The sequence below is a fragment of the Vanellus vanellus genome (genome assembly GCF_965231255.1).
Source record: "Vanellus vanellus genome assembly, contig: HAP1_SCAFFOLD_358, whole genome shotgun sequence".
NCBI classification, from domain to species: Eukaryota; Metazoa; Chordata; class Aves; order Charadriiformes; family Charadriidae; genus Vanellus; species Vanellus vanellus.
The window spans coordinates 91310-159756 of record NW_028128917.1 but is presented as its reverse complement, the minus strand read 5'-3'; the positions used below and the strand labels follow the sequence as shown (position 1 = coordinate 159756).

The 68447-nt window shown below is 55.2% G+C and overlaps 1 protein-coding gene across 8 annotated transcripts; it reads left to right on the top strand.

The window, feature by feature from the left end:
• Window positions 1-8870: 8870 nt before the first annotated feature.
• LOC309683802 (uncharacterized protein) lies at window positions 8871-34024 on the top strand. 8 transcript variants are annotated; one of them, XM_082499799.1, is made up of 7 exons: window positions 8871-9523; window positions 9603-9661; window positions 15360-15455; window positions 22143-22325; window positions 25027-25085; window positions 30784-30879; window positions 32869-34024. In XM_082499799.1, exons 1-4 carry the CDS (start codon window positions 9421-9423, stop codon window positions 22269-22271), a joined length of 387 nt encoding a protein of 128 aa, XP_082355925.1. In that variant the 5' UTR covers window positions 8871-9420; the 3' UTR covers window positions 22272-22325; window positions 25027-25085; window positions 30784-30879; window positions 32869-34024. The 8 variants fall into 8 exon arrangements, 4 of the variants coding, with proteins under 4 accessions (XP_082355925.1, XP_082355926.1, XP_082355927.1 ...); XM_082499800.1 differs by lacking the exon at window positions 25027-25085; XR_014270245.1 differs by lacking the exons at window positions 8871-9523; window positions 9603-9661; window positions 15360-15455 and adding an exon at window positions 18744-18993.
• Window positions 34025-68447: the final 34423 nt, after the last annotated feature.

Below are 68447 nucleotides of genomic sequence, written 5' to 3'. Positions count from 1 at the left end.
GAAAGGATCCAGAGTGCTCTGCCAGGACCAGGTACGTCTCCCATGCGCGTCTGCGTTTTTCCTAAGGTCCTTGTCGTGGGGGCTTTGAAGTGAACGCGAAGGATGTGCTGACTCTCCTCCCGTAGTTTTTCGATGAAATATTTGAACGCGAACACCAACAATAAGGTGTGTTCCGGAGCACGTTGCGCCCATGCAAAGCTTGCTTCCCTCCGCTTATGTTCTCCTCCCGAAAGCGTCATGTCTTTCTGTGTGCTTACCGTTAACTGGCACTGTGAGAATAATGTTGCGCTGAAAGAGGCAAGAAAGGGTTCGCAAGGGTTCAGATGTTCCGAAGAAAGAGACTTTGTTTTCGTGGTAAAAGCTTTATGCTTTTTCAGTCCACAGGTTTTTAAAATAGCTTCCAGTAGTCCTGGATAACCTTACTGAGATACTAGCTTCTATACGCAAAGCAGTCGAGGCCAGAGAAGGGACAGGGACAAAGCGGGACAAAGCAGGGTGGCTTCTGCGTGTTTTCCGGGCTTTGCCAGGAAGCACTGGCAGCCTTGTAAGTGGTGACAGCGGGTCCCGATGTGTTTTTGGTGAGCTACTGCTTCCCTAATGGCCTTATTTGGCAACGAGACTTTGCACTCTTTCTCTTTTTTTTTCCTGTTTGATTAGGGTTTTTTGTTGTTTTTTCTTTTTTTTTTTTTTTAAGAAAACTAAAGTCCACGGCCCGTCTTCTGAATTTGGTGGCATCGCCAGTCTTTGGGTTCTCAGTCGTACCAGGCGAGGTATCATAAACACGCGTTCCTCTGCGCGCTCAGCAGAGCCGAAAGCATCAGTCCATCTGCCGGTCCTTTTTGGTAGCCTTATGGATTGCGGGAGCGGGGATTTGATGCCCTCCCCTCCCCCCCGTTAAAACCCTATGGGGGCTTTTTCATCTTGCTGATTTTTCTATCCTAAATTAAACTTTTAAAACGGTTAAAATTGTAGAATTTACAAACGTCCTTGCGTTGTTTAAACTGCAGCTGCCAAATGGCTGTAGCATACAATGTATTCGGTGTCCTTTGGCAATGAGGTATTTGTTCTAAAGCTTTAAAAACAGGGCCGTCTTTTAAAAAGATTACATTTAAACGTTTAAGAAAGGAAATGTTTAAAACCAAGTGTTTAAACAAAGGATACGTTTCAAAAGGGACAGTTGAATGTTAGCGGTTTTTTATTGCCAATCTTCAGAGGGAGCGCTCTGGAGTTCTTGGTTTCTGTCCGGCTGTCAGCAGCGCGTTTCCCCGGCGGTTCAGCAGCATCTCTCCTGGGCAGGGCAGCCGGCCAGACGTCCCCGCTAATCCTGCGGCACCCAACTCCCACCCCCCCCCGAGTCAAATTATAGCTGTGTATTTTGGAGATGGATGGTTTAATGGTATGGATTGACAGCTGGGCAAGTTCATTTAGTGCCAAAGGAAAGTCAAATACTTTTATACTATAAGTATCTTATTGCAGAGAGAGCGAGCGAGAGATCTCTAAGCATACGTGCACCTCTTCAGCGTAGAGTGAAGGACTGAGCTTTGTTCGTTCTTGTTCATTGCGCTCTTCGGAGTTTTACCCTTCCCTTTTGGCTGTACTGACCCAGCAAGGTGCGCAGCGGCGGCGGCGGCGGCAGCGTGAGGGCTGTAGCTGTTTGAGGGGGTCCGTCGCGTCGATTCTGGTCACGGCCCAGCCCCGTGCGGCAGCCTGGCAGGGGCAGGTCCCCGCGGCAGCGCCGTGAGGAAGGCAGGAGGGGTTTCCCAGAGCCAGCCCGAGGGTTTACTGTCGTGCTCAGAATGGCAGCAGGCGGCGCTTAGTCTTAATACTGACCGGGAGAGTTCCAGTCGCTCTGGCTTTGAAAGGCCGCGCTGTATTTGGCGCTGAGCTGTTTCCCTACAGGAGTCCTCCTGTGGCTGCGCTGCCGCCCCGTCCCTCGGTGTGAGGGAATTCCTCTGCTTTCTTCTGTGCTCTTTGTTAATCTGCTGAAATATAATTGGGGCTTTTGGTGTTTCAGGTGTCTCGCCGTACGGGTCTGGCGACGCTCAGTAGACGCCCCCCCTGCCCAGCTTTACCCGCTGGTGGTTGAGCGCCCCGAGGGGATGGGACCAGCTCTGGGTGCGGAGGTTCCTGGCTCTGTCTCCAGTGGGTGCCCCCCTGCAGGGGCGGCAGTGGGGGCTGCCTCGGGGGCGAGCCCAGGGCCAACAGGGGCCGGGGGCATTTGTTGCCTCAGGGAGCCCATCCCAATGTGGCAACGGGGGGGAACATCGGGGAACACAGTCCAAGCGAGAGACGTGCCACCGTCCCCTGGCCCGCTCCTCTCCATGGGGCGGCTGCCCGCATGTGGGATGGGCGCTGGGGGGCTGCCCCCCCCTTTCTTTGCCTTGTGGAGCTCCCCTTTTTTGGGAGGGGCTTGTACATATGTAAATGGTATTATTAAAGTAACCAGCTGCTGGTTCAGGCTGTTTCCCTTGTTTTGTGTCCTTTTTCGGGGTGTATAGAAAACGGGGGTGGGGGTATGGGAGGGCGATGATGTTTGGGGCATCGCAGTGTCACCCGGGGGGCAACGGTGTGGCAGAGGAGCAGGTGAGTGGGGGATGTTGGGCCATGGGGGGTTCCCCCCAAAAGAACAGGGTCACGGACTAAGCAAGATTCGTTTATATCTAGAAAAGGATTTCACAGTAAAGCCCTGTGTCTATTGTATAAAGATTTTGGAATATAAAAAGACTCTCAATAGTGATATATAAGGGTTTAAAGTACAAAAGTAACTCGCGTCTATATATGTATTAAAAATAAAGGACTTTAAAATGCAAAAAAAAAAATCATTGATGTATGAAGGAAGATTGGAAAAAGTCTGACTAGAGCTGTCTAGTTTTACTGTGTGTTACATAGTGAATGTAAGTAGATATTATATGTAATATGCGTAGAGATTAGGTATGTGTAAATAGCTGTCTAAAGGGATAGAATTGTAGGTATATGTCAAAATATGGAAGACGTCTAAACAGATATGTAAGTGTAAATAGTTACAGATATAAATGTGCATATGTCTAAATACTGTATTTTATACGGGTAAACAGACAATATAAGGCCCCTGTGACGCCGCAGTCAGCCCGGACACAGGAAGTGCCCGTCAGTCCTCGGAAAAAACCATCTCTATGGTACCGAGGGTGCCGGTCAGTCCTCCGGAGGTCCAATTCTATGACGTTAGTCCTCCAGCGTACCGGAAGTTTCTGTCAGTCCTCCGAAATCCATCTCTATGGCGCCGGGGGTGCCTGCCAGTCCTCCGGAAGTCCGACTCTATGGCCCGACAGTCTTCCCGGGTCCCAGAAGTGCCCGGCAATTTTCCGGAAGTCCCGCGTTATCGGGCAGCACGCTTCCAAAGCTGCAGAAAATGGTTAATAATGCACACCAGAAGTATCTAAAGATTAGAAAAATCGACCGCTGTGGAAATGTTTCTCCACACCACCGAGTCGGGATAACATGACCACGAGTGGTGTGATAATGGCTGGAGGCGAGTCGGATCTCGCAGGAGGAAAAACCGCGTTCGGTGCTCTCCGTGCTGTGAGCTGAAGGTGAGCGCGGAAACTCTCCGCTGCTTCTGCGGCCGCCTGTGTGCCTTCTGCTGGTTCAGCCCTCCCCTTCCCCAGCCTCTGCCGAGGGAGCTCCTGCTGCTGCTGCGCTCCCGCGGCGTCGGTGCTTCGCTGGCCCTTCCGTGGGATGCAGCTTTGGGGGCGGCTCAGCTGTTTGGGCAGGCGTGTTTTCCCGTTTGGAAAAACAGAGCTGGGAAGTCTGAGGTGAGGCCTTGAGGAGCAGGTAAGGTTCAGCAGCACGTTTGATAGAAAGCAGACGTGTGTGCTGCTTTTCTTTTTCGGGTCAGTAACGTTGTAATGCATGCTCAGGGGTGGCAAGATTGTGTAATAGTAGGGTGTGGTTTTTTTTTTTTTTATTGTAGGTTGTTGTGGTTTCAACTGGGAAAGAGTTCAGTTTTCTTTCTAGTGATTGCTGTGAAAGGAATGTCAATAATAGCGGTTGGTTTTAGTTGTTGCTAAGCGATGTTTACACTATTCAAGGACATTTTTTTAGCTTCTGGTAAAAGCATAGAGCAAAGGATGGAATGGCCAATGAAATACTCCATACGGTAGATGTCCTGCTCAGTATATAAGTGGGGTTTTATTGGGGGGTGGGGATCCGTGATCACTGCTCTGGATGGTGCCAATTCATGGGGCGGTGAGAGTGACCCAGGTCATTATTACCGTTGTTATTATTTTCCCTCTTCTGTTATTGTTTCTATTAAACTGCTTTTATCTCGACCCATAAGGCTTTTTTTGCCTCCCTTCCTCCCCCTCTCCCCCCCCTTTTTCCCCGCAGCTTTTGGGGGAAGCAGTGGGGAAAGGTGTGGGTGGTGAGCAAGCAGCTGCGTGGTTCTAGCTGCCAGCTGGGGTTAAACCGCAGCATAGGTGCACTGCATTTTGCTGGGATTCTTGACTTTATTGAAGACGGAACTTTGTTTTTTTTCACCAGTTTTGCTGTATACGGTGTAAGTTGTTGATCTACTTTCTCTGAATAGGGCCAATGATGAGATTATCTAGCAGAGGTTAGGGTGAGCATCTCATATGCATCTGTATAGGGAGCGTTGGCATTTCTGAAGAGAGCAGCTGTGACAGAAGGCAGTGTCTTTTCGGGTATGGGACGGTTCATCATCTTTCCCCATTGCCCGCAGAGTAGCACGGTGTGCCTGGAGCCTTTGCAGCTTGCGGCAGGTTCCTCATAGATTGCGTCAGGGCTTCACTTACTTTGTGGGTCTGTAGCAGAGCGCGGAGTCTGTGGAAAGACAGAAGATAGGAGGTGCCAGCAGAGCGCGGGGCACGGCTGGGAAGAGGAGGACCCCCTGAGGCAGAGGGTTCAGGGGTGCAAATACAGGGCAGGGGATATCAGGAAGGAGTGAGGTTCCTTCCTTGACAGTTCAGGAGAAGAGAAGGGGTTTGTAAAGTTTTGGGACTGGGGTCCAGATGAGAAAGGGAGGAGGGTTCATCAGCCTCTCTCAGATTGGATTTGAGTGTCAATGAGGTCTGTGCTGTTCTGTTCTCCGTGCAGCTGACGGGAGGTATGACAAAGTCACAAGAGACGTAGCATAAACCATCCGGGCCTCTGTATGACAATAAGCAGGTCTGACTGTCAGCTGAGTCTCATCTTGTAAGACGTGAGGCAGCACTGTGCTGTCTTGTGTTTTGTCTTGCATTGCAGCGTGCCGTACTGTGTTTTGTATTGACGATGATCCAAGAGCGTGTCGCGTGGTATGGTATTTTATTCGTGTGTGCATGACATGGCTCAATGTTCGTGTCTATTGTATGGCATTGCAGAGCCAGTGTAGGGGGTTGACGTGACTTTCGGGTCTCTGTGCACGTGAGCTGGAGTTGAACAAATGGATCGTGAGGTAAGCCAGTAACACAGCAATGGTTTTCTTATTGTTGTTGCAGGCACCTTGCTTGCGGCAAGTCTCTAAAAACAGTCGAGGCATTGAGGGCCGAGGAGTGGCGTGACAGACCTCAGAGTGGTCGGTCGCTTTGGGGCCAATCAGTCACTGCAACGCTCTGGATTTTCAAGTGCCGCCGAGGACTCTAACCGTGATGTGTTGTTTTTGGAATTGGAGCGGAGCAGGTGTGTGGAGCTGCGGAGGACTGCTCTCTCAAGGGTGAAGTGTGTAGCAAACAGCTTTGTGCTTTGTTTTTGCAGCTGAGCGAGTGGCATGAGGTGACCAAAGGAACCTTGCATTTAAGTGATGCGCCTGCTGCCAAGGATGGGCATCGGGAGTGGACCGTGACCGGTGGCACCGCGAAAACTGAGTAGTGGGGCAAAAATCTGTGGGTGGCAAAGACCACACGTGTCCAAGCAGTGGCCTGGGAGAGCGTAGTTTGTGGGTAGTCAGCCTCGTGTAGGTAGAAGGAGCGATATGTGTCGTGAGATGCATGCACTGGCAAAGCAGCTCCGGGGTGAGCGCGTAGAGCTGTGCAGTAGGTCTGGCATGTGTCAACGTTTATCTTGGCCTTTGTGTCTGAGGAGCCTCAGGCATACTTACGTGGTACTGCGATCACATCTACGCTCAAGTTATCAGCATAGTGCCAACTGAGTGCGTCCTGTTTCACAGCGTGGCGTAGGAATGCAATGCTGCCGGTCTGGTTTAGCATTGTCGGTGCGTTTGACCAGTATTTTTGCAGCTCTTCCTCAGGCATCTCCATCGGGTCTTATCTCGATGAGTCTCTTGAGAGTTCTTGCAGGGGTTTCTTCCCTGGGTCATTGTAGTCTTAAGCCTTTCCCAGGATTTTGTCTCCATCGGTCATTGTGGCTTCGTGGCCCATCTTTCATCCAGAGCTGTGGCGTCCTCACACGGCAAGCCACGCCGGAGCGTCTGCGCTGGGCAGGCTCGGCAGTGTTGTGCGTACCGTCAGGCTGTGTCCTTTGGTCTGGCACTAACTCTACCCTGTGTGGTATTCTGCATCCTTAGGTCGTGTTTGTACAGCGCGTCCACGTGTGTGTTGGAGGCTGTGGAGCTGTGTCGCCTGTGTGTGTAGCAATTCCGGTTGGGGTGGAATGGTCCAAGTGTAGGGTGGTGATCTGTTGACGAACACGGCCCGTTTGGGTGGAGGTTGCATGGGCTGTGTTTGGGGAGAGGCGGTAGCGATTGGCACGCCGGCTCTAGAGTTCCTTGTGTTGCTTTTTGCAGGTGCCGCAGGGTGATGTGGATCCCCACAGAAAAGCCTCGAGCGAGCTGTGCCGGAACGTACAAATCAAAGTGAAGGAGGAGCGGGAGGGGTGCAGCTGGCGAAGCGTCTTCCTCAGCTTGTGGTTATGAAGACTTTGTTCCTTTGGAATCGAGTGGAGCGGCGATGTTGATTTGAGGTGCACGGTGAGGCAGTTTCCGAGATGGCTCTAGAATTGGGGCGATCCGCCATTGTGGCGAGCGGGTGGTGAAATGGAGGTGTTCCGAGTGAGGGGTGGAATGAGTGGAGGTTGAATGAGTGTTAGTTTCTGAGTGTGTCTAACCTTATACGCATGAATATTTTTATTCCAGGTTGTATTTAATGTTGAGATAGTGAATGATTTATTTTAAGTTTTAATTTCAAAAACCCACATGGGAGATTTCTTTTTTTCCCCGGTCCCGCCCACTCTGCGAGGCGACGTTTATCACCAATGTTAGGGCGGAGGTTGGGCTCAGGCCAGGGTTTTTTACCAGCACGGTGATTTTTGAGGCCCCTGTTCTCTCTGTTCTTCTGTCCTGCTCCCTCTCCTTATTTTTTCCCACCCTCTGTCTCTGTCCTGCACCCATTGCTGTTTTTGCCTTTTCCATCTCTCTGCCCTGATCTGCATCCCTCCCTTTTCCCCGACAATTGCTCTGGCCTCTTCCCCGGGGTTCTTCTCCTCTCTGCGTCTGTACGTGCCGCTCCGTGTCCCTGCCTTCCTCTCTCTCTCCTTCCTTCCTTCTCTTTCTCTCTCTGTCCCTCCGTCTTGCTCGCTGTCGCTGTTTCTTTCCGTTCTCTATCTCGCTGTCCCCGTCCTCCTTCCTTTTTCTCTCTTCCTCTCTCTGACCTCTTTTTCTGCTCAGTGCCCCGTTTTTAAATCCTCCGTCTCGCTGCAAGGCTCCTTTTACCCCTTTTCCCAACGCCCTGTGCTCCTCATGGTCTCTGTCTCTCTCTTGTTGTCATTGTGCTTGTCCACCGTCGCTGCCTCTTCACCACGGCAACCGCTCCCGGGCGGATGGGCGGGCCAATGAGAGCGCGGGAGCCGCGCTGCGACTGGTCGGATTGCCTCGGCGGGGTGGGGCGCGGCGGGGATTGACGGCAACGACGAGCCAATGGAGCGGGGTCTCTCAAGGAGGAGTGCGGACCGCGGCCAATGGGCGCGCGGCATGGGCGGGCCAATGGGCCGCTCCGGAAGCCGAGGGGGCCGGGGGAAAATGGCGCCCAGTTCGAAAGCGGCGCGGAGCGGGGCGGCGCGGGGTGCTGTGGCGACCCGGGCCCCCGGGCCTGTGGCGAGGCCGTCGTGAGGCAGCTGGAGCGCGTCAAGGTGAGCGGGGGCCGGTGGGCAACGATGCGGGAGGGCCTGAGGGGGCCCCGAGGAAACATGGCGGGGCGGCTGTAGAGGGCCCTGAGGGGTGACGGGGGAGGGAAGGGGCGCTGAACTGGGGCCTTGAGGGGGTCTGGCGCAACGGGGGGCTTGAGGAGGGGCACTGTAGGCTCGGAGCGGGGCTGTCTGGGCCCGGCTCCCCGCGGGGTGCCTTGGGCCTGGGGAGTTTGGGGTGCGGGGTTGGCGGTGCCGGAGAAATAAAGGCCGAAAGGGCGATAGTGAAGCGGCGCCCGCGCCGTGCCGGCGCTTCCCCGCAGCGCGGTGGGGTCGGGCCCTCCGCACTTGCCCAGCGCTCCCCAAAAGCGCCTGTGGGCCCTGGGGGTGGCGGGCTGTGGGGTGGCTGCGCTCGGGCTGGCCCTCAGCGTGGCCCGCGGGGACTGCCGAGGGGGTGAGGAAGCAGAGGGGGTGAGCCGCTTCGGGGCCCGAAACAGAGAGCAGGTCTTCTGCCCCGAGGGCTGGAAAGCAGGCTCCCGGGGCTGGTTTTGGGGTGCAGAAACAGGCGGAGTTGTGTGGCTTTGGGCTGAGGAGCAGGTTTTGGGGGCTTGAGAAGGGGCCCAGCAGCTGAGGTTATGGGCTCAGAAAGGGGTGCTAAACGAGCGGGTTTGGGGGTTAAGAGCAGACTCCGCTCTGGCTGGTTTTGCAGGGGCCGGGGGGGAGGCAGAGAGGAGTTGGGAGGCGTTGGGGGCTGCGGGGAAAAGCAGGGGGTGGGCAAGGTGCGTGGACCCTCCCCGCAGGTGGGGGTCTGGTGCCATGGGACCCCCGAGTTCAGGGGGGGTCGGCACGCAGCCGACTGAACTCCATGTCTCTCGGGGGGGAAAGGCGCTTTTCAGACCTGGCACATCTCTCCTCTTTGAATCTAGCTCTTCTTTGGACATTGCTGAGTATAGATATTAAGTAATTAATCATAGCAACTTATTGATATTTATACTGTGTAAAGCCACGGTGTTTAACCCTAACCCTCAAGTCAGGACGCTGATTGGTTGACGACCTCGTCAACAGCCCAGACTATTGCAAGTAGGTGGAGCTGGGAAGAAGGAGTTGAAATCAGCTGGAGCTTCAGTGCAGAGCCGGGGCTTCAATTAGCCAGAGCTTGGCAAGCAGGAGCTGGAGGGAGATGGGGTGTCCTCTGTCCGGAGCACGCATTAGGCAGAGGCAAGACTCCCGGCAGCGGTAATGAGCAGGAGCTGCAATTAGCCGGAGCGTGTGTCGGCTGGAGCAGCCGCCGGCCAAACTGCACTTCCCGCAGGGCTGAAGAGCGGCCGGGTGCAGGCTGGGCTGTCCCAAGCGAGGAGCTGCGAGCAGATGGGAGGCGAGCGGTGCTTCTGCCGACGGGGAGCCCGGCCTCTTGCCGGGGGGGTTAAATCCCCGCCAGGCACCTGTCTGGGCCCCGCTCCCGAGGGCAGAGGTAGGGTGGGGGTCCCCCGGCTTGTGCCCGTTGTCTGGCCGCAACAAAGAGGGTAATTTCTCGCCTCCTCTTTTCCCAGTGTCCCCTTGTGCGTCCCGGGAAGAAAATCCTGTGGGATTGATTCTGCCAGCTGCTCAGGTAATTGCAGGCGTGGGGCTGGGGGAGCGGGGAGACACGTTTGCGAGTTCAGGGGCGCTCCGGGTACTCCACGTCAAACGGGCAGAAAGGGCAAATTTGCTGCCAGTGCAGAAAAGCTGATGCAGGACTGCAGTGAACAGAGCGTGCCTCCTTCCCGGATTGGTGCCTGGGTAGTTAGGAATGTCTTCCTTTGGGGTGAAAGAGCCACCTTTCCTCTCGCATAAATTAAGAGCTGCCCGATACCTTCTTTAGGGTCCGGTGTTTCCCTTCTGATGTTCGTGCTAATTTTATGGGCAAGTTGGAAATAGCCTTTTCTCTTTCCCTGCGTAACTGAATCGTTAGGAGTCTGTGGCGCGAGCATGGTTAATTTTGGAGCACCTAGGTGCCAGTGGAAACGTAATGAATGAAACTTCTGTTGCGTGGAGCCTCCGATCTAGGGTTTTTAAGTCAGAGTGTTAGCGCGGAGACAGACACATGACCAATTTTCTTCGGTTCTAAGGCAAGAGGGCCATCCTGCACTTACTGAGTCCAACTGCTTGGAAAAATACCCCACGGGTCTCTTCCAGCTACCCAGCTTTTGGGTTAATACTCCTAGAGCCAGTCTCCCTCTTCCATGAACGAACAGTGGAAATCCTTTTGCCAAGTCTGGGAGGCCCAAAGCAGGAGCCGTTCTCCATGCTGGTTTTAGTTTTTCAAAAGCTTCTTTCTGTGGTTTATTCCAAATAAACATAGGTGACTTTTGGGCCTCGTACAGCGGTTTAGCCCTGAGCCCATAATCCATTATCCATAACCGACACCACCCCGTCATTCCCAGGAAGGTTCTCAGCTCATGCAAGTTTCGGGGTTCTGGAATGGCGCGTATAGCTTCGACTCCATTTATGCCCAGTTTTCGCTGTCCCTGTGAAATTTCACAACCCAAATACAGTACTGCTTGGCATGCTATTTGTGCTTTTTCCTTAGAAACTTTATATCCATTTAGTCCCAACTGATTCAGTATTGCTATTGTGACTTTTATGCACTGGAGTTTATTTTCAGTAGCTATAAAAATATCATGCACATATTGCAACAGCAAATATCGTGACCTCGGTACCTTACTGTCCTTTTGGGTTGTCCAGGTCTCCAATTCTTTAGCCAGTTGAGTCTTAAAAAGCGTCGGGCTGTTCTTAAATCCTTGAGGAAGTCGGGTCCGGGTTAGCTGTGTTTTTCGTCCGTTGTAGGGGTTTTCCCATTCGAATGCAAACAATTTCCTGCTATTTATGTCAAGTGTGGAATGCAGAAGAAAGCATCTTTTAAATCAATTACTGTAAACCACTTATACTTTTCTTTCACAGATGTCAACAACGTATAGGGGTTTGCTACCACCGGGTGTATATCTTTTGTGATTTCATTTATTGCTCTTAAATCCTGTACTAGTCTATACTCGCCATTTGGCTTCTTTACGGGAAAAATAGGTGTATTGTCTTCTGATTCACATTCCTCTAAAATCTTATATTTCATGAATTTCTCTATGATCTTCACAATTCCTTGTCGAGCTTCTCATTTCAATGGATACTGCCTAATTCTTACTGGGGTCGCTCCTTCTTTTAATTCCACTGCCACGGGTGAGGCTGCTTTTGATTTCCTGGGAATTTCGGTCTCCTTCAGACTGTAGGTATCACTGCCTCCTCTGCCTCTTTAGGGATATGCCTTTTTGCTTGATCTTTAAGCACCAATATTTGCCCAGTCTTTGATTCTGGAATTTGCATTATCAATTCCCCGTTTTCAAAAATTATATTTGCATTTAACTTTGCTAGTAAATCCCGTCCCATAAGGGGTATTGGACACTCTGGCACATATAGGAACTCATGAGTTCATTCTTTTCCCCTAAATCTTAAATCCAGGGGTGTTGTAGAAATGGCCTTTCTTCTTCTTTCCCTGTGGCACTTACAATGGTAATTGTCTTTTCCCCCAAGCCCCCACATAAGTTATTTTAAACTGAGTATGTTGCTCCTGTATCAACTAAAACTTTCACTTCCCTTCCTTCTAGTTCCATTTTCACGAGGGGCTGTTTCTCAAACTAAAGAAAAGATCCACATATGGTACTTCATCCCCTTTTCCTTCTCTTCTACAAAACAGCGTTAACTGTAAAATAGTATTATAGTTCAAAGTTCCATTTTCGGGTCACTTTTCTTGATCTTCTAGTTTATATTGAGGCCACCGATCGTTACAAGATTTGATGAACTTATCTTTCCGAAATGCTTGTTCGAACTTTCCCTCCTTCCAATGATTCAAAATACAGCCTAAGGGAGTTGCTTTAGGTATTTCTGGCGTTGTCAAATTACAGTACCAACCAACAAGGTACAACAAATCAAACGGAACAATTCACAGTAATAGCAGCAAATACCAGTCTCGCAGACTGGGTTTTAAGTAATAGTCGCGAGCACCAGTCCCGCGGACTGGATTTTCATTTCGGCAGATATTAGTCCCGCAGACTAAATATTACCAATTGCCAATCTTTCCACTGGACTTACGATCAACCAACCAACCAACCAATATTACTTTACGATTCGGATTTTCACAGTTGCGCAACTCTTACCGTTTATTCCGTTACCATACCATACCAATTGCCGAACCTGCAGGGCTTTCGCCTTGTCTGACGGACGGCGCCTAGGCTTACCACCCGGAGCTCCGTAGCCCAACCAAGCGCAGCTTTCCCCGCGCCTGACTGGCAGGCTTTTACCTACAGCGGTACCGTTACTGTTACTAAAATAAAGCACCTTTCCTTGCCCTATCAGAGGTCCGTCGTGAGCAGCGGAGGTCGGTCGCGGCTGATGGCTCCCCGAGAATTTCTCGGCGCCGGCTGGAGCAGGATCAGTACGCGATCCGCCTCAGCAGTACTCGCGAGGTCCCATCTGGGTCGCCAAAACTGTTAGCGCGGCGACAGACACGTAACCAATTTTCTTCGGTTATATGCGGTGCTTTATTTCAAGGCGCCGGGAACCAGGGGTACGCACCCAAATCTGGCTCCAAAGACGGCCTTGCCGAACACTCATTTTATACTCTTTTGGTTACATAATCTCATACATATTCAACAGGTATTGCTACATTATCTTATACGTATGCATTACGGATTGCTTCATCTTATTGCGACATCAGCCTCCTCCTCTGCGCGTGCTCGTCTTCCTCCTGGTGGTCGTCGGTGGTCGTCGTGATGAAGTAAGAAGTCTTCCTCAGATGAAGTAAGACGTCTTCCTCACCTTGTCCTTTTCACCTCACTCCTTTTGACTCTATTCCAGTGCCTGTTTTCTGCCGAGTTCTTCAAGCTTCGTTTTCAAGGTCCAGCTTGACCCTCTGGCATGCCGTGTACTTTTTCATCTAGGTACCTAAAGATCTGAGAATCCATTCTTTTCCTTACGGTTTACTACATTTCCCATCACCATTGGTTACCTTTGTTCAGTTACTGCGGTTATACCTTACAACCACACCTGGTATATAAAATACAGCTCACTGCTTAACTCTTTTGTTTCCTAACAAGAGAAGCTTGTCCTTCCAGAAAAGGACCGGTCGTTGGGCAGATGGAGGGGTAGGCTCGGAGAGTCGCTGAAGTACACGGTCAGCGTTACGGCCAAATGTCACTTAACCTTGCGGTTCCCTTTCACTCCTTTCCCCCCAGCTCCCTCAGGGCTGGGAGGTTTTGGTTTGGTTTTTTTTGCGGGGCTTGTGGGTTTGTGTGGGGCATGCGCGTGGTTTCGAAAGCAGAGCGCGGTGTTGCCTGGTGGCAGCCTGCAGAGCCCTTTTGCTGCCTGACCTCCCCTTTTTCACCCCGCTCTCAGGGCTGTAACTTTCCTTTGGCTGATTTGAGCAGAGCAATGAAGTGCCTTGCCTGTGTAAATGTGCTGGTGATACCAGGAAGGGAAGCGCTTGGACCGGTAGTGAAAAACTTGGCTCCGAGTAGGATTTCTGAAGGCAGAACAACAACAGCAGCGGGAAGCAAAGAGCGAGTTCCCCCCGAACTGGGTGTGTGTCAAAGCCGTGAAAGTTTTATTGCCAAATGTTGTTTGGCAGTACCTTCCAAGGGGCTCTCTTTGGTAAACGTAAATTTTCAGGAGGTTCAGGGTTGTGTGTGGCAAAACGCGTCCCTCTGTCTGCGTGCCCCGCTCCACAAGCGTCCGTCGGCGGGGCGGTCGGTCCCCGCTCTGGGTATTGGCACGGTGGTGCTGCGATATTGTCCTGGTTTGAGCGACACGGGACTAATTTCTCTACTAATACTCGGTGCAGGGATGAGGAATCCAGGTGCAGGGATGAGGAGGAGCGAGAGCCGGGCACTTGACCCAAGCCGGCCAACAGGATTATTTCGTACCATCAGCGTCGCATTCCCTATAAATTAGAAAGTTTGCTGCGAAGCTCTCTCTCTCCCTTGATGGCTGCGATCCCGAGAACTTCGTGCCCTGGTGCCGGACCCCCGAGGCCTTCCCCTCCTCCTGCCGTCGTAGGGCTCGCAGTGTCCGACGTTTGCTGTCCGCTGCTGGGAGTGCACAGCTTCCTACGGATAGAATGGGCTGAGTATAATCTTTGCGTATTCTGTGTGGGTATCGGGATCAATATTGGTTCTTTAGTGCTATTAATGTTGTTTGTGGAATCCTACTCTCTTAAATCTGTTCATACTTCGCTCCCCCGGGTTTCCTTGTTTTTTCCCAATGCCCTTTCCCGGGTGGGGAGGGGTCATCGGGTGATAGAACAATTGTCTAAACGGCAAGAAGTTGTTACGGGTCTCTCAAAGCGTAACAGATGTTTAGACCTAACAGAGGGGTTCCGGAAGGGAAGGAGAAAGCGTTCTCAGCCCTGACAGAAAACAGGCAGACCCTCTTCTCTGTCTGCGGCTTTCCTGTGTGCGCGAGATGAAGCTGTTTTATTTTTCTCCCTTGTTCCTGGTCTGAATAGCTCTGAAGCTGCTGCCGCGGGTTTGCAATTTGCGTTGCTGCGTGTTTGTGGAGTTCTCGTTATGGATGACTTCTGCTGTGGCCGAGTGTCAGGAGGCGGTTTTCGGTTTAAAGCTTCAGCAATGGCATCCGCTGAAACCAGCGTAGGTGAAGCTGATCCTGCGCGTGCGGCTGCGCTCGCAGGGGTGCTCGGGTGCTCCTCGTGCAAAGAGCGAGGTGCGCGTGGGCACCGGCAGGGTTGCGCTGGGGTCTGGGCGCGTGCCGTACTCCTGCTTTTGGGAGACGGCAGAGAAGGCGGAGGGCAGTCGAAAGCTGGCAGGGACCCTGCGCAGGTCTGATGGCGCAATGGCAGTTTTAAAAGCTCGTGACCGTCTGGAGAAAGAGCCTGGAAGAAATCGTTGCCTTTTTGGCAGGAGGCGGTTCAGCGGGCCGGCCGGTGGGTCGCTGTACCCTTGAACAAAAATGTTCACCTTGGGCCGTCTAGGGTGAGGAAACCTTGGCTGTACGTAGGCTTGAGAAAACGCGCCTGTCCGTGTCTGTCACCTGCGTGCAGCCGGGAAGGTGGCTCTAGTGCAACTGAAGCTGCCGGTGAGTCAACGAAAGGCAGGGTGGTCTGAAAAATGCAAGAGCTCTCGTGGCCTGCCCCAAGAAGCGTCCCAAAGGCGATGCCAAGTACTTTTTCCTCCACTCAGCTGTCGTCTGGGCAAACCTTCAGGGAAGAAGGCAGCTTGAGATTCCTACCTGGCTTTGCGTTCACGGTTTTTTTCCTCTCTCGGCAGGTTGTCAACGGCCAGCCTTTCTCCGCGGTCACCCTTTCTTCTGCCGTGACGGTACGGGACAGACGGAAAGGATCCAGAGTGCTCTGCCAGGACCAGGTACGTCTCCCATGCGCGTCTGCGTTTTTCCTAAGGTCCTTGTCGTGGGGGCTTTGAAGTGAACGCGAAGGATGTGCTGACTCTCCTCCCGTAGTTTTTCGATGAAATATTTGAACGCGAACACCAACAATAAGGTGTGTTCCGGAGCACGTTGCGCCCATGCAAAGCTTGCTTCCCTCCGCTTATGTTCTCCTCCCGAAAGCGTCATGTCTTTCTGTGTGCTTACCGTTAACTGGCACTGTGAGAATAATGTTGCGCTGAAAGAGGCAAGAAAGGGTTCGCAAGGGTTCAGATGTTCCGAAGAAAGAGACTTTGTTTTCGTGGTAAAAGCTTTATGCTTTTTCAGTCCACAGGTTTTTAAAATAGCTTCCAGTAGTCCTGGATAACCTTACTGAGATACTAGCTTCTATACGCAAAGCAGTCGAGGCCAGAGAAGGGACAGGGACAAAGCGGGACAAAGCAGGGTGGCTTCTGCGTGTTTTCCGGGCTTTGCCAGGAAGCACTGGCAGCCTTGTAAGTGGTGACAGCGGGTCCCGATGTGTTTTTGGTGAGCTACTGCTTCCCTAATGGCCTTATTTGGCAACGAGACTTTGCACTCTTTCTCTTTTTTTTTCCTGTTTGATTAGGGTTTTTTGTTGTTTTTTCTTTTTTTTTTTTTTTAAGAAAACTAAAGTCCACGGCCCGTCTTCTGAATTTGGTGGCATCGCCAGTCTTTGGGTTCTCAGTCGTACCAGGCGAGGTATCATAAACACGCGTTCCTCTGCGCGCTCAGCAGAGCCGAAAGCATCAGTCCATCTGCCGGTCCTTTTTGGTAGCCTTATGGATTGCGGGAGCGGGGATTTGATGCCCTCCCCTCCCCCCCGTTAAAACCCTATGGGGGCTTTTTCATCTTGCTGATTTTTCTATCCTAAATTAAACTTTTAAAACGGTTAAAATTGTAGAATTTACAAACGTCCTTGCGTTGTTTAAACTGCAGCTGCCAAATGGCTGTAGCATACAATGTATTCGGTGTCCTTTGGCAATGAGGTATTTGTTCTAAAGCTTTAAAAACAGGGCCGTCTTTTAAAAAGATTACATTTAAACGTTTAAGAAAGGAAATGTTTAAAACCAAGTGTTTAAACAAAGGATACGTTTCAAAAGGGACAGTTGAATGTTAGCGGTTTTTTATTGCCAATCTTCAGAGGGAGCGCTCTGGAGTTCTTGGTTTCTGTCCGGCTGTCAGCAGCGCGTTTCCCCGGCGGTTCAGCAGCATCTCTCCTGGGCAGGGCAGCCGGCCAGACGTCCCCGCTAATCCTGCGGCACCCAACTCCCACCCCCCCCCGAGTCAAATTATAGCTGTGTATTTTGGAGATGGATGGTTTAATGGTATGGATTGACAGCTGGGCAAGTTCATTTAGTGCCAAAGGAAAGTCAAATACTTTTATACTATAAGTATCTTATTGCAGAGAGAGCGAGCGAGAGATCTCTAAGCATACGTGCACCTCTTCAGCGTAGAGTGAAGGACTGAGCTTTGTTCGTTCTTGTTCATTGCGCTCTTCGGAGTTTTACCCTTCCCTTTTGGCTGTACTGACCCAGCAAGGTGCGCAGCGGCGGCGGCGGCGGCAGCGTGAGGGCTGTAGCTGTTTGAGGGGGTCCGTCGCGTCGATTCTGGTCACGGCCCAGCCCCGTGCGGCAGCCTGGCAGGGGCAGGTCCCCGCGGCAGCGCCGTGAGGAAGGCAGGAGGGGTTTCCCAGAGCCAGCCCGAGGGTTTACTGTCGTGCTCAGAATGGCAGCAGGCGGCGCTTAGTCTTAATACTGACCGGGAGAGTTCCAGTCGCTCTGGCTTTGAAAGGCCGCGCTGTATTTGGCGCTGAGCTGTTTCCCTACAGGAGTCCTCCTGTGGCTGCGCTGCCGCCCCGTCCCTCGGTGTGAGGGAATTCCTCTGCTTTCTTCTGTGCTCTTTGTTAATCTGCTGAAATATAATTGGGGCTTTTGGTGTTTCAGGTGTCTCGCCGTACGGGTCTGGCGACGCTCAGTAGACGCCCCCCCTGCCCAGCTTTACCCGCTGGTGGTTGAGCGCCCCGAGGGGATGGGACCAGCTCTGGGTGCGGAGGTTCCTGGCTCTGTCTCCAGTGGGTGCCCCCCTGCAGGGGCGGCAGTGGGGGCTGCCTCGGGGGCGAGCCCAGGGCCAACAGGGGCCGGGGGCATTTGTTGCCTCAGGGAGCCCATCCCAATGTGGCAACGGGGGGGAACATCGGGGAACACAGTCCAAGCGAGAGACGTGCCACCGTCCCCTGGCCCGCTCCTCTCCATGGGGCGGCTGCCCGCATGTGGGATGGGCGCTGGGGGGCTGCCCCCCCCTTTCTTTGCCTTGTGGAGCTCCCCTTTTTTGGGAGGGGCTTGTACATATGTAAATGGTATTATTAAAGTAACCAGCTGCTGGTTCAGGCTGTTTCCCTTGTTTTGTGTCCTTTTTCGGGGTGTATAGAAAACGGGGGTGGGGGTATGGGAGGGCGATGATGTTTGGGGCATCGCAGTGTCACCCGGGGGGCAACGGTGTGGCAGAGGAGCAGGTGAGTGGGGGATGTTGGGCCATGGGGGGTTCCCCCCAAAAGAACAGGGTCACGGACTAAGCAAGATTCGTTTATATCTAGAAAAGGATTTCACAGTAAAGCCCTGTGTCTATTGTATAAAGATTTTGGAATATAAAAAGACTCTCAATAGTGATATATAAGGGTTTAAAGTACAAAAGTAACTCGCGTCTATATATGTATTAAAAATAAAGGACTTTAAAATGCAAAAAAAAAAATCATTGATGTATGAAGGAAGATTGGAAAAAGTCTGACTAGAGCTGTCTAGTTTTACTGTGTGTTACATAGTGAATGTAAGTAGATATTATATGTAATATGCGTAGAGATTAGGTATGTGTAAATAGCTGTCTAAAGGGATAGAATTGTAGGTATATGTCAAAATATGGAAGACGTCTAAACAGATATGTAAGTGTAAATAGTTACAGATATAAATGTGCATATGTCTAAATACTGTATTTTATACGGGTAAACAGACAATATAAGGCCCCTGTGACGCCGCAGTCAGCCCGGACACAGGAAGTGCCCGTCAGTCCTCGGAAAAAACCATCTCTATGGTACCGAGGGTGCCGGTCAGTCCTCCGGAGGTCCAATTCTATGACGTTAGTCCTCCAGCGTACCGGAAGTTTCTGTCAGTCCTCCGAAATCCATCTCTATGGCGCCGGGGGTGCCTGCCAGTCCTCCGGAAGTCCGACTCTATGGCCCGACAGTCTTCCCGGGTCCCAGAAGTGCCCGGCAATTTTCCGGAAGTCCCGCGTTATCGGGCAGCACGCTTCCAAAGCTGCAGAAAATGGTTAATAATGCACACCAGAAGTATCTAAAGATTAGAAAAATCGACCGCTGTGGAAATGTTTCTCCACACCACCGAGTCGGGATAACATGACCACGAGTGGTGTGATAATGGCTGGAGGCGAGTCGGATCTCGCAGGAGGAAAAACCGCGTTCGGTGCTCTCCGTGCTGTGAGCTGAAGGTGAGCGCGGAAACTCTCCGCTGCTTCTGCGGCCGCCTGTGTGCCTTCTGCTGGTTCAGCCCTCCCCTTCCCCAGCCTCTGCCGAGGGAGCTCCTGCTGCTGCTGCGCTCCCGCGGCGTCGGTGCTTCGCTGGCCCTTCCGTGGGATGCAGCTTTGGGGGCGGCTCAGCTGTTTGGGCAGGCGTGTTTTCCCGTTTGGAAAAACAGAGCTGGGAAGTCTGAGGTGAGGCCTTGAGGAGCAGGTAAGGTTCAGCAGCACGTTTGATAGAAAGCAGACGTGTGTGCTGCTTTTCTTTTTCGGGTCAGTAACGTTGTAATGCATGCTCAGGGGTGGCAAGATTGTGTAATAGTAGGGTGTGGTTTTTTTTTTTTTTATTGTAGGTTGTTGTGGTTTCAACTGGGAAAGAGTTCAGTTTTCTTTCTAGTGATTGCTGTGAAAGGAATGTCAATAATAGCGGTTGGTTTTAGTTGTTGCTAAGCGATGTTTACACTATTCAAGGACATTTTTTTAGCTTCTGGTAAAAGCATAGAGCAAAGGATGGAATGGCCAATGAAATACTCCATACGGTAGATGTCCTGCTCAGTATATAAGTGGGGTTTTATTGGGGGGTGGGGATCCGTGATCACTGCTCTGGATGGTGCCAATTCATGGGGCGGTGAGAGTGACCCAGGTCATTATTACCGTTGTTATTATTTTCCCTCTTCTGTTATTGTTTCTATTAAACTGCTTTTATCTCGACCCATAAGGCTTTTTTTGCCTCCCTTCCTCCCCCTCTCCCCCCCCTTTTTCCCCGCAGCTTTTGGGGGAAGCAGTGGGGAAAGGTGTGGGTGGTGAGCAAGCAGCTGCGTGGTTCTAGCTGCCAGCTGGGGTTAAACCGCAGCATAGGTGCACTGCATTTTGCTGGGATTCTTGACTTTATTGAAGACGGAACTTTGTTTTTTTTCACCAGTTTTGCTGTATACGGTGTAAGTTGTTGATCTACTTTCTCTGAATAGGGCCAATGATGAGATTATCTAGCAGAGGTTAGGGTGAGCATCTCATATGCATCTGTATAGGGAGCGTTGGCATTTCTGAAGAGAGCAGCTGTGACAGAAGGCAGTGTCTTTTCGGGTATGGGACGGTTCATCATCTTTCCCCATTGCCCGCAGAGTAGCACGGTGTGCCTGGAGCCTTTGCAGCTTGCGGCAGGTTCCTCATAGATTGCGTCAGGGCTTCACTTACTTTGTGGGTCTGTAGCAGAGCGCGGAGTCTGTGGAAAGACAGAAGATAGGAGGTGCCAGCAGAGCGCGGGGCACGGCTGGGAAGAGGAGGACCCCCTGAGGCAGAGGGTTCAGGGGTGCAAATACAGGGCAGGGGATATCAGGAAGGAGTGAGGTTCCTTCCTTGACAGTTCAGGAGAAGAGAAGGGGTTTGTAAAGTTTTGGGACTGGGGTCCAGATGAGAAAGGGAGGAGGGTTCATCAGCCTCTCTCAGATTGGATTTGAGTGTCAATGAGGTCTGTGCTGTTCTGTTCTCCGTGCAGCTGACGGGAGGTATGACAAAGTCACAAGAGACGTAGCATAAACCATCCGGGCCTCTGTATGACAATAAGCAGGTCTGACTGTCAGCTGAGTCTCATCTTGTAAGACGTGAGGCAGCACTGTGCTGTCTTGTGTTTTGTCTTGCATTGCAGCGTGCCGTACTGTGTTTTGTATTGACGATGATCCAAGAGCGTGTCGCGTGGTATGGTATTTTATTCGTGTGTGCATGACATGGCTCAATGTTCGTGTCTATTGTATGGCATTGCAGAGCCAGTGTAGGGGGTTGACGTGACTTTCGGGTCTCTGTGCACGTGAGCTGGAGTTGAACAAATGGATCGTGAGGTAAGCCAGTAACACAGCAATGGTTTTCTTATTGTTGTTGCAGGCACCTTGCTTGCGGCAAGTCTCTAAAAACAGTCGAGGCATTGAGGGCCGAGGAGTGGCGTGACAGACCTCAGAGTGGTCGGTCGCTTTGGGGCCAATCAGTCACTGCAACGCTCTGGATTTTCAAGTGCCGCCGAGGACTCTAACCGTGATGTGTTGTTTTTGGAATTGGAGCGGAGCAGGTGTGTGGAGCTGCGGAGGACTGCTCTCTCAAGGGTGAAGTGTGTAGCAAACAGCTTTGTGCTTTGTTTTTGCAGCTGAGCGAGTGGCATGAGGTGACCAAAGGAACCTTGCATTTAAGTGATGCGCCTGCTGCCAAGGATGGGCATCGGGAGTGGACCGTGACCGGTGGCACCGCGAAAACTGAGTAGTGGGGCAAAAATCTGTGGGTGGCAAAGACCACACGTGTCCAAGCAGTGGCCTGGGAGAGCGTAGTTTGTGGGTAGTCAGCCTCGTGTAGGTAGAAGGAGCGATATGTGTCGTGAGATGCATGCACTGGCAAAGCAGCTCCGGGGTGAGCGCGTAGAGCTGTGCAGTAGGTCTGGCATGTGTCAACGTTTATCTTGGCCTTTGTGTCTGAGGAGCCTCAGGCATACTTACGTGGTACTGCGATCACATCTACGCTCAAGTTATCAGCATAGTGCCAACTGAGTGCGTCCTGTTTCACAGCGTGGCGTAGGAATGCAATGCTGCCGGTCTGGTTTAGCATTGTCGGTGCGTTTGACCAGTATTTTTGCAGCTCTTCCTCAGGCATCTCCATCGGGTCTTATCTCGATGAGTCTCTTGAGAGTTCTTGCAGGGGTTTCTTCCCTGGGTCATTGTAGTCTTAAGCCTTTCCCAGGATTTTGTCTCCATCGGTCATTGTGGCTTCGTGGCCCATCTTTCATCCAGAGCTGTGGCGTCCTCACACGGCAAGCCACGCCGGAGCGTCTGCGCTGGGCAGGCTCGGCAGTGTTGTGCGTACCGTCAGGCTGTGTCCTTTGGTCTGGCACTAACTCTACCCTGTGTGGTATTCTGCATCCTTAGGTCGTGTTTGTACAGCGCGTCCACGTGTGTGTTGGAGGCTGTGGAGCTGTGTCGCCTGTGTGTGTAGCAATTCCGGTTGGGGTGGAATGGTCCAAGTGTAGGGTGGTGATCTGTTGACGAACACGGCCCGTTTGGGTGGAGGTTGCATGGGCTGTGTTTGGGGAGAGGCGGTAGCGATTGGCACGCCGGCTCTAGAGTTCCTTGTGTTGCTTTTTGCAGGTGCCGCAGGGTGATGTGGATCCCCACAGAAAAGCCTCGAGCGAGCTGTGCCGGAACGTACAAATCAAAGTGAAGGAGGAGCGGGAGGGGTGCAGCTGGCGAAGCGTCTTCCTCAGCTTGTGGTTATGAAGACTTTGTTCCTTTGGAATCGAGTGGAGCGGCGATGTTGATTTGAGGTGCACGGTGAGGCAGTTTCCGAGATGGCTCTAGAATTGGGGCGATCCGCCATTGTGGCGAGCGGGTGGTGAAATGGAGGTGTTCCGAGTGAGGGGTGGAATGAGTGGAGGTTGAATGAGTGTTAGTTTCTGAGTGTGTCTAACCTTATACGCATGAATATTTTTATTCCAGGTTGTATTTAATGTTGAGATAGTGAATGATTTATTTTAAGTTTTAATTTCAAAAACCCACATGGGAGATTTCTTTTTTTCCCCGGTCCCGCCCACTCTGCGAGGCGACGTTTATCACCAATGTTAGGGCGGAGGTTGGGCTCAGGCCAGGGTTTTTTACCAGCACGGTGATTTTTGAGGCCCCTGTTCTCTCTGTTCTTCTGTCCTGCTCCCTCTCCTTATTTTTTCCCACCCTCTGTCTCTGTCCTGCACCCATTGCTGTTTTTGCCTTTTCCATCTCTCTGCCCTGATCTGCATCCCTCCCTTTTCCCCGACAATTGCTCTGGCCTCTTCCCCGGGGTTCTTCTCCTCTCTGCGTCTGTACGTGCCGCTCCGTGTCCCTGCCTTCCTCTCTCTCTCCTTCCTTCCTTCTCTTTCTCTCTCTGTCCCTCCGTCTTGCTCGCTGTCGCTGTTTCTTTCCGTTCTCTATCTCGCTGTCCCCGTCCTCCTTCCTTTTTCTCTCTTCCTCTCTCTGACCTCTTTTTCTGCTCAGTGCCCCGTTTTTAAATCCTCCGTCTCGCTGCAAGGCTCCTTTTACCCCTTTTCCCAACGCCCTGTGCTCCTCATGGTCTCTGTCTCTCTCTTGTTGTCATTGTGCTTGTCCACCGTCGCTGCCTCTTCACCACGGCAACCGCTCCCGGGCGGATGGGCGGGCCAATGAGAGCGCGGGAGCCGCGCTGCGACTGGTCGGATTGCCTCGGCGGGGTGGGGCGCGGCGGGGATTGACGGCAACGACGAGCCAATGGAGCGGGGTCTCTCAAGGAGGAGTGCGGACCGCGGCCAATGGGCGCGCGGCATGGGCGGGCCAATGGGCCGCTCCGGAAGCCGAGGGGGCCGGGGGAAAATGGCGCCCAGTTCGAAAGCGGCGCGGAGCGGGGCGGCGCGGGGTGCTGTGGCGACCCGGGCCCCCGGGCCTGTGGCGAGGCCGTCGTGAGGCAGCTGGAGCGCGTCAAGGTGAGCGGGGGCCGGTGGGCAACGATGCGGGAGGGCCTGAGGGGGCCCCGAGGAAACATGGCGGGGCGGCTGTAGAGGGCCCTGAGGGGTGACGGGGGAGGGAAGGGGCGCTGAACTGGGGCCTTGAGGGGGTCTGGCGCAACGGGGGGCTTGAGGAGGGGCACTGTAGGCTCGGAGCGGGGCTGTCTGGGCCCGGCTCCCCGCGGGGTGCCTTGGGCCTGGGGAGTTTGGGGTGCGGGGTTGGCGGTGCCGGAGAAATAAAGGCCGAAAGGGCGATAGTGAAGCGGCGCCCGCGCCGTGCCGGCGCTTCCCCGCAGCGCGGTGGGGTCGGGCCCTCCGCACTTGCCCAGCGCTCCCCAAAAGCGCCTGTGGGCCCTGGGGGTGGCGGGCTGTGGGGTGGCTGCGCTCGGGCTGGCCCTCAGCGTGGCCCGCGGGGACTGCCGAGGGGGTGAGGAAGCAGAGGGGGTGAGCCGCTTCGGGGCCCGAAACAGAGAGCAGGTCTTCTGCCCCGAGGGCTGGAAAGCAGGCTCCCGGGGCTGGTTTTGGGGTGCAGAAACAGGCGGAGTTGTGTGGCTTTGGGCTGAGGAGCAGGTTTTGGGGGCTTGAGAAGGGGCCCAGCAGCTGAGGTTATGGGCTCAGAAAGGGGTGCTAAACGAGCGGGTTTGGGGGTTAAGAGCAGACTCCGCTCTGGCTGGTTTTGCAGGGGCCGGGGGGGAGGCAGAGAGGAGTTGGGAGGCGTTGGGGGCTGCGGGGAAAAGCAGGGGGTGGGCAAGGTGCGTGGACCCTCCCCGCAGGTGGGGGTCTGGTGCCATGGGACCCCCGAGTTCAGGGGGGGTCGGCACGCAGCCGACTGAACTCCATGTCTCTCGGGGGGGAAAGGCGCTTTTCAGACCTGGCACATCTCTCCTCTTTGAATCTAGCTCTTCTTTGGACATTGCTGAGTATAGATATTAAGTAATTAATCATAGCAACTTATTGATATTTATACTGTGTAAAGCCACGGTGTTTAACCCTAACCCTCAAGTCAGGACGCTGATTGGTTGACGACCTCGTCAACAGCCCAGACTATTGCAAGTAGGTGGAGCTGGGAAGAAGGAGTTGAAATCAGCTGGAGCTTCAGTGCAGAGCCGGGGCTTCAATTAGCCAGAGCTTGGCAAGCAGGAGCTGGAGGGAGATGGGGTGTCCTCTGTCCGGAGCACGCATTAGGCAGAGGCAAGACTCCCGGCAGCGGTAATGAGCAGGAGCTGCAATTAGCCGGAGCGTGTGTCGGCTGGAGCAGCCGCCGGCCAAACTGCACTTCCCGCAGGGCTGAAGAGCGGCCGGGTGCAGGCTGGGCTGTCCCAAGCGAGGAGCTGCGAGCAGATGGGAGGCGAGCGGTGCTTCTGCCGACGGGGAGCCCGGCCTCTTGCCGGGGGGGTTAAATCCCCGCCAGGCACCTGTCTGGGCCCCGCTCCCGAGGGCAGAGGTAGGGTGGGGGTCCCCCGGCTTGTGCCCGTTGTCTGGCCGCAACAAAGAGGGTAATTTCTCGCCTCCTCTTTTCCCAGTGTCCCCTTGTGCGTCCCGGGAAGAAAATCCTGTGGGATTGATTCTGCCAGCTGCTCAGGTAATTGCAGGCGTGGGGCTGGGGGAGCGGGGAGACACGTTTGCGAGTTCAGGGGCGCTCCGGGTACTCCACGTCAAACGGGCAGAAAGGGCAAATTTGCTGCCAGTGCAGAAAAGCTGATGCAGGACTGCAGTGAACAGAGCGTGCCTCCTTCCCGGATTGGTGCCTGGGTAGTTAGGAATGTCTTCCTTTGGGGTGAAAGAGCCACCTTTCCTCTCGCATAAATTAAGAGCTGCCCGATACCTTCTTTAGGGTCCGGTGTTTCCCTTCTGATGTTCGTGCTAATTTTATGGGCAAGTTGGAAATAGCCTTTTCTCTTTCCCTGCGTAACTGAATCGTTAGGAGTCTGTGGCGCGAGCATGGTTAATTTTGGAGCACCTAGGTGCCAGTGGAAACGTAATGAATGAAACTTCTGTTGCGTGGAGCCTCCGATCTAGGGTTTTTAAGTCAGAGTGTTAGCGCGGAGACAGACACATGACCAATTTTCTTCGGTTCTAAGGCAAGAGGGCCATCCTGCACTTACTGAGTCCAACTGCTTGGAAAAATACCCCACGGGTCTCTTCCAGCTACCCAGCTTTTGGGTTAATACTCCTAGAGCCAGTCTCCCTCTTCCATGAACGAACAGTGGAAATCCTTTTGCCAAGTCTGGGAGGCCCAAAGCAGGAGCCGTTCTCCATGCTGGTTTTAGTTTTTCAAAAGCTTCTTTCTGTGGTTTATTCCAAATAAACATAGGTGACTTTTGGGCCTCGTACAGCGGTTTAGCCCTGAGCCCATAATCCATTATCCATAACCGACACCACCCCGTCATTCCCAGGAAGGTTCTCAGCTCATGCAAGTTTCGGGGTTCTGGAATGGCGCGTATAGCTTCGACTCCATTTATGCCCAGTTTTCGCTGTCCCTGTGAAATTTCACAACCCAAATACAGTACTGCTTGGCATGCTATTTGTGCTTTTTCCTTAGAAACTTTATATCCATTTAGTCCCAACTGATTCAGTATTGCTATTGTGACTTTTATGCACTGGAGTTTATTTTCAGTAGCTATAAAAATATCATGCACATATTGCAACAGCAAATATCGTGACCTCGGTACCTTACTGTCCTTTTGGGTTGTCCAGGTCTCCAATTCTTTAGCCAGTTGAGTCTTAAAAAGCGTCGGGCTGTTCTTAAATCCTTGAGGAAGTCGGGTCCGGGTTAGCTGTGTTTTTCGTCCGTTGTAGGGGTTTTCCCATTCGAATGCAAACAATTTCCTGCTATTTATGTCAAGTGTGGAATGCAGAAGAAAGCATCTTTTAAATCAATTACTGTAAACCACTTATACTTTTCTTTCACAGATGTCAACAACGTATAGGGGTTTGCTACCACCGGGTGTATATCTTTTGTGATTTCATTTATTGCTCTTAAATCCTGTACTAGTCTATACTCGCCATTTGGCTTCTTTACGGGAAAAATAGGTGTATTGTCTTCTGATTCACATTCCTCTAAAATCTTATATTTCATGAATTTCTCTATGATCTTCACAATTCCTTGTCGAGCTTCTCATTTCAATGGATACTGCCTAATTCTTACTGGGGTCGCTCCTTCTTTTAATTCCACTGCCACGGGTGAGGCTGCTTTTGATTTCCTGGGAATTTCGGTCTCCTTCAGACTGTAGGTATCACTGCCTCCTCTGCCTCTTTAGGGATATGCCTTTTTGCTTGATCTTTAAGCACCAATATTTGCCCAGTCTTTGATTCTGGAATTTGCATTATCAATTCCCCGTTTTCAAAAATTATATTTGCATTTAACTTTGCTAGTAAATCCCGTCCCATAAGGGGTATTGGACACTCTGGCACATATAGGAACTCATGAGTTCATTCTTTTCCCCTAAATCTTAAATCCAGGGGTGTTGTAGAAATGGCCTTTCTTCTTCTTTCCCTGTGGCACTTACAATGGTAATTGTCTTTTCCCCCAAGCCCCCACATAAGTTATTTTAAACTGAGTATGTTGCTCCTGTATCAACTAAAACTTTCACTTCCCTTCCTTCTAGTTCCATTTTCACGAGGGGCTGTTTCTCAAACTAAAGAAAAGATCCACATATGGTACTTCATCCCCTTTTCCTTCTCTTCTACAAAACAGCGTTAACTGTAAAATAGTATTATAGTTCAAAGTTCCATTTTCGGGTCACTTTTCTTGATCTTCTAGTTTATATTGAGGCCACCGATCGTTACAAGATTTGATGAACTTATCTTTCCGAAATGCTTGTTCGAACTTTCCCTCCTTCCAATGATTCAAAATACAGCCTAAGGGAGTTGCTTTAGGTATTTCTGGCGTTGTCAAATTACAGTACCAACCAACAAGGTACAACAAATCAAACGGAACAATTCACAGTAATAGCAGCAAATACCAGTCTCGCAGACTGGGTTTTAAGTAATAGTCGCGAGCACCAGTCCCGCGGACTGGATTTTCATTTCGGCAGATATTAGTCCCGCAGACTAAATATTACCAATTGCCAATCTTTCCACTGGACTTACGATCAACCAACCAACCAACCAATATTACTTTACGATTCGGATTTTCACAGTTGCGCAACTCTTACCGTTTATTCCGTTACCATACCATACCAATTGCCGAACCTGCAGGGCTTTCGCCTTGTCTGACGGACGGCGCCTAGGCTTACCACCCGGAGCTCCGTAGCCCAACCAAGCGCAGCTTTCCCCGCGCCTGACTGGCAGGCTTTTACCTACAGCGGTACCGTTACTGTTACTAAAATAAAGCACCTTTCCTTGCCCTATCAGAGGTCCGTCGTGAGCAGCGGAGGTCGGTCGCGGCTGATGGCTCCCCGAGAATTTCTCGGCGCCGGCTGGAGCAGGATCAGTACGCGATCCGCCTCAGCAGTACTCGCGAGGTCCCATCTGGGTCGCCAAAACTGTTAGCGCGGCGACAGACACGTAACCAATTTTCTTCGGTTATATGCGGTGCTTTATTTCAAGGCGCCGGGAACCAGGGGTACGCACCCAAATCTGGCTCCAAAGACGGCCTTGCCGAACACTCATTTTATACTCTTTTGGTTACATAATCTCATACATATTCAACAGGTATTGCTACATTATCTTATACGTATGCATTACGGATTGCTTCATCTTATTGCGACATCAGCCTCCTCCTCTGCGCGTGCTCGTCTTCCTCCTGGTGGTCGTCGGTGGTCGTCGTGATGAAGTAAGAAGTCTTCCTCAGATGAAGTAAGACGTCTTCCTCACCTTGTCCTTTTCACCTCACTCCTTTTGACTCTATTCCAGTGCCTGTTTTCTGCCGAGTTCTTCAAGCTTCGTTTTCAAGGTCCAGCTTGACCCTCTGGCATGCCGTGTACTTTTTCATCTAGGTACCTAAAGATCTGAGAATCCATTCTTTTCCTTACGGTTTACTACATTTCCCATCACCATTGGTTACCTTTGTTCAGTTACTGCGGTTATACCTTACAACCACACCTGGTATATAAAATACAGCTCACTGCTTAACTCTTTTGTTTCCTAACAAGAGAAGCTTGTCCTTCCAGAAAAGGACCGGTCGTTGGGCAGATGGAGGGGTAGGCTCGGAGAGTCGCTGAAGTACACGGTCAGCGTTACGGCCAAATGTCACTTAACCTTGCGGTTCCCTTTCACTCCTTTCCCCCCAGCTCCCTCAGGGCTGGGAGGTTTTGGTTTGGTTTTTTTTGCGGGGCTTGTGGGTTTGTGTGGGGCATGCGCGTGGTTTCGAAAGCAGAGCGCGGTGTTGCCTGGTGGCAGCCTGCAGAGCCCTTTTGCTGCCTGACCTCCCCTTTTTCACCCCGCTCTCAGGGCTGTAACTTTCCTTTGGCTGATTTGAGCAGAGCAATGAAGTGCCTTGCCTGTGTAAATGTGCTGGTGATACCAGGAAGGGAAGCGCTTGGACCGGTAGTGAAAAACTTGGCTCCGAGTAGGATTTCTGAAGGCAGAACAACAACAGCAGCGGGAAGCAAAGAGCGAGTTCCCCCCGAACTGGGTGTGTGTCAAAGCCGTGAAAGTTTTATTGCCAAATGTTGTTTGGCAGTACCTTCCAAGGGGCTCTCTTTGGTAAACGTAAATTTTCAGGAGGTTCAGGGTTGTGTGTGGCAAAACGCGTCCCTCTGTCTGCGTGCCCCGCTCCACAAGCGTCCGTCGGCGGGGCGGTCGGTCCCCGCTCTGGGTATTGGCACGGTGGTGCTGCGATATTGTCCTGGTTTGAGCGACACGGGACTAATTTCTCTACTAATACTCGGTGCAGGGATGAGGAATCCAGGTGCAGGGATGAGGAGGAGCGAGAGCCGGGCACTTGACCCAAGCCGGCCAACAGGATTATTTCGTACCATCAGCGTCGCATTCCCTATAAATTAGAAAGTTTGCTGCGAAGCTCTCTCTCTCCCTTGATGGCTGCGATCCCGAGAACTTCGTGCCCTGGTGCCGGACCCCCGAGGCCTTCCCCTCCTCCTGCCGTCGTAGGGCTCGCAGTGTCCGACGTTTGCTGTCCGCTGCTGGGAGTGCACAGCTTCCTACGGATAGAATGGGCTGAGTATAATCTTTGCGTATTCTGTGTGGGTATCGGGATCAATATTGGTTCTTTAGTGCTATTAATGTTGTTTGTGGAATCCTACTCTCTTAAATCTGTTCATACTTCGCTCCCCCGGGTTTCCTTGTTTTTTCCCAATGCCCTTTCCCGGGTGGGGAGGGGTCATCGGGTGATAGAACAATTGTCTAAACGGCAAGAAGTTGTTACGGGTCTCTCAAAGCGTAACAGATGTTTAGACCTAACAGAGGGGTTCCGGAAGGGAAGGAGAAAGCGTTCTCAGCCCTGACAGAAAACAGGCAGACCCTCTTCTCTGTCTGCGGCTTTCCTGTGTGCGCGAGATGAAGCTGTTTTATTTTTCTCCCTTGTTCCTGGTCTGAATAGCTCTGAAGCTGCTGCCGCGGGTTTGCAATTTGCGTTGCTGCGTGTTTGTGGAGTTCTCGTTATGGATGACTTCTGCTGTGGCCGAGTGTCAGGAGGCGGTTTTCGGTTTAAAGCTTCAGCAATGGCATCCGCTGAAACCAGCGTAGGTGAAGCTGATCCTGCGCGTGCGGCTGCGCTCGCAGGGGTGCTCGGGTGCTCCTCGTGCAAAGAGCGAGGTGCGCGTGGGCACCGGCAGGGTTGCGCTGGGGTCTGGGCGCGTGCCGTACTCCTGCTTTTGGGAGACGGCAGAGAAGGCGGAGGGCAGTCGAAAGCTGGCAGGGACCCTGCGCAGGTCTGATGGCGCAATGGCAGTTTTAAAAGCTCGTGACCGTCTGGAGAAAGAGCCTGGAAGAAATCGTTGCCTTTTTGGCAGGAGGCGGTTCAGCGGGCCGGCCGGTGGGTCGCTGTACCCTTGAACAAAAATGTTCACCTTGGGCCGTCTAGGGTGAGGAAACCTTGGCTGTACGTAGGCTTGAGAAAACGCGCCTGTCCGTGTCTGTCACCTGCGTGCAGCCGGGAAGGTGGCTCTAGTGCAACTGAAGCTGCCGGTGAGTCAACGAAAGGCAGGGTGGTCTGAAAAATGCAAGAGCTCTCGTGGCCTGCCCCAAGAAGCGTCCCAAAGGCGATGCCAAGTACTTTTTCCTCCACTCAGCTGTCGTCTGGGCAAACCTTCAGGGAAGAAGGCAGCTTGAGATTCCTACCTGGCTTTGCGTTCACGGTTTTTTTCCTCTCTCGGCAGGTTGTCAACGGCCAGCCTTTCTCCGCGGTCACCCTTTCTTCTGCCGTGACGGTACGGGACAGACGGAAAGGATCCAGAGTGCTCTGCCAGGACCAGGTACGTCTCCCATGCGCGTCTGCGTTTTTCCTAAGGTCCTTGTCGTGGGGGCTTTGAAGTGAACGCGAAGGATGTGCTGACTCTCCTCCCGTAGTTTTTCGATGAAATATTTGAACGCGAACACCAACAATAAGGTGTGTTCCGGAGCACGTTGCGCCCATGCAAAGCTTGCTTCCCTCCGCTTATGTTCTCCTCCCGAAAGCGTCATGTCTTTCTGTGTGCTTACCGTTAACTGGCACTGTGAGAATAATGTTGCGCTGAAAGAGGCAAGAAAGGGTTCGCAAGGGTTCAGATGTTCCGAAGAAAGAGACTTTGTTTTCGTGGTAAAAGCTTTATGCTTTTTCAGTCCACAGGTTTTTAAAATAGCTTCCAGTAGTCCTGGATAACCTTACTGAGATACTAGCTTCTATACGCAAAGCAGTCGAGGCCAGAGAAGGGACAGGGACAAAGCGGGACAAAGCAGGGTGGCTTCTGCGTGTTTTCCGGGCTTTGCCAGGAAGCACTGGCAGCCTTGTAAGTGGTGACAGCGGGTCCCGATGTGTTTTTGGTGAGCTACTGCTTCCCTAATGGCCTTATTTGGCAACGAGACTTTGCACTCTTTCTCTTTTTTTTTCCTGTTTGATTAGGGTTTTTTGTTGTTTTTTCTTTTTTTTTTTTTTTAAGAAAACTAAAGTCCACGGCCCGTCTTCTGAATTTGGTGGCATCGCCAGTCTTTGGGTTCTCAGTCGTACCAGGCGAGGTATCATAAACACGCGTTCCTCTGCGCGCTCAGCAGAGCCGAAAGCATCAGTCCATCTGCCGGTCCTTTTTGGTAGCCTTATGGATTGCGGGAGCGGGGATTTGATGCCCTCCCCTCCCCCCCGTTAAAACCCTATGGGGGCTTTTTCATCTTGCTGATTTTTCTATCCTAAATTAAACTTTTAAAACGGTTAAAATTGTAGAATTTACAAACGTCCTTGCGTTGTTTAAACTGCAGCTGCCAAATGGCTGTAGCATACAATGTATTCGGTGTCCTTTGGCAATGAGGTATTTGTTCTAAAGCTTTAAAAACAGGGCCGTCTTTTAAAAAGATTACATTTAAACGTTTAAGAAAGGAAATGTTTAAAACCAAGTGTTTAAACAAAGGATACGTTTCAAAAGGGACAGTTGAATGTTAGCGGTTTTTTATTGCCAATCTTCAGAGGGAGCGCTCTGGAGTTCTTGGTTTCTGTCCGGCTGTCAGCAGCGCGTTTCCCCGGCGGTTCAGCAGCATCTCTCCTGGGCAGGGCAGCCGGCCAGACGTCCCCGCTAATCCTGCGGCACCCAACTCCCACCCCCCCCCGAGTCAAATTATAGCTGTGTATTTTGGAGATGGATGGTTTAATGGTATGGATTGACAGCTGGGCAAGTTCATTTAGTGCCAAAGGAAAGTCAAATACTTTTATACTATAAGTATCTTATTGCAGAGAGAGCGAGCGAGAGATCTCTAAGCATACGTGCACCTCTTCAGCGTAGAGTGAAGGACTGAGCTTTGTTCGTTCTTGTTCATTGCGCTCTTCGGAGTTTTACCCTTCCCTTTTGGCTGTACTGACCCAGCAAGGTGCGCAGCAGCAGCGGCGGCGGCGGCGGCAGCGTGAGGGCTGTAGCTGTTTGAGGGGGTCTGTCGCGTCGATTCTGGTCACGGCCCAGCCCCGTGCGGCAGCCTGGCAGGGGCAGGTCCCCGCGGCAGCGCCGTGAGGAAGGCAGGAGGGGTTTCCCAGAGCCAGCCCGAGGGTTTACTGTCGTGCTCAGAATGGCAGCAGGCGGCGCTTAGTCTTAATACTGACCGGGAGAGTTCCAGTCGCTCTGGCTTTGAAAGGCCGCGCTGTATTTGGCGCTGAGCTGTTTCCCTACAGGAGTCCTCCTGTGGCTGCGCTGCCGCCCCGTGCCTCGGTGTGAGGGAATTCCTCTGCTTTCTTCTGTGCTCTTTGTTAATCTGCTGAAATATAATTGGGGCTTTTGGTGTTTCAGGTGTCTCGCGAGGCTTAGGTTCTGAGCAATGCCCGATTTGGCATTAAAAGTCCGGTGGCGTTCAATATGTACTATCAAACTATCACGATTACGGAGGCACTAATAGCAGCACACACAATCGGATCAAGCGGCGTCCCCTGAACCAGCACAGCCACACGTAAGGATTTGGGTGGCGTTCACTAGGAACTCTCACGGCTAGATTGGTGAAAAGTGTCGTTTATTGAAGCGACAGAGGCACAAGTTCTTTTGGAGTGCCGGTGATAGTGACTGTCTGCAAAGCCCGTGCGAATACGAAAGATGTTAGTGATACAGCCTGGCTACGAATGCGCTGAGTTCTAAAACAACTCTGTAGAGATTTCTAAGTTTCCCGGGGAAGCACTTGGCATAGCCGAGCGTTCGAATCTTCCCCACGAGCGTCCTTGTGGGGGGGAGGAGAGGCTCAGCCCGTCGACAGACGCCAGCAGTCACGGGTGGTCGGCCATGGCATTTCCCTGCCCGCGTTGGTATCTTCCCTGACATCCCTCCTCTCTGATGCTATTTTCATACTCTTTGGTTTTTTTATTTATTTATTTTTTTTACCTTTCAGGTGGAGCCTGATGGACTCTAGTCATACCTACTTGTGTTAAGATTGGTGTAAAATTCTCTCGCTAGGCTTTTAAAGGTATAGACTACGAAAAATTCAGAGCGTGGACTCCGTGAGGAGCGGTCGCACCTCGGAGGCGGGTAGCTTTTGGGATGGAGGTGTGTTTTGGTGTTACAATGACGTTATAATGAGCAAAGTTCACCCAAAGGATAGCATTTTGTCCAAAATGACAGATGGTTGGCTCAGGGTAACAATTAGGCAGCTTATCAGTTCCATAAGGCCTTCAGGGGTTCCATTGGATCGCAGAGTTTGGCCGCGGCATCTCCACTCCGCTCCATCCGCCGCGCTGTTTTTCCTCAGAGTTGGCGCACCGGACTCCCCCGATGTCGTCGACATCTAAGGTTGCCTCGGGGACCTTTGTGAAACGCATCCTTTGCACAGCAGCTGCACTCTGCCCTGGAGAGTTTCCTCCACGCTGCGCTTTTCTTCAAAATGGGACATTACCTTAATTTCTAAGTCACCTCCAGTAATGATCCCACACCAGGTTTGCCTGCCGGTGGCTGAGCGGCCCGAGGGGACGGGGCCAGCCCTGGGTCCGCTGGCTTTGTGCCTTTTTTTGGGGGGGGAATAAAAAGGGGGTGTGTGTGTGTGGGTGATGATGTCATTTGGGGCAGCCCAGGGGCCCTGAGGGAGCGTGGGCAGTGATGCTGCAGAGGAGCAGGTGAGTGGGGGATGGGGGGGTCACACGGGGGTCGCCTGAAAAGAGGCGGATCACAGCCCCCAAATGTCTGAAAATTCGGGGGGGGGGGGGATTAGCAAACTTTAAAACCTGTAAATATGGGCGTGAGGCATTGAAATAAAGAAAAATCTCACATTTTAGTCTCTTAATAAATGAATATTCATTGCTTTACATAGGAGGAGTTTGGAATAAACCCCTAGATCTACTCTGTTACGTAAAGGATTTTAGACTATAAAAAGGTGTGTCCCAGAGCCCATTTTTGGCTCTGTCGTTCTCTGTCTGCCGGGCTGCCCACCCTTTTCTTTACCTGCTCTGTCTCTCCCCTTCAGCTCCTCGAGGTTTTCCGGTATTCCTCAGGCTTATATTGACCCTAAATATATCTATGTCTGTGTGTAAATGGATACCTAGGGGACATGTCTATTCTCGGTAAGGTTTTTGAAATGCAAGGAAAGCCTATTTACGGAAAGCCCTTAAAACCCCGCCACACCGCCCTGCACCTTTCCCCATTTTTATTTTTTTTTTTTTTTAAGATGTAAAAGCGCTTTTAAAAACTACCCCTTCCCCTTCTCCCCCTTCCCCTTCTCCCCCTTTTCCCATCCCAATTTGGGGCCGCTTTCCCCTGCCGGGCTGTGTACGCAAAGCGGGAGTTGCCACCACAGCACAAAAGTACCCCAAAGCCCTACTTCTGGGTCTGCGGGGGGGGGGGGGACGGGACAACCCCAATTTTCTGTTTTGGGAAAAAAAAAAAAAAATAAAAAAAAGAAGAAAAACTTTCCCAACTTGGGTCTCCCGGGCAAGCCCCATCCACCTGGCTTGGTGCAGCTGGAAAGCAAAAAACCCCTTTTCCACGCTCAGAAGCAAAAATCACCAATGGTTGCGTGGTGGATAAGCGTTAAAAAGCCCCAAAGCTGAGCATTGTGGAAAAGTGAAGAAACGCCCACCCCGACGTGAGGAAAAGGTGGGTGCAGCGGCGGCAGTTTGGTGGCTCCAGCGTGGGCGAGTTGCGGAGAGTGGGGCGCCCCCCGTGAGTCCCCCGCTGTGGGTTCCCCCGGCCGGCTCCCCTGGGGGCGGTCCGTCCCCGTTCCCCCCCCCTCCCGCGCAGGGGGGTTGTAGCCCTCCTCGGCCACGCCCCCTCCCCGCCCCCGGTTGCCATAGGCCCCGCCTCCCCGCGCTGCCCCACCTGCCACCCCTCCTCGGCCCCGCCTCCCGTCCCCTGGGCCCCGCCTCCCACGCTTGGCTGACCTCTGCCGGAGCCCCGCCTCCCGCCCCGGCCCCGCCTCGCTGGCCCCGCCCAGCCCTGCTCGGCCCCCGGCTCCCCCGCCCCTGCAGCGGGGATGCGCGCATGCGCAGTACGGCGCGCGTCTGCGCTCGCTTCTGCCACCAGGCGACCAAAAGCCGGTCCTGCACCCGGGGAGCCGCTCATGCGCAGTACAGCGCGATGGTGCGAGGGGCGCGCGTGCGCAGGACAGCGAACTGCCGCGCGCTCGCTGCCGCCACCGTGCGACCGAACGCCGGTACTGCGGCCCGGGATCGGCGCATGCGCGCTACGGCGCGATGGTCTGCGCTCGCATCTGCCGCCTGGCGGCCGCAAGTCGGTACTGCAGCCGGGAGGCCGCGCCCGCGCAGTACAGCGCTCTCGTGGGTCCTGCCTCCTTCCCGGCCTCTGCCGCGCCTCCCGCCCTCCTCGGCCCCGCCTCCCCGCTCGTCCCGGCCCCGCCTCGCCACTAGCCCTCGGCCCCGGCTGCCTGCCGTCTTCCCCCCCGCCTCCCCGTCTCGGCCCCTCTTCCCCGCCCGCCTCGGCCCCGCCCTGCAGCGCCGGTCCCGCACGGGCCGTTGCCGGGCGCCGCCCCCGGCGGCGGGGGAGGGCCAGGACCACCGGGGAGACGAGCGGGCTCCTTCGGCGCGTGCGGGGGTGTCTCCCGCCCGCCGGCCGCCCGGCGCTGGCGGGGCGGGGGCTTCAAGCCGCCGCCTGCGGCAGGCTGCCGCTCCGCTGGAGCCGAGCCGGCTCCGGGTAGCCCCCGGGCGTTACCCGAGAGCTGACGGAAGGCAAGAGGGGAAGAAGGCGCGACGGTTTTATTTTGTGCCGTCGCACACAAACCGATCCGGTTTTGAAGAAGAAAAAGCCGCGGGTTTGGTAAATCCGCCCCCCACTCCGCGCCGCGCAGGCGCGGCCGCACCTGCCCGTCGCCCCGGCAACGGCCCCGCGCCGCCGCCGCCGCGTCACCATGGCAACCGCTCCCGGGCTGATGGGCGGGAGTGCGGGCCAATCACAGCGCTGGAGCCACGCTCCGATTGGCCGAATTGCCTCGCCGAGGTGGGGCGCGGCGGGGACTGACGGCAACGCCGAGCCAATGGAGCGGGGCCTCCCAAAGAGGGGTGCGGGCGACGGCCAATGGGCGCGCGGCGAGGGCGGGCCGGGACGCTCCGGAAGCCGAGGGGGCCGGGGGAAAATGGCGCCCAGTTCGAAAGCGGAGCGGAGCGGAGCGGAGCGGGGGGAAAGCGCAGCCCGGCGTGCGGGTCCAGTGCCGGCCCGGCCCGGCCCGGCCCGGTCCGGTCCGGCCCGCGGGCTCGCCGCGAGGCAGCCGTGAGACAGCCGTTGAGGCAGCTGGAGCGCGTCAAGGTGAGCGGGGGGCGGTGGGCAACGATGCGGGGGGCGGGGGGCCGAGGGAACATGGCGGGGGGGCTGTAGAGGGCCCTGAGGGGTGACGGGGCGGGGGGAAGGGGCGCTGAACGGGGGGCTTGAGGGGGGGCACTGTAGGCTCGGAGCGGGGCTGGCTGGGCCCGGCTCCCCGCGGGGTGCCTTGGGCCTGGGGAGTTTGGGGTGCGGGGCTGGCGGTGCCGGAGAAATAAAGGCCGAAAGGGCGATAGTGAAGCGGCGCCCGGGCCGTGCCGGCGCTTCCCCGCAGCGCGGTGGGGTCGGGCCCTCCGCACTTGCCCAGCGCTCCCCAAAAGTGTCTGTGGGCCCTGGGGGTGGCGGGCTGTGGGGTGGCTGCGCTCGGGCTGGCCCTCAGCGTGGCCCGCGGGGACTGCCGAGGGGGTGAGGAAGCAGAGGGGGTGAGCCGCTTCGGGGCCCGAAACAGAGAGCAGGTCTTCTGCCCCGAGGGCTGGAAAGCAGGTTCCCGGGGCTGGTTTTGGGGTGCAGAAACAGGCGGAGTTGTGTGGCTTTGGGCTGAGGAGCAGGGGTGCGGTCCTGCGTTTTTGGGGCTTGAGAAGGGGCCCAGCAGCTGAGGTTATGAGCTCAGAAAGGGGCACTAAACGAGCGGGTTTGGGGGTTAAGAGCAGACTCCAGCCTGGCTGGTTTTGCAGGGGCCGGGGGGGGGGGGAGGCAGAGAGGAGTTGGGAGACGTTGGGTGCTGCGGGGAAAAGCAGGGGGTGGGCAAGGTGCGTGGACCCTCCCCGCAGGTGGGGGTCTGGTGCCATGGGACCCCCGAGTTCAGGAGGCTGGCACGCAGCTGACTGAACTCCATGTCTCTCGGGGGGAAAGGCGCTTTTCAGACCTGGCACGCCTCTCCTCTTTGAATCTAGCTCTTCTTTGGACATTGCTGAGCATAGATATTAAGCGATTAATCATAGCAACTTATTGATATTTATACTGCGTAAAGCCATGGTGTTTAACCCTAACACTCAAGTCAGGACGCTGATTGGTTGACGACCCCGTCAACAGCCCAGGCTATTGCAAGTAGGTGGAGCTGGGAAGAAGGAGTTGAAATCAGCTGGAGCTTCAGTGCAGAGCCGGGGCTTCAATTAGCCAGAGCTTGGCAAGCAGGAGCTGGAGGGAGATGGGGTGTCCTCTGTCCGGAGCACGCATTAGCCAGAGGCAAGACTCCCGGCAGCGGTAACGAGCAGGAGCTGCAATTAGCCGGAGCGTGTGTTGGCTGGAGCAGCCGCCGGCCAAACTGCACTTCCCGCAGGGCTGAAGAGCGGCCGGGTGCAGGCTGGGCTGTCCCAAGCGAGGAGCTGCGAGCAGAGGGGAGGCGAGCGGTGCTTCTGCCGGCGGGGAGCCCGGCCTCTTGCCAGGGGGGTTAAATCCCCGCCAAGCACCTGTCTGGGCCCCGCTCCCGAGGGCAGAGGTGGGGTGGGGGTCCCCCGGCTTGTGCCCGTTGTCTGGCTGCGACAAAGAGGGTCATTTCTCGCCTCCTCTTTTCCCAGCGTCCCCTTGTGCGTCCCGGGAAGAAAATCCTGCGGGATTGATTCCGCCAGCTGCTCAGGTAATGGCAGGCGTGGGGCTGGGGGAGTGGGGAGACACGTTTGCGAGTTCAGGGGCGCTCCGGGTACTCCACGTCAAACGGGCAGAAAGGGCAAATTTGCTGCCAGCGCAGAAAAGCGGATGCAGGACTGCAGTGAACAGAGCGCGCCTCCTTCCCGGACTGGTGCCTGGGTAGTTAGGAATGTCTTCCTTTGGGGTGAAAGAGCCACCTTTCCTCTCGCCTAAATTAAGAGCTGCCCAATACCTTCTTTAGGGTCCGGTGTTTCCCTTCTGTTTGTTCATGCTACTTTTATGGGCAAGTTGGAAATGGCCTTTTCTCTTTCCCTGCGTAACTGAATCGTTAGGAGTCCGTGGCGCGAGCGTGGTTAATTTTGGAGCACCTAGGTGCCAGTGGAAACGGAATGAATGAAACGCGATGGAAACTGATGTTTTGCTTGGTTTTTACTCAACTTTTTTTTATCTTTCAGTGTTGATGGCATGTTGTCCTGTGGCTCAACCCACCTTCTGTTGCGTGGAGCCTCCGATCTAGGGTTTTTAAGTCTGAGAAGCTTGTCCTTCCAGAAAAGGACTGGTCGTTGCGCAGATTGAGGGGTAGGCTCGGAGAGCCGCTGAAGTACACGGTCAGTGTAACGGCCAAATGTCACTTAACCGTGCGGTTCCCTTTCACTCCTTTCCCCCCAGCTCCCTCAGGGCTGGGAGTTTTTGTTTTGTTTTGTTTTTTTTTTTTTTGCGGGGGTTGTGGGTTTGTGTGGGGCATGCGCGTGGTTTCCAAAGCAGAGCGCAGTGTTGCCTGGTGGCAGCCTGCAGAGCCCTTTTGCTGCCTGACCTCTCCTTTTGCACTCCACTCTCAGGGCTGTAACTTTCCTTTGGCTGATTTGAGCAGAGCAATGAAGTGACTTGCCTGTGTAAATGTGCTGGTGATACCAGGAAGGGAAGCGCTTGGGCCGGTAGTGAAAAACTTGGCTCCGAGTAGGATTTCTGAAGGCAGAACAACAACAGCAGCAGGAAGCGTCCCAAAGGTGATGCCAAGTACTTTTTCCTCCGCTCAGCTGTCGTCTGGGCAAACCTTCAGGGAAGAAGGCAGCTTGAGATTCCTACCTGGCTTTGCGTTCACGGGTTTTTTTCCTCTCTCGGCAGGTTGTCAACGGCCAGCCTTTCTCCGCGGTCACCCTTTCTTCTGCCGTGACGGTACGGGACACACGGAAAGGATCCAGAGTGCTCTGCCAGGACCAGGTACGTCTCCCATGTGCGTCTGCGTTTTTCCTAAGGTCCTTGTCGTGGGGGCTTTGAAGTGAAAGCAAAGGATGTGCTGACTCTCCTCCCGTAGTTTTTCGATGAAATATTTGAACGCGAATACTAAAAATAAGGTGTGTTCCGGAGCACGTTGCGCCCATGCAAAGCTCGCTTCGCTCCGCTTATTTTCTCCACCCGAAAGCATCATCTCTTTCTGTGTGCTTACCGTTAACTGGCACTGTGAGAATAATGTTGCACTAAAAGAGGCAAGAAAGGGTTCGCAAGGGTTCAGATGTTCCGAAGAAAGAGACTTTGTTTTCGTGGTAAAAGCTTTATGCTTTTTCAGTCCACAGGTTTTTAAAATAGCTTCCAGTAGTCCTGGATAACCTTACTGAGATACTAGCCTCTGTACGCAAAGCAGTCGAGGTCAGAGAAGAGACAGGGACAAAGTGGGACAAAGCAGGGTGGCTTCTGCGTGTTTTCCGGGCTTTGCCAGGAAGCGCTGGCAGCCTTGTAAGTGGTGACAGCGGGTCCCGATGTGTTTTTGGTGAGCTACTGCTTCCCTAATGGCCTTATTTGGCAACGAGACTTTGCACTCTTTCTCTTTCTCTTTTTTTTTTTTTCCCCGTTTGTTTGGGGTTGGTTTTGGTTTTTTGTTTGTTTGTTTGTTTGTTTTAAGAAAACCAAAGTCCACAGCCCGTCTTCTGAATTTGTTGGGTTCTCAGTCGTACCAGGCGAGGTATCATAAACACGCGTTCCTCTGCGCACTCAGCACAGCCGAAAGCATCAGTCCATCTGCCGGTCCTTTTTGGTGGCCTTATGGATTGCGGGAGCGGGGATTTGATCCCCTCCCCTCCCCCCCCCCCCCCCCCGGTAAAAGCCTATGGGGGCTTTTTCATCTTGCTGATTTTTCTATCCTAAATTAAACTTTAAAAATGGTTAAAATTGTAGAATTTACAAACGTCCTTGCGTTGTTTAAACTGCAGCTGCCAAATGGCTGTAGCATACAATGTATTCGGTGTACTTTGGCAATGAGGTATTTGTTCTAAAGCTTTAAAAACAGGGCCGTTTTTTAAAACAGTTACATTTAAACGTTTAAGAAAGGAAATGTTTAAAACCAAATGTTTAAACAAAGGATACGTTTCAAAAGGGACAGTTGAATGTTAGCGGTTTTTTATTGCCAATCTTCAGAGGGAGCGCTCTGGAGTTCTTGGTTTCTGTCTGGCTGTCAGCAGCGCGTTTCCCCGGCGGTTCAGCAGCATCTCTCCTGGGCAGGGCAGCCGGCCAGACGTCCCCGCTAATCGTGCGGCACCCAACTCCCCCCTCCCCCGAGTCAAATTATAGCTGTGTATTTTGGAGATGGATGGTTTAATGGTATGGATTGACAGCTGGGCAAGTTCATTTAGTGCCAAAGGAAAGTCAAATACTTTTATACTATAAGAATTCTTATTGCAGAGAGAGAGAGAGCGAGAGATCTCTAAGCATACGTGCACCTCTTCAGCGTAGAGTGAAGGACTGAGCTTTGTTCGTTCTTGTTCATTGCACTCTTTGGAGTTTTACCCTTCCCTTTCGGCTGTACTGACCCAGCAAGGTGTGCAGCAGCAGCAGCAGCAGCAGCAGCAGTGGCATGAGGGCTGTAGCTGTTTGAGGGGGTCCGTCGCGTCGATTCTGGTCACGGCCCAGCCCTGTGCGGCAGCCTGGCAGGGGGAGGTCCCCGCGGCAGCGCCGTGAGGAAGGCAGGAGGGGTTTCCCAGAGCCAGCCCGAGGGTTTACTGCCGTGCTCAGAATGGCAGCAGGCGGCACTTAGTCTTAATACTGACCGGAAGAGTTCCAGTCGCTCTGGCTTTGAAAGGCCACGCTGTATTTGGCGCTGAGCTGTTTCCCTACAGGAGTCCTCCTGTCGCTGCGCTGCCGCCCCGTGCCTCGGTGTGAGGGAATTCCTCTGCTTTCTTCTGTGCTCTTTGTTAATCTGCTGAAATATAATTGGGGCTTTTGGTGTTTCAGGTGTCTCGCCGTACGGGTCTGGCGACGCTCAGTAGACCTCCCCCTGCCCAGGTGTTGTGTTAAAGGGCAAAGTAATTTGGCAGACAAGAAAGCCCTTTGCGTTCCAGGCTGTCTCAGAGGGGCTGGGTGCGGCGAGGCTTAGGTTCTGAGCGATGCCCGATTTGGCATTAAAAGTCCGGTGGCGTTCAATATGTACTATTGAACTATCACGATTACGGAGGCACTAATAGCACCACACGCAATCGGATCAAGCGGCGTCCCGTGAACCAGCGCGGCCACACGTAAGGATTTGGGTGGCGTTCACTAGGAACTCTCACGGCTAGATTGGTGAAAAGTGTCGTTTATTGAAGCGACAGAGGCACAAGTTCTTTTGGAGTGCCGGTGATAGTGACCGTCTGCAAAGCCCGTGCGAATACTAAAGATGTTAGTGATACAGCCTGGCTACAAATGCGCTAAGTTCTAAAACGACTCTATAGAGATTTCTAAGTTTCCCGGGGAAGCACTTGGCATAGCCGAGCGTTCGAATCTTCCCCACGAGCGTCCTTGTGGGGGGCGAGGAGAGGCTCAGCCCGTCGACGGACGCCAGCAGTCACAGGTGGTCGGCCATGGCATTTCCCTGCCCGCGTTGGTATCTTCCCTGACATCCCTCCTCTCTGACGCTATTTTCATACCTCTCTTTTTTTTTTTTTTTTTTTTTAACCTTTCAGGTGGAGCCTGATGGACTCTAGTCATACCTACTTGTGTTACGATTGGTGTAAAATTCTCTCGCTTGGCTTTTAAAGGTATAGACTACGAAAAATTCAGAGCGAGGACTCCGTGAGGAGCGGTCGCACCTCGGAGGCGGGTAGCTTTTGGGATGGAGGTGTGTTTTGGTATTATAATGACATTATAATGAGCAAATTTCACCCAAAGGATAGCATTTTGTCCAAAATGACAGATGGTTGGCTCAGGGTAACAATTGGGCAGCTTATCAGTTCCATAAGGCCTTCAGGGGTTCCATTTGACTCTCAAGTTCCCATTTGATCGCAGAGTTTGGCCGTGGCATCTCCACTCCGCTCCATCCGCCGCGCTGTTTTTCCTTAGAGTTGGCGCACCGGACTCCCCCAATGTCGTCAACATCTAAGGTTGCCTCGGGGACCTTTGTGAAACGCGTCCTTTGCACACCAGCTGCACTCTGCCCTGGAGAGTTTCCTCCACGCTGCACTTTTCTTCAAAACGGGGCATTACCTTAATTTCTAAGTCACCTCCAGTAATGATCCCACACCAGGTTTGCCTGCCAGTGGCTGAGCGGCCCGAGGGGACGGGGCCAGCCCTGGGTCCGCTGGCTTTGTGCCTTTTTTTGGGGGGGGAATAAAAAGGGGGTGGGTGTGTGTGGGTGATGATGTCATTTGGGGCAGCCCAGGGGCCCTGAGGATGCTGCAGAGGAGCAGGTGAGTGGGGGATGGGGGGGTCACACGGGGGTCGCCTGAAAAGAGGCGGATCACAGCCCCCAAATGTCTGAAAATTCGGGGGGGGGGGGGATTAGCAAACTTTAAAACCTGTAAATATGGGCGTGAGGCATTGAAATAAAGAAAAATCTCACATTTTAGTCTCTTAATAAATGAATATTCATTGCTTTACATAGGAGGAGTTTGGAATAAACCCCTAGATCTACTCTGTTACGTAAAGGATTTTAGACTATAAAAAGGTGTGTCCCAGAGCCCATTTTTGGCTCTGTCGTTCTCTGTCTGCCGGGCTGCCCACCCTTTTCTTTACCTGCTCTGTCTCTCCCCTTCAGCTCCTCGAGGTTTTCCGGTATTCCTCAGGCTTATATTGACCCTAAATATATCTATGTCTGTGTGTAAATGGATACCTAGGGGACATGTCTATTCTCGGTAAGGTTTTTGAAATGCAAGGAAAGCCTATTTACGGAAAGCCCTTAAAACCCCGCCACACCGCCCTGCACCTTTCCCCATTTTTATTTTTTTTTTTTTTTAAGATGTAAAAGCGCTTTTAAAAACTACCCCTTCCCCTTCTCCCCCTTCCCCTTCTCCCCCTTTTCCCATCCCAATTTGGGGCCGCTTTCCCCTGCCGGGCTGTGTACGCAAAGCGGGAGTTGCCACCACAGCACAAAAGTACCCCAAAGCCCTACTTCTGGGTCTGCGGGGGGGGGGGGGACGGGACAACCCCAATTTTCTGTTTTGGGAAAAAAAAAAAAAAATAAAAAAAAGAAGAAAAACTTTCCCAACTTGGGTCTCCCGGGCAAGCCCCATCCACCTGGCTTGGTGCAGCTGGAAAGCAAAAAACCCCTTTTCCACGCTCAGAAGCAAAAATCACCAATGGTTGCGTGGTGGATAAGCGTTAAAAAGCCCCAAAGCTGAGCATTGTGGAAAAGTGAAGAAACGCCCACCCCGACGTGAGGAAAAGGTGGGTGCAGCGGCGGCAGTTTGGTGGCTCCAGCGTGGGCGAGTTGCGGAGAGTGGGGCGCCCCCCGTGAGTCCCCCGCTGTGGGTTCCCCCGGCCGGCTCCCCTGGGGGCGGTCCGTCCCCGTTCCCCCCCCCTCCCGCGCAGGGGGGTTGTAGCCCTCCTCGGCCACGCCCCCTCCCCGCCCCCGGTTGCCATAGGCCCCGCCTCCCCGCGCTGCCCCACCTGCCACCCCTCCTCGGCCCCGCCTCCCGTCCCCTGGGCCCCGCCTCCCACGCTTGGCTGACCTCTGCCGGAGCCCCGCCTCCCGCCCCGGCCCCGCCTCGCTGGCCCCGCCCAGCCCTGCTCGGCCCCCGGCTCCCCCGCCCCTGCAGCGGGGATGCGCGCATGCGCAGTACGGCGCGCGTCTGCGCTCGCTTCTGCCACCAGGCGACCAAAAGCCGGTCCTGCACCCGGGGAGCCGCTCATGCGCAGTACAGCGCGATGGTGCGAGGGGCGCGCGTGCGCAGGACAGCGAACTGCCGCGCGCTCGCTGCCGCCACCGTGCGACCGAACGCCGGTACTGCGGCCCGGGATCGGCGCATGCGCGCTACGGCGCGATGGTCTGCGCTCGCATCTGCCGCCTGGCGGCCGCAAGTCGGTACTGCAGCCGGGAGGCCGCGCCCGCGCAGTACAGCGCTCTCGTGGGTCCTGCCTCCTTCCCGGCCTCTGCCGCGCCTCCCGCCCTCCTCGGCCCCGCCTCCCCGCTCGTCCCGGCCCCGCCTCGCCACTAGCCCTCGGCCCCGGCTGCCTGCCGTCTTCCCCCCCGCCTCCCCGTCTCGGCCCCTCTTCCCCGCCCGCCTCGGCCCCGCCCTGCAGCGCCGGTCCCGCACGGGCCGTTGCCGGGCGCCGCCCCCGGCGGCGGGGGAGGGCCAGGACCACCGGGGAGACGAGCGGGCTCCTTCGGCGCGTGCGGGGGTGTCTCCCGCCCGCCGGCCGCCCGGCGCTGGCGGGGCGGGGGCTTCAAGCCGCCGCCTGCGGCAGGCTGCCGCTCCGCTGGAGCCGAGCCGGCTCCGGGTAGCCCCCGGGCGTTACCCGAGAGCTGACGGAAGGCAAGAGGGGAAGAAGGCGCGACGGTTTTATTTTGTGCCGTCGCACACAAACCGATCCGGTTTTGAAGAAGAAAAAGCCGCGGGTTTGGTAAATCCGCCCCCCACTCCGCGCCGCGCAGGCGCGGCCGCACCTGCCCGTCGCCCCGGCAACGGCCCCGCGCCGCCGCCGCCGCGTCACCATGGCAACCGCTCCCGGGCTGATGGGCGGGAGTGCGGGCCAATCACAGCGCGGGAGCCACGCTCCGATTGGCCGAATTGCCTCGCCGAGGTGGGGCGCGGCGGGGACTGACGGCAACGCCGAGCCAATGGAGCGGGGCCTCCCAAAGAGGGGTGCGGGCGACGGCCAATGGGCGCGCGGCGAGGGCGGGCCGGGACGCTCCGGAAGCCGAGGGGGCCGGGGGAAAATGGCGCCCAGTTCGAAAGCGGAGCGGAGCGGAGCGGAGCGGGGGGAAAGCGCAGCCCGGCGTGCGGGTCCAGTGCCGGCCCGGCCCGGCCCGGTCCGGCCCGCGGGCTCGCCGCGAGGCAGCCGTGAGACAGCCGTTGAGGCAGCTGGAGCGCGTCAAGGTGAGCGGGGGGCGGTGGGCAACGATGCGGGGGGCGGGGGGCCGAGGGAACATGGCGGGGGGGCTGTAGAGGGCCCTGAGGGGTGACGGGGCGGGGGGAAGGGGCGCTGAACGGGGGGCTTGAGGGGGGGCACTGTAGGCTCGGAGCGGGGCTGGCTGGGCCCGGCTCCCCGCGGGGTGCCTTGGGCCTGGGGAGTTTGGGGTGCGGGGCTGGCGGTGCCGGAGAAATAAAGGCCGAAAGGGCGATAGTGAAGCGGCGCCCGGGCCGTGCCGGCGCTTCCCCGCAGCGCGGTGGGGTCGGGCCCTCCGCACTTGCCCAGCGCTCCCCAAAAGTGTCTGTGGGCCCTGGGGGTGGCGGGCTGTGGGGTGGCTGCGCTCGGGCTGGCCCTCAGCGTGGCCCGCGGGGACTGCCGAGGGGGTGAGGAAGCAGAGGGGGTGAGCCGCTTCGGGGCCCGAAACAGAGAGCAGGTCTTCTGCCCCGAGGGCTGGAAAGCAGGTTCCCGGGGCTGGTTTTGGGGTGCAGAAACAGGCGGAGTTGTGTGGCTTTGGGCTGAGGAGCAGGGGTGCGGTCCTGCGTTTTTGGGGCTTGAGAAGGGGCCCAGCAGCTGAGGTTATGAGCTCAGAAAGGGGCACTAAACGAGCGGGTTTGGGGGTTAAGAGCAGACTCCAGCCTGGCTGGTTTTGCAGGGGCCGGGGGGGGGGAGGCAGAGAGGAGTTGGGAGGCGTTGGGTGCTGCGGGGAAAAGCAGGGGGTGGGCAAGGTGCGTGGACCCTCCCCGCAGGTGGGGGTCTGGTGCCATGGGACCCCCGAGTTCAGGAGGCTGGCACGCAGCTGACTGAACTCCATGTCTCTCGGGGGGAAAGGCGCTTTTCAGACCTGGCACGCCTCTCCTCTTTGAATCTAGCTCTTCTTTGGACATTGCTGAGCATAGATATTAAGCGATTAATCATAGCAACTTATTGATATTTATACTGTGTAAAGCCATGGTGTTTAACCCTAACACTCAAGTCAGGACGCTGATTGGTTGACGACCCCGTCAACAGCCCAGGCTATTGCAAGTAGGTGGAGCTGGGAAGAAGGAGTTGAAATCAGCTGGAGCTTCAGTGCAGAGCCGGGGCTTCAATTAGCCAGAGCTTGGCAAGCAGGAGCTGGAGGGAGATGGGGTGTCCTCTGTCCGGAGCACGCATTAGCCAGAGGCAAGACTCCCGGCAGCGGTAACGAGCAGGAGCTGCAATTAGCCGGAGCGTGTGTTGGCTGGAGCAGCCGCCGGCCAAACTGCACTTCCCGCAGGGCTGAAGAGCGGCCGGGTGCAGGCTGGGCTGTCCCAAGCGAGGAGCTGCGAGCAGAGGGGAGGCGAGCGGTGCTTCTGCCGGCGGGGAGCCCGGCCTCTTGCCGGGGGGGTTAAATCCCCGCCAAGCACCTGTCTGGGCCCCGCTCCCGAGGGCAGAGGTGGGGTGGGGGTCCCCCGGCTTGTGCCCGTTGTCTGGCTGCGACAAAGAGGGTCATTTCTCGCCTCCTCTTTTCCCAGCGTCCCCTTGTGCGTCCCGGGAAGAAAATCCTGCGGGATTGATTCCGCCAGCTGCTCAGGTAATGGCAGGCGTGGGGCTGGGGGAGCGGGGAGACACGTTTGCGAGTTCAGGGGCGCTCCGGGTACTCCACGTCAAACGGGCAGAAAGGGCAAATTTGCTGCCAGCGCAGAAAAGCGGATGCAGGACTGCAGTGAACAGAGCGCGCCTCCTTCCCGGACTGGTGCCTGGGTAGTTAGGAATGTCTTCCTTTGGGGTGAAAGAGCCACCTTTCCTCTCGCCTAAATTAAGAGCTGCCCAATACCTTCTTTAGGGTCCGGTGTTTCCCTTCTGTTTGTTCATGCTACTTTTATGGGCAAGTTGGAAATGGCCTTTTCTCTTTCCCTGCGTAACTGAATCGTTAGGAGTCCGTGGCGCGAGCGTGGTTAATTTTGGAGCACCTAGGTGCCAGTGGAAACGGAATGAATGAAACGCGATGGAAACTGATGTTTTGCTTGGTTTTTACTCAACTTTTTTTTATCTTTCAGTGTTGATGGCATGTTGTCCTGTGGCTCAACCCACCTTCTGTTGCGTGGAGCCTCCGATCTAGGGTTTTTAAGTCTGAGAAGCTTGTCCTTCCAGAAAAGGACTGGTCGTTGCGCAGATTGAGGGGTAGGCTCGGAGAGCCGCTGAAGTACACGGTCAGTGTAACGGCCAAATGTCACTTAACCGTGCGGTTCCCTTTCACTCCTTTCCCCCCAGCTCCCTCAGGGCTGGGAGTTTTTGTTTTGTTTTGTTTTGTTTTTTTTTTTTGCGGGGGTTGTGGGTTTGTGTGGGGCATGCGCGTGGTTTCCAAAGCAGAGCGCAGTGTTGCCTGGTGGCAGCCTGCAGAGCCCTTTTGCTGCCTGACCTCTCCTTTTGCACTCCACTCTCAGGGCTGTAACTTTCCTTTGGCTGATTTGAGCAGAGCAATGAAGTGACTTGCCTGTGTAAATGTGCTGGTGATACCAGGAAGGGAAGCGCTTGGGCCGGTAGTGAAAAACTTGGCTCCGAGTAGGATTTCTGAAGGCAGAACAACAACAGCAGCAGGAAGCGTCCCAAAGGTGATGCCAAGTACTTTTTCCTCCGCTCAGCTGTCGTCTGGGCAAACCTTCAGGGAAGAAGGCAGCTTGAGATTCCTACCTGGCTTTGCGTTCACGGGTTTTTTTCCTCTCTCGGCAGGTTGTCAACGGCCAGCCTTTCTCCGCGGTCACCCTTTCTTCTGCCGTGACGGTACGGGACACACGGAAAGGATCCAGAGTGCTCTGCCAGGACCAGGTACGTCTCCCATGTGCGTCTGCGTTTTTCCTAAGGTCCTTGTCGTGGGGGCTTTGAAGTGAAAGCAAAGGATGTGCTGACTCTCCTCCCGTAGTTTTTCGATGAAATATTTGAACGCGAATACTAAAAATAAGGTGTGTTCCGGAGCACGTTGCGCCCATGCAAAGCTCGCTTCGCTCCGCTTATTTTCTCCACCCGAAAGCATCATCTCTTTCTGTGTGCTTACCGTTAACTGGCACTGTGAGAATAATGTTGCACTAAAAGAGGCAAGAAAGGGTTCGCAAGGGTTCAGATGTTCCGAAGAAAGAGACTTTGTTTTCGTGGTAAAAGCTTTATGCTTTTTCAGTCCACAGGTTTTTAAAATAGCTTCCAGTAGTCCTGGATAACCTTACTGAGATACTAGCCTCTGTATGCAAAGCAGTCGAGGTCAGAGAAGAGACAGGGACAAAGTGGGACAAAGCAGGGTGGCTTCTGCGTGTTTTCCGGGCTTTGCCAGGAAGCACTGGCAGCCTTGTAAGTGGTGACAGCGGGTCCCGATGTGTTTTTGGTGAGCTACTGCTTCCCTAATGGCCTTATTTGGCAACGAGACTTTGCACTCTTTCTCTTTCTCTTTTTTTTTTTTCCCCGTTTGTTTGGGGTTGGTTTTGGTTTTTTGTTTGTTTGTTTGTTTGTTTTAAGAAAACCAAAGTCCACAGCCCGTCTTCTGAATTTGTTGGGTTCTCAGTCGTACCAGGCGAGGTATCATAAACACGCGTTCCTCTGCGCACTCAGCACAGCCGAAAGCATCAGTCCATCTGCCGGTCCTTTTTGGTGGCCTTATGGATTGCGGGAGCGGGGATTTGATCCCCTCCCCTCCCTCCCCTCCCACCCCCCCCCCCCACCCCCCCCCCCCCCCGGTAAAAGCCTATGGCGGCTTTTTCATCTTGCTGATTTTTCTATCCTAAATTAAACTTTAAAAATGGTTAAAATTGTAGAATTTACAAACGTCCTTGCGTTGTTTAAACTGCAGCTGCCAAATGGCTGTAGCATACAATGTATTCGGTGTACTTTGGCAATGAGGTATTTGTTCTAAAGCTTTAAAAACAGGGCCGTTTTTTAAAAAAGTTACATTTAAACGTTTAAGAAAGGAAATGTTTAAAACCAAATGTTTAAACAAAGGATACGTTTCAAAAGGGACAGTTGAATGTTAGCGGTTTTTTATTGCCAATCTTCAGAGGGAGCGCTCTGGAGTTCTTGGTTTCTGTCTGGCTGTCAGCAGCGCGTTTCCCCGGCGGTTCAGCAGCATCTCTCCTGGGCAGGGCAGCCGGCCAGACGTCCCCGCTAATCGTGCGGCACCCAACTCCCCCCTCCCCCGAGTCAAATTATAGCTGTGTATTTTGGAGATGGATGGTTTAATGGTATGGATTGACAGCTGGGCAAGTTCATTTAGTGCCAAAGGAAAGTCAAATACTTTTATACTATAAGTATTCTTATTGCAGAGAGAGAGAGAGCGAGAGATCTCTAAGCATACGTGCACCTCTTCAGCGTAGAGTGAAGGACTGAGCTTTGTTCGTTCTTGTTCATTGCACTCTTTGGAGTTTTACCCTTCCCTTTCGGCTGTACTGACCCAGCAAGGTGTGCAGCAGCAGCAGCAGCAGCAGTGGCATGAGGGCTGTAGCTGTTTGAGGGGGTCCGTCGCGTCGATTCTGGTCACGGCCCAGCCCTGTGCGGCAGCCTGGCAGGGGGAGGTCCCCGCGGCAGCGCCGTGAGGAAGGCAGGAGGGGTTTCCCAGAGCCAGCCCGAGGGTTTACTGCTGTGCTCAGAATGGCAGCAGGCGGCACTTAGTCTTAATACTGACCGGAAGAGTTCCAGTCGCTCTGGCTTTGAAAGGCCACGCTGTATTTGGCGCTGAGCTGTTTCCCTACAGGAGTCCTCCTGTCGCTGCGCTGCCGCCCCGTGCCTCGGTGTGAGGGAATTCCTCTGCTTTCTTCTGTGCTCTTTGTTAATCTGCTGAAATATAATTGGGGCTTTTGGTGTTTCAGGTGTCTCGCCGTACGGGTCTGGCGACGCTCAGTAGACCTCCCCCTGCCCAGGTGTTGTGTTAAAGGGCAAAGTAATTTGGCAGACAAGAAAGCCCTTTGCGTTCCAGGCTGTCTCAGAGGGGCTGGGGGCGGCGAGGCTTAGGTTCTGAGCGATGCCCGATTTGGCATTAAAAGTCCGGTGGCGTTCAATATGTACTATTGAACTATCACGATTACGGAGGCACTAATAGCACCACACGCAATCGGATCAAGCGGCGTCCCGTGAACCAGCGCGGCCACACGTGAGGATTTGGGTGGCGTTCACTAGGAACTCTCACGGCTAGATTGGTGAAAAGTGTCGTTTATTGAAGCGACAGAGGCACAAGTTCTTTTGGAGTGCCGGTGATAGTGACCGTCTGCAAAGCCCGTGCGAATACTAAAGATGTTAGTGATACAGCCTGGCTACAAATGCGCTAAGTTCTAAAACAACTCTATAGAGATTTCTAATTTTCCCGGGGAAGCACTTGGCATAGCCGAGCGTTCGAATCTTCCCCACGAGCGTCCTTGTGGGGGGCGAGGAGAGGCTCAGCCCGTCGACGGACGCCAGCAGTCACAGGTGGTCGGCCATGGCATTTCCCTGCCCGCGTTGGTATCTTCCCTGACATCCCTCCTCTCTGACGCTATTTTCATACCTCTCTTTTTTTTTTTTTTTTTTTTTTAACCTTTCAGGTGGAGCCTGATGGACTCTAGTCATACCTACTTGTGTTACGATTGGTGTAAAATTCTCTCGCTTGGCTTTTAAAGGTATAGACTACGAAAAATTCAGAGCGAGGACTCCGTGAGGAGCGGTCGCACCTCGGAGGCGGGTAGCTTTTGGGATGGAGGTGTGTTTTGGTATTATAATGACATTATAATGAGCAAATTTCACCCAAAGGATAGCATTTTGTCCAAAATGACAGATGGTTGGCTCAGGGTAACAATTGGGCAGCTTATCAGTTCCATAAGGCCTTCAGGGGTTCCATTTGACTCTCAAGTTCCCATTTGATCGCAGAGTTTGGCCGTGGCATCTCCACTCCGCTCCATCCGCCGCGCTGTTTTTCCTTAGAGTTGGCGCACCGGACTCCCCCAATGTCGTCAACATCTAAGGTTGCCTCGGGGACCTTTGTGAAACGCGTCCTTTGCACACCAGCTGCACTCTGCCCTGGAGAGTTTCCTCCACGCTGCACTTTTCTTCAAAACGGGGCATTACCTTAATTTCTAAGTCACCTCCAGTAATGATCCCACACCAGGTTTGCCTGCCGGTGGCTGAGCGGCCCGAGGGGACGGGGCCAGCCCTGGGTCCGCTGGCTTTGTGCCTTTTTTTGGGGGGGGAATAAAAAGGGGGTGGGTGTGTGTGGGTGATGATGTCATTTGGGGCAGCCCAGGGGCCCTGAGGGAGCGTGGGCAGTGATGCTGCAGAGGAGCAGGTGAGTGGGGGATGGGGGGGTCACACGGGGGTCGCCTGAAAAGAGGCGGATCACAGCCCCCAAATGTCTGAAAATTCGGGGGGGGGGGGATTAGCAAACTTTAAAACCTGTAAATATGGGCGTGAGGCATTGAAATAAAGAAAAATCTCACATTTTAGTCTCTTAATAAATGAATATTCATTGCTTTACATAGGAGGAGTTTGGAATAAACCCCTAGATCTACTCTGTTACGTAAAGGATTTTAGACTATAAAAAGGTGTGTCCCAGAGCCCATTTTTGGCTCTGTCGTTCTCTGTCTGCCGGGCTGCCCGCCCTTTTCTTTACCTGCTCTGTCTCTCCCCTTCAGCTCCTCGAGGTTTTCCGGTATTCCTCAGGCTTATATTGACCCTAAATATATCTATGTCTGTGTGTAAATGGATACCTAGGGGACATGTCTATTCTCGGTAAGGTTTTTGAAATGCAAGGAAAGCCTATTTACGGAAAGCCCTTAAAACCCCGCCACACCGCCCTGCACCTTTCCCCATTTTTATTTTTATTTTTTTTAAGATGTAAAAGCGCTTTTAAAAACTACCCCTTCCCCTTCTCCCCCTTCCCCTTCTCCCCCTTTTCCCATCCCAATTTGGGGCCGCTTTCCCCTGCCGGGCTGTGCACGCAAAGCGGGAGTTGCCACCACAGCACAAAAGTACCCCAAAGCCCTACTTCTGGGTCTGCGGGGGGGGGACGGGGGGACGGGACAACCCCAATTTTCTGTTTTGGGAAAAAAAAAAAAAAATAAAAAAAAAGAAGAAAAACTTTCCCAACTTGGGTCTCCCGGGCAAGCCCCATCCACCTGGCTTGGTGCAGCTGGAAAGCAAAAAACCCCTTTTCCACGCTCAGAAGCAAAAATCACCAATGGTTGTGTGGTGGATAAGCGTTAAAAAGCCCCAAAGCTGAGCCTTGTGGAAAAGTGAAGAAACGCCCACCCCGACGTGAGGAAAAGGTGGGTGCAGCGGCGGCAGTTTGGTGGCTCCAGCGTGGGCGAGTTGCGGAGAGTGGGGCGCCCCCCGCTGTGGGTTCCCCCGGCCGGCTCCCCTGGGGGCGGTCCGTCCCCGTTCCCCCCCGCTCCCGCGCAGGGGGGTTGTAGCCCTCCTCGGCCACGCCCCCTCCCCGCCCCCGGTTGCCATAGGCCCCGCCTCCCCGCGCTGCCCCACCTGCCACCCCTCCTCGGCCCCGCCTCCCACGCTTGGCTGACCTCTGCCGGAGCCCCGCCTCCCGCCCCGGCCCCGCCTTGCTGGCCCCGCCCAGCCCTGCTCGGCCCCCGGCTCCCCCGCCCCTGCAGCGGGGATGCGCGCATGCGCAGTACGGCGCGCGTCTGCGCTCGCTTCTGCCACCAGGCGACCAAAAGCCGGTCCTGCACCCGGGGAGCCGCTCATGCGCAGTACAGCGCGATGGTGCGAGGGGCGCGCGTGCGCAGGACAGCGAACTGCCGCGCGCTCGCTGCCGCCACCGTGCGACCGAACGCCGGTACTGCGGCCGGGGATCGGCGCATGCGCGCTACGGCGCGATGGTCTGCGCTCGCATCTGCCGCCTGGCGGCCGCAAGTCGGTACTGCAGCCGGGCGGCCGCGCCCGCGCAGTACAGCGCTCTCGTGGGTCCTGCCTCCTGCCCGGCCTCTGCCGCGCCTCCCGCCCTCCTCGGCCCCGCCTCCCCGCTCGTCCCGGCCCCGCCTCGCCACTAGCCCTCGGCCCCGGCTGCCTGCCGTCTTCCCCCCCGCCTCCCCCTCTCGGCCCCTCTTCCCCGCCCGCCTCGGCCCCGCCCTGCAGCGCCGGTCCCGCACGGGCCGTTGCCGGGCGCCGCCCCCGGCGGCGGGGGAGGGCCAGGACCACCGGGGAGACGAGCGGGCTCCTTCGGCGCGTGCGGGGGTGTCTCCCGCCCGCCGGCCGCCCGGCGCTGGCGGGGCGGGGGCTTCAAGCCGCCGCCTGCGGCAGGCTGCCGCTCCGCTGGAGCCGAGCCGGCTCCGGGTAGCCCCCGGGCGTTACCCGAGAGCTGACGGAAGGCAAGAGGGGAAGAAGGCGCGACGGTTTTATTTTGTGCCGTCGCACACAAACCGATCCGGTTTTGAAGAAGAAAAAGCCGCGGGTTTGGTAAATCCGCCCCCCACTCCGCGCCGCGCAGGCGCGGCCGCACCTGCCCGTCGCCCCGGCAACGGCCCCGCGCCGCCGCCGCCGCCGCGTCACCATGGCAACCGCTCCCGGGCTGATGGGCGGGAGTGCGGGCCAATCACAGCGCGGGAGCCACGCTCCGATTGGCCGAATTGCCTCGCCGAGGTGGGGCGCGGCGGGGACTGACGGCAACGCCGAGCCAATGGAGCGGGGCCTCCCAAAGAGGGGTGCGGGCGACGGCCAATGGGCGCGCGGCGAGGGCGGGCCGGGACGCTCCGGAAGCCGAGGGGGCCGGGGGAAAATGGCGCCCAGTTCGAAAGCGGAGCGGAGCGGAGCGGGGGGAAAGCGCAGCCCGGCGTGCGGGTCCAGTGCCGGCCCGGCCCGGCCCGGTCCGGCCCGCGGGCTCGCCGCGAGGCAGCCGTGAGACAGCCGTTGAGGCAGCTGGAGCGCGTCAAGGTGAGCGGGGGGCGGTGGGCAACGATGCGGGGGGCGGGGGGCCGAGGGAACATGGCGGGGGGGCTGTAGAGGGCCCTGAGGGGTGACGGGGGGGGGGAAGGGGCGCTGAACGGGGGGCTTGAGGGGGGGCACTGTAGGCTCGGAGCGGGGCTGGCTGGGCCCGGCTCCCCGCGGGGTGCCTTGGGCCTGGGGAGTTTGGGGTGCGGGGCTGGCGGTGCCGGAGAAATAAAGGCCGAAAGGGCGATAGTGAAGCGGCGCCCGGGCCGTGCCGGCGCTTCCCCGCAGCGCGGTGGGGTCGGGCCCTCCGCACTTGCCCAGCGCTCCCCAAAAGTGTCTGTGGGCCCTGGGGGTGGCGGGCTGTGGGGTGGCTGCGCTCGGGCTGGCCCTCAGCGTGGCCCGCGGGGACTGCCGAGGGGGTGAGGAAGCAGAGGGGGTGAGCCGCTTCGGGGCCCGAAACAGAGAGCAGGTCTTCTGCCCCGAGGGCTGGAAAGCAGGTTCCCGGGGCTGGTTTTGGGGTGCAGAAACAGGCGGAGTTGTGTGGCTTTGGGCTGAGGAGCAGGGGTGCGGTCCTGCGTTTTTGGGGCTTGAGAAGGGGCCCAGCAGCTGAGGTTATGAGCTCAGAAAGGGGCACTAAACGAGCGGGTTTGGGGGTTAAGAGCAGACTCCAGCCTGGCTGGTTTTGCAGGGGCCGGGGGGGGGGAGGCAGAGAGGAGTTGGGAGGCGTTGGGTGCTGCGGGGAAAAGCAGGGGGTGGGCAAGGTGCGTGGACCCTCCCCGCAGGTGGGGGTCTGGTGCCATGGGACCCCCGAGTTCAGGAGGCTGGCACGCAGCTGACTGAACTCCATGTCTCTCGGGGGGAAAGGCGCTTTTCAGACCTGGCACGCCTCTCCTCTTTGAATCTAGCTCTTCTTTGGACATTGCTGAGCATAGATATTAAGCGATTAATCATAGCAACTTATTGATATTTATACTGTGTAAAGCCATGGTGTTTAACCCTAACACTCAAGTCAGGACGCTGATTGGTTGACGACCCCGTCAACAGCCCAGGCTATTGCAAGTAGGTGGAGCTGGGAAGAAGGAGTTGAAATCAGCTGGAGCTTCAGTGCAGAGCCGGGGCTTCAATTAGCCAGAGCTTGGCAAGCAGGAGCTGGAGGGAGATGGGGTGTCCTCTGTCCGGAGCACGCATTAGCCAGAGGCAAGACTCCCGGCAGCGGTAACGAGCAGGAGCTGCAATTAGCCGGAGCGTGTGTTGGCTGGAGCAGCCGCCGGCCAAACTGCACTTCCCGCAGGGCTGAAGAGCGGCCGGGTGCAGGCTGGGCTGTCCCAAGCGAGGAGCTGCGAGCAGAGGGGAGGCGAGCGGTGCTTCTGCCGGCGGGGAGCCCGGCCTCTTGCCGGGGGGGTTAAATCCCCGCCAAGCACCTGTCTGGGCCCCGCTCCCGAGGGCAGAGGTGGGGTGGGGGTCCCCCGGCTTGTGCCCGTTGTCTGGCTGCGACAAAGAGGGTCATTTCTCGCCTCCTCTTTTCCCAGCGTCCCCTTGTGCGTCCCGGGAAGAAAATCCTGCGGGATTGATTCCGCCAGCTGCTCAGGTAATGGCAGGCGTGGGGCTGGGGGAGCGGGGAGACACGTTTGCGAGTTCAGGGGCGCTCCGGGTACTCCACGTCAAACGGGCAGAAAGGGCAAATTTGCTGCCAGCGCAGAAAAGCGGATGCAGGACTGCAGTGAACAGAGCGCGCCTCCTTCCCGGACTGGTGCCTGGGTAGTTAGGAATGTCTTCCTTTGGGGTGAAAGAGCCACCTTTCCTCTCGCCTAAATTAAGAGCTGCCCAATACCTTCTTTAGGGTCCGGTGTTTCCCTTCTGTTTGTTCATGCTACTTTTATGGGCAAGTTGGAAATGGCCTTTTCTCTTTCCCTGCGTAACTGAATCGTTAGGAGTCCGTGGCGCGAGCGTGGTTAATTTTGGAGCACCTAGGTGCCAGTGGAAACGGAATGAATGAAACGCGATGGAAACTGATGTTTTGCTTGGTTTTTACTCAACTTTTTTTTATCTTTCAGTGTTGATGGCATGTTGTCCTGTGGCTCAACCCACCTTCTGTTGCGTGGAGCCTCCGATCTAGGGTTTTTAAGTCTGAGAAGCTTGTCCTTCCAGAAAAGGACTGGTCGTTGCGCAGATTGAGGGGTAGGCTCGGAGAGCCGCTGAAGTACACGGTCAGTGTAACGGCCAAATGTCACTTAACCGTGCGGTTCCCTTTCACTCCTTTCCCCCCAGCTCCCTCAGGGCTGGGAGTTTTTGTTTTGTTTTGTTTTGGTTTTTTTTTTTGCGGGGGTTGTGGGTTTGTGTGGGGCATGCGCGTGGTTTCCAAAGCAGAGCGCAGTGTTGCCTGGTGGCAGCCTGCAGAGCCCTTTTGCTGCCTGACCTCTCCTTTTGCACTCCACTCTCAGGGCTGTAACTTTCCTTTGGCTGATTTGAGCAGAGCAATGAAGTGACTTGCCTGTGTAAATGTGCTGGTGATACCAGGAAGGGAAGCGCTTGGGCCGGTAGTGAAAAACTTGGCTCCGAGTAGGATTTCTGAAGGCAGAACAACAACAGCAGCAGGAAGCGTCCCAAAGGTGATGCCAAGTACTTTTTCCTCCGCTCAGCTGTCGTCTGGGCAAACCTTCAGGGAAGAAGGCAGCTTGAGATTCCTACCTGGCTTTGCGTTCACGGGTTTTTTTCCTCTCTCGGCAGGTTGTCAACGGCCAGCCTTTCTCCGCGGTCACCCTTTCTTCTGCCGTGACGGTACGGGACACACGGAAAGGATCCAGAGTGCTCTGCCAGGACCAGGTACGTCTCCCATGTGCGTCTGCGTTTTTCCTAAGGTCCTTGTCGTGGGGGCTTTGAAGTGAAAGCAAAGGATGTGCTGACTCTCCTCCCGTAGTTTTTCGATGAAATATTTGAACGCGAATACTAAAAATAAGGTGTGTTCCGGAGCACGTTGCGCCCATGCAAAGCTCGCTTCGCTCCGCTTATTTTCTCCACCCGAAAGCATCATCTCTTTCTGTGTGCTTACCGTTAACTGGCACTGTGAGAATAATGTTGCACTAAAAGAGGCAAGAAAGGGTTCGCAAGGGTTCAGATGTTCCGAAGAAAGAGACTTTGTTTTCGTGGTAAAAGCTTTATGCTTTTTCAGTCCACAGGTTTTTAAAATAGCTTCCAGTAGTCCTGGATAACCTTACTGAGATACTAGCCTCTGTATGCAAAGCAGTCGAGGTCAGAGAAGAGACAGGGACAAAGTGGGACAAAGCAGGGTGGCTTCTGCGTGTTTTCCGGGCTTTGCCAGGAAGCACTGGCAGCCTTGTAAGTGGTGACAGCGGGTCCCGATGTGTTTTTGGTGAGCTACTGCTTCCCTAATGGCCTTATTTGGCAACGAGACTTTGCACTCTTTCTCTTTCTCTTTTTTTTTTTTCCCCGTTTGTTTGGGGTTGGTTTTGGTTTTTTGTTTGTTTGTTTGTTTGTTTTAAGAAAACCAAAGTCCACAGCCCGTCTTCTGAATTTGTTGGGTTCTCAGTCGTACCAGGCGAGGTATCATAAACACGCGTTCCTCTGCGCACTCAGCACAGCCGAAAGCATCAGTCCATCTGCCGGTCCTTTTTGGTGGCCTTATGGATTGCGGGAGCGGGGATTTGATCCCCTCCCCTCCCTCCCCTCCCACCCCCCCCCCCCACCCCCCCCCCCCCCCGGTAAAAGCCTATGGCGGCTTTTTCATCTTGCTGATTTTTCTATCCTAAATTAAACTTTAAAAATGGTTAAAATTGTAGAATTTACAAACGTCCTTGCGTTGTTTAAACTGCAGCTGCCAAATGGCTGTAGCATACAATGTATTCGGTGTACTTTGGCAATGAGGTATTTGTTCTAAAGCTTTAAAAACAGGGCCGTTTTTTAAAAAAGTTACATTTAAACGTTTAAGAAAGGAAATGTTTAAAACCAAATGTTTAAACAAAGGATACGTTTCAAAAGGGACAGTTGAATGTTAGCGGTTTTTTATTGCCAATCTTCAGAGGGAGCGCTCTGGAGTTCTTGGTTTCTGTCTGGCTGTCAGCAGCGCGTTTCCCCGGCGGTTCAGCAGCATCTCTCCTGGGCAGGGCAGCCGGCCAGACGTCCCCGCTAATCGTGCGGCACCCAACTCCCCCCTCCCCCGAGTCAAATTATAGCTGTGTATTTTGGAGATGGATGGTTTAATGGTATGGATTGACAGCTGGGCAAGTTCATTTAGTGCCAAAGGAAAGTCAAATACTTTTATACTATAAGTATTCTTATTGCAGAGAGAGAGAGAGCGAGAGATCTCTAAGCATACGTGCACCTCTTCAGCGTAGAGTGAAGGACTGAGCTTTGTTCGTTCTTGTTCATTGCACTCTTTGGAGTTTTACCCTTCCCTTTCGGCTGTACTGACCCAGCAAGGTGTGCAGCAGCAGCAGCAGCAGCAGTGGCATGAGGGCTGTAGCTGTTTGAGGGGGTCCGTCGCGTCGATTCTGGTCACGGCCCAGCCCTGTGCGGCAGCCTGGCAGGGGGAGGTCCCCGCGGCAGCGCCGTGAGGAAGGCAGGAGGGGTTTCCCAGAGCCAGCCCGAGGGTTTACTGCTGTGCTCAGAATGGCAGCAGGCGGCACTTAGTCTTAATACTGACCGGAAGAGTTCCAGTCGCTCTGGCTTTGAAAGGCCACGCTGTATTTGGCGCTGAGCTGTTTCCCTACAGGAGTCCTCCTGTCGCTGCGCTGCCGCCCCGTGCCTCGGTGTGAGGGAATTCCTCTGCTTTCTTCTGTGCTCTTTGTTAATCTGCTGAAATATAATTGGGGCTTTTGGTGTTTCAGGTGTCTCGCCGTACGGGTCTGGCGACGCTCAGTAGACCTCCCCCTGCCCAGGTGTTGTGTTAAAGGGCAAAGTAATTTGGCAGACAAGAAAGCCCTTTGCGTTCCAGGCTGTCTCAGAGGGGCTGGGGGCGGCGAGGCTTAGGTTCTGAGCGATGCCCGATTTGGCATTAAAAGTCCGGTGGCGTTCAATATGTACTATTGAACTATCACGATTACGGAGGCACTAATAGCACCACACGCAATCGGATCAAGCGGCGTCCCGTGAACCAGCGCGGCCACACGTGAGGATTTGGGTGGCGTTCACTAGGAACTCTCACGGCTAGATTGGTGAAAAGTGTCGTTTATTGAAGCGACAGAGGCACAAGTTCTTTTGGAGTGCCGGTGATAGTGACCGTCTGCAAAGCCCGTGCGAATACTAAAGATGTTAGTGATACAGCCTGGCTACAAATGCGCTAAGTTCTAAAACAACTCTATAGAGATTTCTAATTTTCCCGGGGAAGCACTTGGCATAGCCGAGCGTTCGAATCTTCCCCACGAGCGTCCTTGTGGGGGGCGAGGAGAGGCTCAGCCCGTCGACGGACGCCAGCAGTCACAGGTGGTCGGCCATGGCATTTCCCTGCCCGCGTTGGTATCTTCCCTGACATCCCTCCTCTCTGACGCTATTTTCATACCTCTCTTTTTTTTTTTTTTTTTTTTTTAACCTTTCAGGTGGAGCCTGATGGACTCTAGTCATACCTACTTGTGTTACGATTGGTGTAAAATTCTCTCGCTTGGCTTTTAAAGGTATAGACTACGAAAAATTCAGAGCGAGGACTCCGTGAGGAGCGGTCGCACCTCGGAGGCGGGTAGCTTTTGGGATGGAGGTGTGTTTTGGTATTATAATGACATTATAATGAGCAAATTTCACCCAAAGGATAGCATTTTGTCCAAAATGACAGATGGTTGGCTCAGGGTAACAATTGGGCAGCTTATCAGTTCCATAAGGCCTTCAGGGGTTCCATTTGACTCTCAAGTTCCCATTTGATCGCAGAGTTTGGCCGTGGCATCTCCACTCCGCTCCATCCGCCGCGCTGTTTTTCCTTAGAGTTGGCGCACCGGACTCCCCCAATGTCGTCAACATCTAAGGTTGCCTCGGGGACCTTTGTGAAACGCGTCCTTTGCACACCAGCTGCACTCTGCCCTGGAGAGTTTCCTCCACGCTGCACTTTTCTTCAAAACGGGGCATTACCTTAATTTCTAAGTCACCTCCAGTAATGATCCCACACCAGGTTTGCCTGCCGGTGGCTGAGCGGCCCGAGGGGACGGGGCCAGCCCTGGGTCCGCTGGCTTTGTGCCTTTTTTGGGGGAGGGAATAAAAAGGGTGTGTGTGTGTGTGGGTGATGATGTCATTTGGGGCAGCCCAGGGGCCCTGAGGGAGCGTGGGCAGTGATGCTGCAGAGGAGCAGGTGAGTGGGGGATGGGGGGGTCACACGGGGGTCGCCTGAAAAGAGGCGGATCACAGCCCCCAAATGTCTGAAAATTCGGGGGGGGGGGGGGATTAGCAAACTTTAAAACCTGTAAATATGGGCGTGAGGCATTGAAATAAAGAAAAATCTCACATTTTAGTCTCTTAATAAATGAATATTCATTGCTTTACATAGGAGGAGTTTGGAATAAACCCCTAGATCTACTCTGTTACGTAAAGGATTTTAGACTATAAAAAGGTGTGTCCCAGAGCCCATTTTTGGCTCTGTCGTTCTCTGTCTGCCGGGCTGCCCGCCCTTTTCTTTACCTGCTCTGTCTCTCCCCTTCAGCTCCTCGAGGTTTTCCGGTATTCCTCAGGCTTATATTGACCCTAAATATATCTATGTCTGTGTGTAAATGGATACCTAGGGGACATGTCTATTCTCGGTAAGGTTTTTGAAATGCAAGGAAAGCCTATTTACGGAAAGCCCTTAAAACCCCGCCACACCGCCCTGCACCTTTCCCCATTTTTATTTTTTTTTTTTTTAAGATGTAAAAGCGCTTTTAAAAACTACCCCTTCCCCTTCTCCCCCTTCCCCTTCTCCCCCTTCCCCTTCTCCCCCTTCCCCTTCTCCCCCTTTTCCCATCCCAATTTGGGGCCGCTTTCCCCTGCCGGGCTGTGCACGCAAAGCGGGAGTTGCCACCACAGCACAAAAGTACCCCAAAGCCCTACTTCTGGGTCTGCCGGGGGGGGGGGGGGGGACGGGACAACCCCAATTTTCTGTTTTGGGAAAAAAAAAAAAAATAAAAAAAAAGAAGAAAAACTTTCCCAACTTGGGTCTCCCGGGCAAGCCCCATCCACCTGGCTTGGTGCAGCTGGAAAGCAAAAAACCCCTTTTCCACGCTCAGAAGCAAAAATCACCAATGGTTGCGTGGTGGATAAGCGTTAAAAAGCCCCAAAGCTGAGCCTTGTGGAAAAGTGAAGAAACGCCCACCCCGACGTGAGGAAAAGGTGGGTGCAGCGGCGGCAGTTTGGTGGCTCCAGCGTGGGCGAGTTGCGGAGAGTGGGGCGCCCCCCGCTGTGGGTTCCCCCGGCCGGCTCCCCTGGGGGCGGTCCGTCCCCGTTCCCCCCCGCTCCCGCGCAGGGGGGTTGTAGCCCTCCTCGGCCACGCCCCCTCCCCGCCCCCGGTTGCCATAGGCCCCGCCTCCCCGCGCTGCCCCACCTGCCACCCCTCCTCGGCCCCGCCTCCCGTCCCCTGGGCCCCGCCTCCCACGCTTGGCTGACCTCTGCCGGAGCCCCGCCTCCCGCCCCGGCCCCGCCTCGCTGGCCCCGCCCAGCCCTGCTCGGCCCCCGGCTCCCCCGCCCCTGCAGCGGGGATGCGCGCATGCGCAGTACGGCGCGCGTCTGCGCTCGCTTCTGCCACCAGGCGACCAAAAGCCGGTCCTGCACCCGGGGAGCCGCTCATGCGCAGTACAGCGCGATGGTGCGAGGGGCGCGCGTGCGCAGGACAGCGAACTGCCGCGCGCTCGCTGCCGCCACCGTGCGACCGAACGCCGGTACTGCGGCCGGGGATCGGCGCATGCGCGCTACGGCGCGATGGTCTGCGCTCGCATCTGCCGCCTGGCGGCCGCAAGTCGGTACTGCAGCCGGGCGGCCGCGCCCGCGCAGTACAGCGCTCTCGTGGGTCCTGCCTCCTTCCCGGCCTCTGCCGCGCCTCCCGCCCTCCTCGGCCCCGCCTCCCCGCTCGTCCCGGCCCCGCCTCGCCACTAGCCCTCGGCCCCGGCTGCCTGCCGTCTTCCCCCCCGCCTCCCCGTCTCGGCCCCTCTTCCCCGCCCGCCTCGGCCCCGCCCTGCAGCGCCGGTCCCGCACGGGCCGTTGCCGGGCGCCGCCCCCGGCGGCGGGGGAGGGCCAGGACCACCGGGGAGACGAGCGGGCTCCTTCGGCGCGTGCGGGGGTGTCTCCCGCCCGCCGGCCGCCCGGCGCTGGCGGGGCGGGGGCTTCAAGCCGCCGCCTGCGGCAGGCTGCCGCTCCGCTGGAGCCGAGCCGGCTCCGGGTAGCCCCCGGGCGTTACCGAGAGCTGACGGAAGGCAAGAGGGGAAGAAGGCGCGACGGTTTTATTTTGTGCCGTCGCACACAAACCGATCCGGTTTTGAAGAAGAAAAAGCCGCGGGTTTGGTAAATCCGCCCCCCACTCCGCGCCGCGCAGGCGCGGCCGCACCTGCCCGTCGCCCCGGCAACGGCCCCGCGCCGCCGCCGCCGCCGCGTCACCATGGCAACCGCTCCCGGGCTGATGGGCGGGAGTGCGGGCCAATCACAGCGCGGGAGCCACGCTCCGATTGGCCGAATTGCCTCGCCGAGGTGGGGCGCGGCGGGGACTGACGGCAACGCCGAGCCAATGGAGCGGGGCCTCCCAAAGAGGGGTGCGGGCGACGGCCAATGGGCGCGCGGCGAGGGCGGGCCGGGACGCTCCGGAAGCCGAGGGGGCCGGGGGAAAATGGCGCCCAGTTCGAAAGCGGAGCGGAGCGGAGCGAGCGGGGGAAAGCGCAGCCCGGCGTGCGGGTCCAGTGCCGGCCCGGCCCGGCCCGGTCCGGCCCGCGGGCTCGCCGCGAGGCAGCCGTGAGACAGCCGTTGAGGCAGCTGGAGCGCGTCAAGGTGAGCGGGGGGCGGTGGGCAACGATGCGGGGGGCGGGGGGCCGAGGGAACATGGCGGGGGGGCTGTAGAGGGCCCTGAGGGGTGACGGGGCGGGGGGAAGGGGCGCTGAACGGGGGGCTTGAGGGGGGGCACTGTAGGCTCGGAGCGGGGCTGGCTGGGCCCGGCTCCCCGCGGGGTGCCTTGGGCCTGGGGAGTTTGGGGTGCGGGGCTGGCGGTGCCGGAGAAATAAAGGCCGAAAGGGCGATAGTGAAGCGGCGCCCGGGCCGTGCCGGCGCTTCCCCGCAGCGCGGTGGGGTCGGGCCCTCCGCACTTGCCCAGCGCTCCCCAAAAGTGTCTGTGGGCCCTGGGGGTGGCGGGCTGTGGGGTGGCTGCGCTCGGGCTGGCCCTCAGCGTGGCCCGCGGGGACTGCCGAGGGGGTGAGGAAGCAGAGGGGGTGAGCCGCTTCGGGGCCCGAAACAGAGAGCAGGTCTTCTGCCCCGAGGGCTGGAAAGCAGGTTCCCGGGGCTGGTTTTGGGGTGCAGAAACAGGCGGAGTTGTGTGGCTTTGGGCTGAGGAGCAGGGGTGCGGTCCTGCGTTTTTGGGGCTTGAGAAGGGGCCCAGCAGCTGAGGTTATGAGCTCAGAAAGGGGCACTAAACGAGCGGGTTTGGGGGTTAAGAGCAGACTCCAGCCTGGCTGGTTTTGCAGGGGCCGGGGGGGGGGAGGCAGAGAGGAGTTGGGAGGCGTTGGGTGCTGCGGGGAAAAGCAGGGGGTGGGCAAGGTGCGTGGACCCTCCCCGCAGGTGGGGGTCTGGTGCCATGGGACCCCCGAGTTCAGGAGGCTGGCACGCAGCTGACTGAACTCCATGTCTCTCGGGGGGAAAGGCGCTTTTCAGACCTGGCACGCCTCTCCTCTTTGAATCTAGCTCTTCTTTGGACATTGCTGAGCATAGATATTAAGCGATTAATCATAGCAACTTATTGATATTTATACTGTGTAAAGCCATGGTGTTTAACCCTAACACTCAAGTCAGGACGCTGATTGGTTGACGACCCCGTCAACAGCCCAGGCTATTGCAAGTAGGTGGAGCTGGGAAGAAGGAGTTGAAATCAGCTGGAGCTTCAGTGCAGAGCCGGGGCTTCAATTAGCCAGAGCTTGGCAAGCAGGAGCTGGAGGGAGATGGGGTGTCCTCTGTCCGGAGCACGCATTAGCCAGAGGCAAGACTCCCGGCAGCGGTAACGAGCAGGAGCTGCAATTAGCCGGAGCGTGTGTTGGCTGGAGCAGCCGCCGGCCAAACTGCACTTCCCGCAGGGCTGAAGAGCGGCCGGGTGCAGGCTGGGCTGTCCCAAGCGAGGAGCTGCGAGCAGAGGGGAGGCGAGCGGTGCTTCTGCCGGCGGGGAGCCCGGCCTCTTGCCGGGGGGGTTAAATCCCCGCCAAGCACCTGTCTGGGCCCCGCTCCCGAGGGCAGAGGTGGGGTGGGGGTCCCCCGGCTTGTGCCCGTTGTCTGGCTGCGACAAAGAGGGTCATTTCTCGCCTCCTCTTTTCCCAGCGTCCCCTTGTGCGTCCCGGGAAGAAAATCCTGCGGGATTGATTCCGCCAGCTGCTCAGGTAATGGCAGGCGTGGGGCTGGGGGAGCGGGGAGACACGTTTGCGAGTTCAGGGGCGCTCCGGGTACTCCACGTCAAACGGGCAGAAAGGGCAAATTTGCTGCCAGCGCAGAAAAGCGGATGCAGGACTGCAGTGAACAGAGCGCGCCTCCTTCCCGGACTGGTGCCTGGGTAGTTAGGAATGTCTTCCTTTGGGGTGAAAGAGCCACCTTTCCTCTCGCCTAAATTAAGAGCTGCCCAATACCTTCTTTAGGGTCCGGTGTTTCCCTTCTGTTTGTTCATGCTACTTTTATGGGCAAGTTGGAAATGGCCTTTTCTCTTTCCCTGCGTAACTGAATCGTTAGGAGTCCGTGGCGCGAGCGTGGTTAATTTTGGAGCACCTAGGTGCCAGTGGAAACGGAATGAATGAAACGCGATGGAAACTGATGTTTTGCTTGGTTTTTACTCAACTTTTTTTTATCTTTCAGTGTTGATGGCATGTTGTCCTGTGGCTCAACCCACCTTCTGTTGCGTGGAGCCTCCGATCTAGGGTTTTTAAGTCTGAGAAGCTTGTCCTTCCAGAAAAGGACTGGTCGTTGCGCAGATTGAGGGGTAGGCTCGGAGAGCCGCTGAAGTACACGGTCAGTGTAACGGCCAAATGTCACTTAACCGTGCGGTTCCCTTTCACTCCTTTCCCCCCAGCTCCCTCAGGGCTGGGAGTTTTTGTTTTGTTTTGTTTTGGTTTTTTTTTTTGCGGGGGTTGTGGGTTTGTGTGGGGCATGCGCGTGGTTTCCAAAGCAGAGCGCAGTGTTGCCTGGTGGCAGCCTGCAGAGCCCTTTTGCTGCCTGACCTCTCCTTTTGCACTCCACTCTCAGGGCTGTAACTTTCCTTTGGCTGATTTGAGCAGAGCAATGAAGTGACTTGCCTGTGTAAATGTGCTGGTGATACCAGGAAGGGAAGCGCTTGGGCCGGTAGTGAAAAACTTGGCTCCGAGTAGGATTTCTGAAGGCAGAACAACAACAGCAGCAGGAAGCGTCCCAAAGGTGATGCCAAGTACTTTTTCCTCCGCTCAGCTGTCGTCTGGGCAAACCTTCAGGGAAGAAGGCAGCTTGAGATTCCTACCTGGCTTTGCGTTCACGGGTTTTTTTCCTCTCTCGGCAGGTTGTCAACGGCCAGCCTTTCTCCGCGGTCACCCTTTCTTCTGCCGTGACGGTACGGGACACACGGAAAGGATCCAGAGTGCTCTGCCAGGACCAGGTACGTCTCCCATGTGCGTCTGCGTTTTTCCTAAGGTCCTTGTCGTGGGGGCTTTGAAGTGAAAGCAAAGGATGTGCTGACTCTCCTCCCGTAGTTTTTCGATGAAATATTTGAACGCGAATACTAAAAATAAGGTGTGTTCCGGAGCACGTTGCGCCCATGCAAAGCTCGCTTCGCTCCGCTTATTTTCTCCACCCGAAAGCATCATCTCTTTCTGTGTGCTTACCGTTAACTGGCACTGTGAGAATAATGTTGCACTAAAAGAGGCAAGAAAGGGTTCGCAAGGGTTCAGATGTTCCGAAGAAAGAGACTTTGTTTTCGTGGTAAAAGCTTTATGCTTTTTCAGTCCACAGGTTTTTAAAATAGCTTCCAGTAGTCCTGGATAACCTTACTGAGATACTAGCCTCTGTATGCAAAGCAGTCGAGGTCAGAGAAGAGACAGGGACAAAGTGGGACAAAGCAGGGTGGCTTCTGCGTGTTTTCCGGGCTTTGCCAGGAAGCACTGGCAGCCTTGTAAGTGGTGACAGCGGGTCCCGATGTGTTTTTGGTGAGCTACTGCTTCCCTAATGGCCTTATTTGGCAACGAGACTTTGCACTCTTTCTCTTTCTCTTTTTTTTTTTTTCCCCGTTTGTTTGGGGTTGGTTTTGGTTTTTTGTTTGTTTGTTTGTTTGTTTTAAGAAAACCAAAGTCCACAGCCCGTCTTCTGAATTTGTTGGGTTCTCAGTCGTACCAGGCGAGGTATCATAAACACGCGTTCCTCTGCGCACTCAGCACAGCCGAAAGCATCAGTCCATCTGCCGGTCCTTTTTGGTGGCCTTATGGATTGCGGGAGCGGGGATTTGATCCCCTCCCCTCCCTCCCCTCCCACCCCCCCCCCCCCTCCCGGTAAAAGCCTATGGGGGCTTTTTCATCTTGCTGATTTTTCTATCCTAAATTAAACTTTAAAAATGGTTAAAATTGTAGAATTTACAAACGTCCTTGCGTTGTTTAAACTGCAGCTGCCAAATGGCTGTAGCATACAATGTATTCGGTGTACTTTGGCAATGAGGTATTTGTTCTAAAGCTTTAAAAACAGGGCCGTTTTTTAAAAAAGTTACATTTAAACGTTTAAGAAAGGAAATGTTTAAAACCAAATGTTTAAACAAAGGATACGTTTCAAAAGGGACAGTTGAATGTTAGCGGTTTTTTATTGCCAATCTTCAGAGGGAGCGCTCTGGAGTTCTTGGTTTCTGTCTGGCTGTCAGCAGCGCGTTTCCCCGGCGGTTCAGCAGCATCTCTCCTGGGCAGGGCAGCCGGCCAGACGTCCCCGCTAATCGTGCGGCACCCAACTCCCCCCTCCCCCGAGTCAAATTATAGCTGTGTATTTTGGAGATGGATGGTTTAATGGTATGGATTGACAGCTGGGCAAGTTCATTTAGTGCCAAAGGAAAGTCAAATACTTTTATACTATAAGTATTCTTATTGCAGAGAGAGAGAGAGCGAGAGATCTCTAAGCATACGTGCACCTCTTCAGCGTAGAGTGAAGGACTGAGCTTTGTTCGTTCTTGTTCATTGCACTCTTTGGAGTTTTACCCTTCCCTTTCGGCTGTACTGACCCAGCAAGGTGTGCAGCAGCAGCAGCAGCAGCAGCAGCAGTGGCATGAGGGCTGTAGCTGTTTGAGGGGGTCCGTCGCGTCGATTCTGGTCACGGCCCAGCCCTGTGCGGCAGCCTGGCAGGGGGAGGTCCCCGCGGCAGCGCCGTGAGGAAGGCAGGAGGGGTTTCCCAGAGCCAGCCCGAGGGTTTACTGCCGTGCTCAGAATGGCAGCAGGCGGCACTTAGTCTTAATACTGACCGGAAGAGTTCCAGTCGCTCTGGCTTTGAAAGGCCACGCTGTATTTGGTGCTGAGCTGTTTCCCTACAGGAGTCCTCCTGTCGCTGCGCTGCCGCCCCGTGCCTCGGTGTGAGGGAATTCCTCTGCTTTCTTCTGTGCTCTTTGTTAATCTGCTGAAATATAATTGGGGCTTTTGGTGTTTCAGGTGTCTCGCCGTACGGGTCTGGCGACGCTCAGTAGACCTCCCCCTGCCCAGGTGTTGTGTTAAAGGGCAAAGTAATTTGGCAGACAAGAAAGCCCT

Coding starts and splice junctions, on each gene's coding strand:
- LOC309683802 (XM_082499800.1), top strand. CDS start 9,421: ATGGGAGGCGAGCGGTGCTTCTGCCGACGGGGAGCCCGGCCTCTTGCC. Junction 9,662..15,359: donor TGATTCTGCCAGCTGCTCAG/GTAATTGCAGGC, acceptor CTCTCTCGGCAG/GTTGTCAACGGCCAGCCTTT. Junction 15,456..22,142: donor GAGTGCTCTGCCAGGACCAG/GTACGTCTCCCA, acceptor TGCTTTTTGCAG/GTGCCGCAGGGTGATGTGGA.